Source organism: Vigna unguiculata, chromosome 10 (genome assembly GCF_004118075.2).
Source record: "Vigna unguiculata cultivar IT97K-499-35 chromosome 10, ASM411807v1, whole genome shotgun sequence".
Classification (NCBI taxonomy): domain Eukaryota; kingdom Viridiplantae; phylum Streptophyta; class Magnoliopsida; order Fabales; family Fabaceae; genus Vigna; species Vigna unguiculata.
The window spans coordinates 24,558,622-24,630,710 of NC_040288.1; the positions used below are offsets into that span (position 1 = coordinate 24,558,622).

Below are 72,089 nucleotides of genomic sequence, written 5' to 3' on the forward strand. Positions count from 1 at the left end.
ATCCTTACCTATTCACCAAAACCCGGTAAGAGTGTTGCTACCACTAAGACCCATAAGCAACAACTCTTGCCTGCTCACCAAAACCTAGCAAGAGTATCACCCTTACCTGCTCACCAAAACCCGGTAAGGACATTGCTTACCCTGAGACTCACAACAACCACCCTTGCTTGCTCATCAAAACCCGGCAAGAGCCCACCACTTACCTGTTCACCAAAACCCAGTAAGAGTGTTGTTTTCCCTAAGTCTCACCAACACAACTCTTGTCTGTTCAATAAAACCTGACAAGAGTCCCACCCTTACTTGTTCACCAAAACCCGGTAAGAGCATAACTTTCCCTAAGCCTCACAAGCAACATTCCTTGCCTACTCAACAAAATCTAGCAAGGACATTGTTACTAAACTTAGATCAAAGTCTTATAGTAACCCAAAACTCCATTTTACCCGACTCTCCAAAGTCCTAAGGGTAAAATAACAACTCCTTTTACTCGACTCTTCCTAGTCTTCTGAGTAAAAGTACAACCTAGTTTCAATGGTATGAGCGAATTCCGAGCATACATCACACAAACTAACATAACATCCTTTACTACTCCAAAAATAATCAATTCAGCTTTACCTTATTGTTGTCGTGGCACTTCAGATTTGATGAAGGATTGACCCCAACTAAGGATGGAGGCAAATGCTTAAGAAGACTAAGCATGTTTAGAAAGGAAGTTCACTAATCCTTCATCCCTTTCATTTGTGTTTGCTATTTTTGATTCCCTAAGTTGACTTAGTTGAATCAACTTTAGTTTACTTGTTGACCTTTGACTAGGTTTGACTTGTTGACTATAGTTGACTTGACTTAAGCCAACATGCTAATCTATGTTTATTTGCTTTGTAGGTTAATTAGGAGTAAGAAAGCAATGCTAGGTGGCGCATGGTGATTGGGGAGCATAAATGATGTGGAGGAGAGAGTAAAGCAAAGGCATAAAGCATAAAGTAAAAGGCATGAAGCAAGTGTACCTATGTACCTTTGGTCCCCTTTGTTTTTAGCACACTTTGGCAACTTTTTGGAGACATATGAGACACATTCTTTGTCTCCTTTTGTGCTAGAACGAAATTAGCCTTGCACACACAATAGTTAGCTCTTTTGTCTCTCATTTTTGTAACCTTATTTGACCTAGTTTCTAGAAGCTAAGGTTAGGTTTTTGTAGAGACATCCTTAGGTATCTTTTATTTCCTTAGAGGCCCCTAAACTCTTCTATATAAGGGGTGCTCCTAAACATGTAAAAGGGTTGAACATTTTGAAGTAAAAACACTCTTGTGTCTCAACCATTTGTGAGAGTTTCCTCCCTTGGGAGTGAATACTTTTAAGCCTTATCTTGCATAACAAGTGGCGGCACACATCCACTCATCTTCAAGGTTGCCATGGCTTCTAGCCTAGCCTTGTAGTGGCGTGCTTCTCACATTTTTACCATTTCTTTCCTTTCCGTTTTATGTTTTCTTCTTCCTTTAATTGTTCTTGGTTTTCTATGGTTTATGTGCTTTCCATTTCCTTTTTGTTTTGAATCAATCCATCATCTTCTTCTCTTGAGCTTTGTGAAAGGAACCTTCACATCTAGATAGCTTGCTATCTTAATGTCCAGTGGGGATTTCACTTAGCTTTCTTAATCAACTCACACCATATTCAATAATCTTAAAAAGGAACAAGATAATCCTTCATCAAGATTCCCCCCCGTTCAGGGCAAGATTTCGCATAATGACTTGGCTTACGACAATTGTAGCACTTCTTCTCTTCCGGCTTTGCTCCCGAAAGTTTCGGACAAACTCGCCGAAAATGGTCTCCCCCACACTCGAAACACTTCACTGTCCCTCGTCCTTCACATTGAGGTCTGATGTAGGGTTTCTCTTGTCGTTTCTCGTTGATACTACTGTTGTTAGGATGTGCCCTCATGACCCTACTTGGGTCCCTCTCCAATCGTTCCACCATCTTGGCCTGTTCCACTAATACTGGAAACTCTGAGATCCTCTGAGGTACGAGGAATCGTCGCAACTCATGGTTCAGACCACCCTCAAATTTTCTACAGCGCCATTCTTCGGTGTCATCCTGCGAGTAGAACCTCGCCAAGTACTCGAACCGGTCAGTATATACCTGTACCGTCATAGTCCCCTGCTGCAAGGTAAGGAAATCTGCTTCCCTCTCATATCTGGCATTGTCAGGAAAGTATTTCTCCAAGAATCGTGTCCTGAAGTTGGCCCAAGTCACCTGCTCTTCACGGGTGTGCATCAGCTGTTGCATCCCCACCCACCAGTACTCAGCGTCTGCCACAAGAAGGAATGTGACGAAGGTCAACTTGTGTGCATCAGTGCATCCAATTGCTCGGCATATCTTCTCACACTCCCTCAGCCATGCATCCGCTTCGTCCGGAGTGACCTTACCAGTGAACTTAGTTGGCCTGTGCCTCATGAAGTCTTCCATAGTCACAACACGAGTAGGTGTGACTCTGGCTCTGGATTGCGCTGCATTAGGTTGCATCGCATCCACCATTCGATGAATTGCATGTGCAATCTCTTCAGCCCCAGTATTATCCCTTATTTTCCTGTTTGCCAAAGCTTGTGCACGCCACATTTTAGCTGGATTAAACCACACAGCTTAAGTCATGCCTTATGCAAACAAAAGGTTTAACATAAAAGAATTAACACACTAAGTCATAAGCGGAACACGATAAGCTCACTCCCCATAGACCCCAAAAATCTTTTGAAAACCATTGCTCTGATACCAAATGTAACATCCCGACCGGATATTACGAATTTAAATAATAAAATAAGAAGTAAATAATAAAACTTCATTTATTATAACTGATATTCGCAAAAATGCGGGAAAATTAAAATAAACTTTTTTTAGTTTCATAATAAACCAAAATCCATAAGTATAAATAAGATTGTAATTATCCAAAAGTCCAGAATATTTATAATTACAATTTATTTCAAAGCATAAAAAAATTTATAAAAGTTCTCATAAAATCTTCTCCCAAAACTAGCCCAGCTCCGTCTCTAGGCCTCACCAGATCCACCTGCAATAACATCTGCTCCCGTGTACCTCGTACATGATCATCGCCAAACACAAGCAGATAGGGTGAGCTAACATATTACACATACATATAAATATTGCATAGTTATATATATCACACAATCACACCAATACTGCTGCAGTAAAATTGCCTAGCGGGGGACACGTACCGCCAAGCGTTGCCCGCTTCCAAACCGCGTGGAAGTTATGATGAATCGAACCTTGACTGACATTCAATAATTAAATTTTGGGAATTTCGTATTATTTTTGCGCTTAAAAATCGTATTTAGTTGCATGCTAAATTTATTATTAGATATTCTTGAGTTTAATAATGCAATTGTAATTTAATTTAGGTCCCCAAGGATGTAAATAATGAATATTTTAATTCATAAATTAAGTCCCAAAATAGGAATTTTGGAGAGAAATAGTTCAGGTATTAAATGCACCCCAATTCTCATGTTTACACCCCCTTTTGTATGTTTTCCACGTCATCATCTCCTTTCCAACACAAACCCTAACCCTAATCTCTCTTTCTCTCTCTTCCGTAGTCGCCACACTCCAGAACCGCCACCTTCGACGCCGACCGTCATCGCACTCGCGCCTCAATCCTCCCCACTTCCTTGACTAATATAATTCTACATTGAACCCAAGTCCTCTCACACATTTAAATACTCTCAACCACTTGAACTAGTACTTTTCCACATCATAGAAATCAGAATTAAATACCATAAATGTTTTTTCTATCACATTTATTAATTAATTAATTAATTATTAATTAATTTTCACGGGTCTTACAAGTTAATATATCATTATTTTTAAATTATTGTTATAACTTTTATATAGTTTTTTTTTATTAAAACTTTTCATTATAATAAACTTTACACAATAAATTATTTGATGTAAATTTTAATTATAAAAATCACAATTTTTTATATAACCCAAAACTAATATTTAATTAAACCATCACCCAAATTAGAAATCAAGGTCGGCCCAAATTATAAATTAAGGTTGTCACGAAGGAAAGTATACATGACATGATCATCATTTATGGGCATCTGCATTTTGTTTTCATTTTATCCTATGGAATGATTTTACTTTGTTAAAGTTATTTTAGTCAATTTATAGGAAACAATTCATATATTTAATTAATTTTTTATAAATAAATATAATGCTTCTATGCTTTTGTGAAATATAATTTTTTATAGTTTAGTGTGATGTTCTATATTTTGCTTTATTTTATTTTTTTTAATAAAACTTTTATATGATGATAAATAATTATTAGACTTTAAAGTATCAAAAATTTGTATTTGAATTTAATTTCAAAAATCATTTTTTAACTTTTGGATTGTATAATTTAAAAACAAACATAATATAATTTAAAAGTTATTTTTTTAAAATATTTCTGAATTCTATAATTCAGAAATTAAATTTAACTTTTGAAGTGTAATTTAGAAGTAAAATAACCTTTGTATAATTCGAAACTATTTTTTTCAGAAAAAAAAAAACTGAATTATAAGATCCAAAAATGTCAAAATAGTTTTTGGGAAAACAGGACGAAAGTTATGGAGGTGCAGGAAGAAACTGCCCATCTATAACGTTGAATTGAACCCATTTCCTTTATCCTCTTCTGAATTCAACAGAAATACTCCTTCACTTCAAACTATACTATCTTCACTCATACCTCCATTTTCATATTCATTTTCCTTCAATGGCTTCCATAAACTTCAACCCCTTCGGGGGAAACTGGTTCTCCAAACCTCCCAATCCTCTCTCTCTCCCCTCCTTTCCCAGCAACGCCTTCAACCTCGCCGACGCACCCTCCCTCCACCCCAACTTCGCCGCTATCTCCCTCCCCAACCCCTTCCGCCGCAAGCCCAAGGAAAATGCCTCCGACCCTTCCGAGCCCGGTCACTTCGAGATGTTGGCCCGCCAGGCCCTTTGGGAGGCCAAGACCTGCCCGGACCACCGCCACACCCCGGAGGTCGACAAAATCCTCGCTGAAAACGACGCCGCCTTCGGCTCCGACGACTCCGTCTTCGAGAAGCGCGAGAACGCCACGGAGGAGGAAATTCGGGAGAACGCGGAGCTTGTGGACATGATGCGCAGCAGCCCCTTGGTGCAGTTCCTGGCGCGCGCCGAAGAGATTCTCGACAAGATGAACGAGCTTGAGCTGAAGGCGAACGAAAAACCCTACCACGATGAGGATGCGGAATTGTGGAAGGAGATTCCGCATATCATTGGGCTCGACGGACGGCCCATGCCCCGCAAGGCCCAGAAGACCCGCCAGGAGGCCGACGACAAGTTTTGGGACTTCGCCAGACAGTTCTTTTTCGGGCTTTGGAATTTCAGACAGCGGCCCTACCCTCCCGGGAAGCCCATTGACGCGGCCCAATCCATTGGGTATAAGAACCTCGAGAGGCGCTACTATGACTGTGAGTTGCATTCATTTTTTTTTTCAATCCTACTTATTTGCTAGTGTTTTTATGTTTGGGTTGTGCTTTGAGGTGAGCTGTAACATATTCCACAAAACTTTTCATAACAATGGCATTGTCCAAAATTTATATTTAGTTAACACATAAGCTAATGTGTAAATTTTTGTGTTTGCTAAAGAAATTTGTTTATTTTTTCACGTACTCCCTGAGGTTGAAGTTATTGCACATATTACCTCATTTTTTAAACATACACAACAACACCTTGTGTTTTTTTTTATTTTTTTTTTACAAACAATTAAGGGGAGACAGATAGTGTAATGTACAAGAGATGTTAATCTAATGTTCTTAAAACAATTAAGGAGCTTTTGGTAAGTCCCAAGAAGGAGGGATATCTGGCAAAATCCGAGGAAAAGACATGGGAGACGGGTCTAGTTTAATCGGACCTTAAAATAATTAACCGGTGAACCATGGAATGTGTAAGAATTACAATTGATATGACTGTCAGGCTTTGATTATTTATGAAGAAAAAAACTAGTATACCTCAGTGCCTGAAAGTTAATCGCTGTGTGAAAAGTATGAGATGGTCATTGTTGGTCGAGGTTGTTTTCTTGATGGATCCAAACTCATGAACAACCGATAACCAAGACACAACTTGACTCAAGTTGATATCACATATTGAGTAGAGATATGACTAATGTAGTTCTTCCAAGTTTGGGATGTCTACCTTGTAAGTCAGTTTTTTGTGAAATTTAGTTAACCGATAAGCTTAAGTTTTAACGTGTATCATAATCTGTCTTTTGTTGTTTTTTGGCCACTTGTATCTTTAAATGTTCGAGCACTCATATTTGTGCATGCTTCATGTCTTGTTGAGGGGGTGTACGTGATATCTCACATTCATTAGAGATATAACTAATGTTTTTTATATAAGTTCTGTGGTGTTGAATTAGGTCTTGGGTTCAAATTCTAAAATCAATGACCTTATCTTATAAAGTGAAATTGATAACATGGATCATGCAATGTCATTAAACTTAGTTAAAGCTAAATTCTCAACAATATTGTATAGCATGAAGCGATATTTTGGGCATAATTGAAAGGATTACGTTAATATGTCAAAATTTAGAAACGAAGATAAGCTACATGTTGCAAAGAAGTTCAAATGTTATAAATGTTACCTAGCATATCAAAAGTCTATCAAACTAAGAGAATATTTTAATTTTGAATTTTTCTCTTCTAAAAGTAAGGGTCAAGTAAATTATCGTAGTCATTGAACAACATTAACAAAATAGAGAGAGAAGAGCATTTAGGGTTTTCCTTTTTTAATATAATTTAATATTTAAAATTTATGGGTGGGTTGGTGAGCCAACCTGGCTCACCACGTGTTCAACCTGGGTGAGCTGGGTTCTTAGTAGGCCGGGTCCATTTTTTTCTCATACCAAAATTTACAATTTTTTTTAACTCAACCCGGCCCGAACCTTTGGTGGGTTGTGTTGTCTTGCAGGTTGCAACCCATTTTGACAGCTCTAGTTTTGGATTTGACTCTAGGTGAAATATGTGCTGGAGTATTTGTGTTTGTTAGAATAGTGTTAAATATGATTCATTGTAAAGGTGTTGTGTGCTTTGTGCAACACCTATTTCCTGGGTATAACTTTTCAGATTCGCTTCTCTTCCCTTTCATACATTGTATATGATGTATCTAAAGTTGTTATAAATATGAGATCCTAAAAGAGGGAAATTCACGCTAAAAAATTCATTCTAATTCCTTTATATTATTCTCAAGAGTGTTGTAATATTTAATATACATTGTTGATGTGGGTTAATTGGTATGAATTGATAGCCTTGATGAAAATATATTGATTCTTGTTCATGATCCCTCGTAGGCGATTAGCAATTTTGGTGCTCTATGTTTGGTTGTGAAACAAGCTATCTACCTTTTTAATTTGTATTTGCTGAGGGAAAAAAAGAAATATTCATAAGTTAGAATGGATTGTATTGAACATTTTTGTGGTTATATTATTGCTAGTTTCCTATAACATGGGAGTTGGACGTGAGATATGTAATCAATGTAATCATTGTCTGTTGAAGCTTTTGTAATAAAATATCAAACTCTAGATGTAAAAAATTCTGTTAATTGATGTATCTGTCCACAGTTCTACTTTTTGTTGTATGATGTTATTTCTGTCGATGCAGTTATCATGAGGAGTGGTGGGTGGTACTATAAGGATCGGCTGGGTCGCACAAGAGGACCGTTAGAGTTGATTACGCTTAAAAGTGCATGGAGTGCTGGGATTATTGATAAGAACACTTTCATTTGGGGTGAGGATATGGATGAATGGGCACCCATTCACATGATTTACGGAATGGAGCGTGCAATTGCCACTTGGGAAGGTCTGTTGAGTTCAATATTTTCTCTTTCTCTAATATACTCTTTATTGTTTGGACTTGAGTAGAGCTATGACAAAAATTGTAAACTTAAAATATTTATGTCATTTGACCATTTTGTCATCATTTTACTGATGATTGATATATAAGCATTTGAGCATTTGTTTTTGTATGAGCCTAAGACTAATGGACCAGGTACCACTATCAATCAAATGTTGGACCTATATGGTATTTTTCTCTGGTCCACAGATCAATGGTGATTTTTTTTTCTTAGTTTCAGATCGTTAGAAAAATTTGAGATGGGAGGAATCGTTCTTTGTAATTTTCCAAATTTGTGGTCCCTCAGTAACATCAGTCAAAGGGAGAATATGAGGCTCTCTGGAACTGTTTTGAACATGGTTATTTACAACGTCCTAAAATTGGAATATTACATTATCCAGTTTTTGACAAAAATCTTGATAACTGTGTCTTCAGTACTTCTTGACAAAAACTATAGAACTCAAATAATATTAGATGCTATTTTAGGTTGTCTTCTTACTTCGTGTTTTTGCTTTTGGCTTGAGGATTGTTTTTTCTGCCCCCTACACGTTAGTATTTGATAACAACTAATTCTCGGTTGGGCAACTTTGTAGTTAGACTTGCTGCTTCAGCAACAGCATTGCTTCAGAAACTACAAAAGGGCATACCACCTTGGGTTCCTTTGAAGGGATTTGAAAAGAAGACTTATAAGGAACTTCAAGAAGAGGCTATACAAAGCAAGAGACGTGATTTAGCAGTATTGGAAGCTAATGATGGTCTTTGGCCTGGAGTTAAAATTCCAAGCTATGCCCTATTTCTTTGGGCTAGTGGCTCTGAACTGACCACTATATTGGAACAGGACCACATGCCCAACAAATACATTCCCAGACATGTAAGGTATGCACATGCTGAGACTGTTACCAGAATAGCACTGAATTGTGATTTTTACAACATTCAGCATTTTGTTTTGGTTTCTAACTCTTGCCCTTCCTCCCCCCTCCTCTTATTTTCTTTGGGTTGGGGTGGATTTCTGTATGAGGCAGAAAGAAGTTGGCTGAAATCATTCCCGGGTTAAGGCCATGGGAAGTTCTGAGCTTAGAACAAGCGATGGATCGACTAACGTTTAATGGGGAATGGTACCGTGAGCCTCTTGGTTCCTACACCACTGGTCCTCCCTACCTCCAGCACTGGAATGAAGATGCTATGGTATGCCTTTTCATCAAACATTTTGAATTCATTATTCTATAATTTGATATTTTTTAAAAATTAAGGAATTAAATTACATTTTACTAGCATAAGTGTGTTAATATTTATGTTTATTATATTTTATAAACATTACAACTTCAATTTAAAAAGAAATAGCTCCAAAACAATGCTAACTCTTATGGAACATGAATTTTAATTTTCTTTGATTGTTTGCAGGAGTTGTATAAGATATTTGAAGATCTTAATTCTGAACTGTGCTATCACATGGAGAATTCAATTGCTGGCTTTGATAAAATTATGGATAAGGTCAGGGACGATTTTATTGCGAGAACTAACAAACTGTTGGAGCAGAGAGACAAAGAGAAAAGAGAAGAACGCAAGAAAGCTGGGTTGCCCGAGTATTTGTGGCCTGAAAAACCATTTAAACCTTCATGATTTCTGCAGATCATATGGTAAGACTCCTTTGTGACTGAGTCTTTAAATTATAGTGAGTTATTTATTTTGAACCTCCCAATGTATCATAGCTATCCAAAAAAAATTATTTACCCACTTGTGTTGACTAAAATGATGAAACAGAATTTTCTTTTATTTTTTGGGCGGGGGAATGGGGTGTCAGATTAATTTTCCACCAGTTATTTGAATTTTGATTGATATAATTGAATATATATATATATAATTCATTTATTGTCAATAATAATCATAATAAAGAATTCCATTTAATGTCAATAATAATATGCGTGATAAAGGATTTAGTTAAATGTCAATAATATGCACAATCGATAAATGCGTGGACAAAATTTGCGTGCATCTAAATTTTGTCTATTTTTCTTAACTATAAATATCATGAGTAGAGTTTATTAAATAAGGAGTGAAAACTATAATTTTGTGATTTTTAATAGGTATTAGCATATCGTAAAGAGTGCTAAAAAGTTGTGTTGTTAGCAATTGTTAACACGCTTATTGGTTATTAACACGAGGGCATGCATTACTTGCGTTGCCTTTGGGAAGTTAAGCATATCTGGTTCCTTATTTATATGCATTTGGTTCTTTATTTGTTGCACATTTTGGTACACTAATAAAAAGTTGACATTGTGGTTTTTTTTTTTTTAAATTTTTCATACTCTTCGGAAAGTTGAAAGGTTGATTCTGGCTATTACAGCTCTAACAGGTTCTCAAATATTTTTCTGGGGGCAATATCTGGTTGATTCATTAAGACACTATTGCTAGAGGATCTTTTTCATTACAGGGTAAGATTGTTAGATGGTGAAAAGTGTCCTGAGAATGGTATCATGTACTACGAAGGCAATCTGGGACCTCAAGAATTTTGGTCTTTCTTGGAGTTGGTTAGAACATTTCTTTTGTTAAATATTGGCATGTACATTATGATGGATAATCTTTAATTTTGTTAAATAATCTTTAGATTACAGAGTTGTTTTTATTTAGCAAAGTGATAGAGTATTTTACAGAGTTGTTATTTTAGTCGATTGGAGTATCTAAGATTTAGTTTGTTAATATGGCATATTAGATTAGATTAAATTAAATTAGATTAAGATTTAGTTTGGTTTGTAAGTGGCTATATAATAGCCCATTCTCCACCAATGAAAAACACCATAGTGAGTTACTTTGCATATTCTTTTATTGTGTGTGAGTTTTTTTCCAACAAAGTGGTATCAGAGCTTTATGCTCTGAGTACCGAGTGCGAGAAAGAAAGGAGAGAGTGAAATAGTGTGAGAAAGGATGAAAGGAGTGTGCCTGAGTGAGAGATGGCTAAAGTCGTTAATGGTATGATGGTGTTGCAATTGACGAAGAAAACCAATTATGATAATTGGTGTCTCCAGATGAAGACCCTTTTGGGATCTCAAGACATTTAGGATATAGTAGAGACCGGGTATCAAGAATCCGTGGAGGAAGCAAATTAGACGGCGATCCAGATTATCGCGCTGAAGAAGACGTGAGAGACAAGTCGGCTTTGTATTTTTTGTACAACACTGTGGACGAGTTAGGCTTCAAGAAGATTGTAAACGTTGCATCTTCAAAGGAAGCATGGGAGATTCTGGAGGTTGCATACACAGGGAACAACCGCGTCAGACAAGTCCGACTACAAGCTCTCAGAGGAGAGTTTCAAGACCTGAAGATGGAGGACAAAGAGCAAGTATCCGAGTACATAACTTGAGTAGAGAAGGTGGCTAATCAACTCGGTAGGAATGTAGAGCCAATGCCAGCAAGCCGGGTTGTGGAGAAAATCTTGAGATCATTGACAGATGATTTTGAGAGCATCGTATGCGCCATCGAGGAGTCGAAGGACCTGTTAGTTCTCCTAGTGGAAGAACTTGTCGGGTCACTAGAGGCCCATGAACAAAAGAGAGGGAAGAAGCACGACCCACATGATCAAGCACTAGAGGCGCAACTTGATTTGAATGAAACTTGGAACACTCAGGGCCGAGATCCTAGAGATAAAGGATGAGGTGGTCAAGGATGAGGTCGCAGAGGACAAGGTGGCCAAGGACGAGGTAGACGAGATGATGTTGAAGACGACATGGATCAGACCAGGCTACAAAATTGGAGTGCATGTGGTTAAGAAAGGGGCCGAGGATATTGGTCAAAGTCAGAAGTGGAATGCTTAAGGTGTGGCAAGTATGGCCACTATGCAAGAGAATACAGATCGACAAGTCGAATTGAAAAAAAGGAGAAAAATCTTCTCACAGAGGAATCTGACGAGGAAGAGATAGGGATTTTAATGATGGTGCAAAATGTAGATGCCGAACTAAAGAGCGATAAATCGAAAGCAGAGTGGCGTTTGGGTTGTGTAAAGGAAAGGAGATCAGGTGACGAGCTTAGTCCAGGTTGTTTAAACAAGTCGGTCTGGTATCTAGATACTACAGCGAGCAATCACATGTGTGGCGATGAGAGTTTCTTCAACGAACTCACCAAGATGGAGGTCGGATTAGTATCATATGGAGATAATTCCAAGATGGTGATAAAAGGGCGTGGAACAATTCGGCACATGCAGAAGGATGGACGGGTTGGAGAAATCAGGGATGTCTACTATGTTCCCGAGCTGAAGAGTAATATTTTAAGCATATGTCAGATAGTGGAGAACGAAAACTCAATTTTGATAAAGAACCATGTACTGTACTTGAAGGATAAGCACGATCGGCTAGCAGCCCAGATAGAAAAGAAGAAAAATCAAATGTACAAATTGGAGTTGAGCATCTTGCAGGCCCGAATAAAAAAGAAGAAAAATCGGATGTACAAATTGGAGTTGAGCATCCTGCAGAAAAGGTGTTTAAAACATGTGGACAAGATCTGTTCGGAATGGTGTGGTGAAGAAAGAGACAGGTAAGCAAATTAAAGCAGTGCGATCTGAAAGAGAAGAGACAACCAATCTTGCCAAAGAAGTTGAAGAAGAAGTAATGTTGTTGATAATGGGATGTAGCTCGAGGGATGAGCACAAACAAGTGAGGAAGTCGGCAAAAAGGTTGAATGTCATAAATCAGTCCAGAGAGGTTGTCAAGACATGCAAATAGCTCGAAAAGGAACTTAGAGAGGTCCGTGGAGCATGAGGCCAATTCAATTAGCTTAGTGGGAAGTTCGAATTGCTTGATTAAGTCGGTTGAGCAAGTGGAGTGCCTAGATCATTTAGGGGAGCAAGTAAACATCTCAGAAAGCTTAGCAGGGAACCTAGGTAACTCAGATAGCTCAACGTGGAGTGTGGATAGCTCGGATCTTGAACAAGAAGTGTTGTTTGCAAGAAGAGCAGTTGCATGCCGAGAAGGATCTGAGAGTTGTACCGGAGGTGTAAGATGAGAAGTGACAACTTGAAATGGATGATGAGTTTGGTGTGAAGAAGGTGTGGGAATTGTCCACTCTCTTAAAGAGAGATCAGCCTATTCAAAGGAACTCAGTTAATGGCAAGTTGGCCACAAAGACAATAAAGAATCCAACAAAGGGTAAGTCAGCCAAGGTTAAGATGAAGTCGGTCAAAGAGAAGATCAAGTCGGTTATGGAGATAGAAGATTATTTATAATGAGAAGGAAAATTTTAAAGCTTATGGGGGAGTTTTGTTGATAATTTTTAATTTTGTTGGATAATTTTTAATTTTATTAGATAATCTTTAATTTTGTTAGATAATCTTTAGATTACGTTTTAGATTACGAAGTTGTTTTTATTTAGCAAAGTGATAGGGTATTTTAGTCACTTGGACTATTTAAGATTTAGTTTGTTAATATGACATATTAGATTAGATTAAATTAGATTAAGATTTAGTTTGATTTGTTAATATTTGGTTTGTAAGTGGCTGTATAATAGTCCATTCTATGTCAATGAAAAACACCATAGTGAGTTACTTTGCATATTCTTTTAGTGTGTGAGTTTTTTTCCAACACATTAGTGAATAATGAACAAAAATATTCTTTAGCTTGTTGTGTTTTCTATCTTTCGGAGGTGCGTGACCACTAATCACGATTCTTTCACAACCCTAATCTTTAACAGTTTGATTAATTTGCATAAAAAAAAACATGAAAATCTTGCAATGATCCAACTTAGCATTGCACATCTGTGGCTGTATACACGATTACCTTTCAACTCTGCTGAAACAAACTTACACCAACAGTGTGTCGGGATCTGTGTTGAAGATACGTGTTTTGTAGTAAAGCAACTTCAACATTTAAAAATATTCAGAAATAATTATTTTTCAGAAACAATTATTTTTTGCTTGAAATGTTGATGTACGTTAATTCAGGAAATGCAGGTTTTTTTGTAACCACATGAATGAAGCTTATGGCTCCGTGAAGTAAATTTCCTGGCATTACATTCCTCTGTTAGAATAAGAATGTTTTGGAATGGGTAAGAAGCTCTTGAAGAATTTTGTCCTTCTTGAGGTATTAGACAAGGAAATCATATTATTTCTCTCTTATCGATTTGTTTTGTGCATGGAATCTCTCACCTTATTAATCTCACCGTGTATCATTAAAATCATTAAAATTGGGTACCATTTAAGCATGCCAGGGAGAGACCAAAATGCCAACCAGATTAATGATGCCTGGAAAGTATTTAGGGTTTCAGATGTTTTCATCGAAGAGTTTCCAAGCAAAGTTTCATCTATATCATGGAGAAAGTTAATCAAGGATTGTCTAATTGGAAAGTTTCTTCTGTCTCTATGAACTTAATTTTAAAGTATTAATAACAGCAAAGAAAATGTTACAACAAATTAAAAATATTTAAAATCTATAATTTCAAAGTTTATATGCATAAAAACAGAACTTAAGTTCAAATAGATAGTATTCAATAATTAAAAAAAAATGTTTAACAACTTAAAAATCAATTACTTATGTATGCCGTCTCAAAATACACGACAATTTAAAATCAATAGATAGTTTTTTGTTTTGAAAAGTTGGAAAAACGGTTCTTTAGAGAAGACAAGAAGATAAAGAAAATTTCAAACTCTTATAACTAGTATGTTCTATTTTTTCTAGATTGTCTTTTAATATTGTAAGAAAATTACTCTAATACAACAAGAGAAAGTAAATGTTGAGAGGTTACTTAAATCAATTAAATGAACTTAGAACAATAAAGAGATTAACATAGTCTATGATGGATGAACAAATTTTCAAATAAATATATTATAACCAGTGAGGGTGTTCACGTTTTCTTAAAAGTTGTTAGAGCATATGATGAAATAAAGAAATAAGTATTACATAACAGCTAACATAATGACTAGTTATTACAAAAGTAGTGAAAGAAAATCTTGTGCAAGTTTTGATAAACAATGCTCATGTATGCAAATGTGCTGTAATGATAATTAAAGTTTCATTTTCTTAAGTTTTTTGGATACCGTATTGTGAACACACTTATATTGACCTTAAACAACGTATATGGAGCTAAAAATATTGAAGGAAATTATGAAATATTTGATAGTGATATTTTATTCTAAAAAATTAAAAAATTTAATAATAATAATATTATATATATATATATATATATATATATATTATAACCGATTTAAATATTTTACAATGATATTTTATTTTTACAAACTTAAATATTTTATAACAATATTATAATAAATTTATAGTAATATTATATTATAGTCAATATAAATATTTTACAGTGATATTTTATTCTAACAAACTTAAATATTTTATATTAATATTATATTATAACCAACTTAAATATTTAAATATTTATAGAAATATTATATTATAACCGATTTAAATATTTTATAATGATATTTTATTCTAAAAAATTTAAATAATTTATAATCATATTATATTATAACAAATTTAAATATTTTATAGTCATATTTTATTTTAATTAACTTAAATATTTTATAGTCATATTTTATTTTGAACAACTTAAATATTTCGGTGATATTTTATAACAACTATTTTTTATTTATTATAATTTTTTTACATATGAAAGCTATTTAATTAAAGTTAAAATATTTATAAGATTATATATATATATATATATATATATAATAACTATTTATTTTAAAATATAAATAAATTTATTTTTATAAATATTACAATTATTATGTATATTTTGAATTATATATGTACATGTGAATCATTAACCTTGATTTGATAATTATATGTAAATTTCATTCTTTAGGTTTAAATTGACTAACTTCAAAATATATTCCCTTAAAGCGACTAACTCCAAGCTCAAACTGAGAGGCGAGAACACCCTTTTAAAGACATACTGACTTGACTTGGCTTGGAGTAGGTCATTACCTGACTTAAAATTGACATATCAACTCAACTAGGAGCATGATATCACCTAACTTAAAATTGACATACCAACTTGGCTGGGTACATGTTATCACTAACCTGACTTAAAATCGACATACCATCTAGGTTGGGGAAGATTATCACCAAACTTAAAATCGACATACTAGCTTGGTTGGGAGCATGATATCACTTGACTTAAAATCAATATACCATTTCGACTGTGAGGAGGTTATCATTTGACTTAAAATCGACATACCAACTCAGCTGGGAGTAGTTTATCACCTAACTTAAAATTGACATACCAGCTCGATTGAGAGAGACTATCACCTGACTTAAAATCAATATACCATCCCGGTTGCAAGGAGGTTATCACCCGACTTAAAATCGACATAACAACTCGTTATGAGCAAGTTATCACCTGATTTAAAATCTACATACCAACTCGACTAGGAGTAGGTTATCACCTGAATTAAAATCAACATACTAGCTGGGATGGGAGAAAGTTATTACCTGACTTAAAATTCGCATAGCAGCTTGGCTAGGGGTAGGTTATCACCTAACATAAAATTGACATACCATCTTTGTTGGGAGCAAGTTATGACATGACTTAGAATCGACTCCAAGTTTGGCTTGAAAAACGAGAAAACCTTGTTTAAATCTATTAACTTCAAGCTCAGGTTGCGAGGCAGGAACGCCCGATTAAAGTGATATTTCAACTCGACTTTCATTGGCTAGCCAAAACAAAACCAACAAGCTATTAATTGGTAAGCCAAAATAAAACAAAAAAAGTTGTTACTTAGTCAGCCAAAATAAAACCAATAAGTTGTTAATTTGTCGGCCAAAACAAAACTATAAGTTGTTAATTTGTCTGCCAAAACAAAATCAATAAATTGTTAATTGGTCAGCCAAAACAAAACCAAGAAGTTATTAATTGGTCAGCCTAAACAAAACCAACAAGGTTACCCAAAACAAAACCAAGTTAATTGGTCATCCAAAGTAAAAGCAACAAGCTGTCTAGAAACATCAAAGTTAACAATGTTTTAAGTTAGATGTTAAAACATCATTATAATAATGCTTTAATATATATATATATATATATATATATATATATATATATATATATATATATATATATATATATATATATATATATATATATATATATATATATAACTCCATCTCAACCTTTTTTTTTTGCCATGTTGTAAGGATTCAAGGAATATTATTATAATGGAACTAGATGTATATTCTTTCATTGAATTGTAGTGAAAAATTATACTTATGAAAGTAATGGTGAAACCTTTTAAATTTCTGCATTCATTCAATATCTCATAATCACTCATTTATCTCTCATCTAACTCATCCAGCACAATCGTATTAAAAAAAATTATCATTTTTTACAACCCTATTCCAATCTTCTCCAGTCTCAATCCTAAAGGACACTTCCTTCTATGAACGATCTCCTTTTCTCCTTCATAGACCCTTCTATCAATGACAACCTTTAAAATTTTATGTTTTCTGTTTCTAAAATTACAAGACTCGTAGTTGATTGAAGGTAAGATCTTTGGATTGTAAACCCTAAATACCCTATTTTTTGTTTTTATTTTTTATTTATTTTGTGGTTATATTTACTTTTTATTTTTGAAGGTTAACTTTTTTGAAGCTTTCCTTTTTCGGTTGAGGGAATAATTTTTGTATTTTGTCTATCCTTTCAAGATTTTTAGATTCTTAAAACTTAATAGTCAATGCTATGAGTTTTCATTTAATTTTGTGTAGAGAACACTGTGTTTTTTAAATGCTTTTAGCAAGTTTTATTACTGTTGCATTCTTTGTTTTTATGATTTTGAGTATGTTTTTTATTGGGATTGTACATTGTAATAAGTTTCCTCTTCGGAAGAAGACTGTCCTCCAAGTTATATTTTCGGATTCATCTTTTTGTTTGATTATTTTTACTGCTTGAAGGTTTGTTCTTTGGTGATTTTTCCATATTAAGCTAGGAAGCCCTACATTTGGTGATTGGATTTTGGCTGAGATATAAAGTTTATCATCAACCATATAACTTTTTGGGATTCAGGTTTTTGGATATTAAGCCAGAAGCTCTACATTTCATATTTACTGTGTTTAATATTTAAAATATGATTACCTTTTTAATCATGCAGACATATCGAGGCCCATTACGTGATAATCCTTCCTATTCCTGTCGATGGATGTAAGCATCTTTCATTAGACACTGACTTGATCAGTGGATAAAGTTTTAGAATCATGTGACAACTTTCTATTCCATATTATCTGTTTGAAAACTTTGTTTATACTTCACATATATAACACTTCTGAAATAAAAATTTTATTTATTATTTTATCAAAAAAATCTTATTTATTATTGTTACTCTTAACATTAATTAGCTCACAACTATCATATACATTAAAAAGAATGGCCAAGAGGTTTGATGCCATCAAGAACATGCCTCTCCTTGACAAAGTCCAGAGTGCAAGCTGACAATATTTTAGTTTATGATGATGTAATGTTGTGTATTGCTTAACTATTTTTAACTATTTTATGTGTTCTGTATGTACAATTGAGTTCCTTTATATAATGTAAAATTACTGAATTTTGGTTTTTAGTATAATGTTGCGTTCTTTTCCCCATTTTGGTTCATTGTTTTGGCCATAGTGGTTACATGAAATCATGTTGACATCTATATAGTGTACACATTTTTGTCCATATGCATAACTAGTGATTCAAATAACTTTCTATAAACTGCCAACATCTACTATAAACATGTTGCTTGAGATACCTGTGCCATCAATAATCAAGGATTCACTTCTAAAGGTAATCTTCTTTGAATGTTTGAATTTCTATGCTTCTAGCCTAAAGCAAACTACTTTCAATTATAGATAGTTGGAAGCAACAAGATAACAATGTCAAACCCCATTTTTATGAACAAATATAACAATCACAATGATTTTTTGTGCTCCAATAAGAAAGTGCTCTTGATTTCTACCAATTTTACTTAAAAGGTTTCATAATGTTTGAAAAGTATAAGCATTCATGCATGTTTTTTCTTTGAAAAATACAAAGTGCTTCATACAATTCCATCGGATTATAAGTTTGATTTTAGAAACTTTATTCATGAGAAGGGGGGCAAGAAAAGGAGATCCTCTCCCTTCGTGAACATGTTGCTTTTGCCTGCATGAAGGTAAAAAATTTACATGTGTTAGTTATGTCTATCTACATCTTAGGATTTTGGAGAAATTAACTAAATTTAACGGTATCAGGAACTATAGTTGTTGAATGAGAAATGCAAACTAGAGAGACAATTCCCTAAACTAAGAATGGTTAATAAATGTTTTTTGTAAGTTATAGTTATATTTTAGCATCTTGCTTATATGACATCAATCTTAAACTTTGAATGTTACATTTTTATTACGCAGTTGATGAGAAACAAAGTGAAGTTATCTCATCCACGTCTAATGATTTGGCTTGAAGAAAAGGTTATTTTGAAAAAAATTTAAAACTTGCTTATGATTTGAAAGTAAGTATAGTTTCATGATTATATCATAATTTTATTACCCTCTTTTCATTATTTTATTGTTTTGTTGCTACTTTTAAAGCTATTTTTTAAAATTTTAATTGGTAGAGATGGATTGCTACCATTAACTAGATAATTGAAGTTAGTGGTGTCTTGATTCTCTATGGTGGCTACTAACATTGATTAATGACTTTCTTTTTTTATTTGAATTCATTTTATAATGGACCCAAAATAATCTTTGCTTAACTTAATGGTGTGTTTGGATGAGGCAATTCAAGAGGGTAATTCATTTATTTAGAGAATTTGAAATTCTTTGTAATGAAATGCTTTGTTTGGATAGAGAAATTAAAAGGCATTTAAAATGCATGCATTTTTTTGAAGTATTTCAATTAGCTAAATTAGAAGGAATTCAAATACCCCAAAAAAAGGTGGAATTTGAAATTCTTCTCACTCAACCTCACAATCTGGACTCAACCCCAAACAGACCCGACAAACCCGACAACCATGATAGGCTGGGTTGGCTAGACACTCCAGACGTATCAGACAGACATGACAACACAAACAGGTTGAGCAGACCCGACGACCCATACGGGTTTGGCGAGCCAGAACCTAGAGGTGTTGGGTTGGCCTGATGACCCAGACATGTCAGGCAGGCCCAACGATCCAACTGACCCATTGACCCGACAAGCCTAATCGACCCGATGACCTAGTCAGGCTTGATTGACCCGACAACCTAGACGGGCCCGACCAGTCCGACGACCCGGGTGATACCGATTGGCCCGGCGACCTTGCCAGGTCAGGTCAGTCCAACGACACAGACTTGTTGGGTGTGCCCAATGACACAAACATGCCCGACAACCCAGATGGGTCAGTAGGCCTGACAACCCAGATGGGTTGGGCGGGCTCGATGATTTAGTCGGTCCAAGTCAGGACAACGACCTAGACGGGTTGGGTCAGGCTGGGTTGACAAACTTGACGGACATGACTTGCCTGTATGGGTCGTCAGGCTGATTAAGCTTGTCTGGATCGTCAAGCTGACCTAAACTAGCTCGTTTGGGTTTTATGACCCAGTTGAGTCGTCGAGTCGGCCCGACCCATCTTGGTCATCGAACCTGTTTCCAAATTTACCATGAACTCAAAACATAATTAAGTCTAAAATAAATATTTTTAATATGAAACTTTATCTCACAAGAAATTCAATTATTTTATCCAAACAAGAAATTGAAATGTAAGGTATTTTAATTTCTTTATCCAAACAAGCTATTTAGAAAATGAAGGGAATTTAATTGCAAGCAATTCAAATACAATGCATTTCAATTTCTCATAATTGTTGAAATGCTTCATCCAAACACAAGGTAAAAGTTCATAGTTTACACCTAAAATAAATGTCATGTTAATAATTTGTGTTGCAGCGACAATTTCTTATTAACTCGAGAAAAATGTGGATTTGTAACGAAAATTATTATTATTGCAATGATTTGTATGAAAAGGTGGAAAACGATTTGACAAGTCCTTTGGTTTTAGAATTTAACTCGTGTAAAAAAAATGAACCTTTGACCAAATAAGTTGCCTTTTGATCCATAAGAATCATCTTCATGTGTCCTTTTGATCCATAAAATTTTTTGTTTCCCACAATCCAGAGATCGATAATTCTAACTGCTAGTTTCAATGTTTCTCTATTTCCATAAATATCTCTAATCATATCAAGTTTCCTAGCCATCTACAAAAGCAATATATAGACATGAGATCTATTATATAACTAATAAAAGAAGAAACGTTTAACAAAAAAAATCAAGAAAGGTTGAAGCTTCAAAGTTAAAACATTGAAACCTTGCAACTTCAAAATAACAATCTACAAAGAAAAATAAAGCAACCACAAATATAAGGTTGAAGCTTTCAACAAAAAAAAAAACATTGAAGCTTCAATATTGAACCAAAAATAAATCAAGAAGGTAAGATAAATACTATGATAAAAGGAAAGAACTAACTTTTTAAATCAACAAAATATAAGAAACATTGCAACTTCAAAAAAACAATATACAAAGAATATCAAAGCAATAACAAACGTAAGGTTGAAGCTTTCAAGCAAACAAAATCAAGAAAGGTTAAAGCTCTAAAGTAGGTTGAAGAAAAAACAAAATTCAACCAAAGAATATCAAAACATCTACGAAAGTAACCTTTCAACCAAACTATTAAAAAAAAGAATGAACTAACTTTCAAGTAAGAAGGAAGAAGATGGATATGAATGTAGGAGGTGGAAAGCTTTGAAGATTGACGGAAAGAAGATGAATATGGAAGAAGGAGGTGGAAAGAAGGATGAAGTGAATATATGGAGTATAAAAAGGAGTTGACACGTGTCAATTGGAGAAGTGATGCGCAAAATTATGTAGAATGACCAAAAATCACAAAAATGGACACTTGTCAAGAAAATAAGTTGGGGTAAGTAAGTAATTTCATTAGACTTAAGTTTTCTTAGTTATATAGTAGATGCATATAAATGCAGCTTGATCATGATTTAAGATTAGGATATAATATTTTTCGTGGTTAGAGTTTAATTGCGGAAGGAGAGGGATTTTGAATTTGTTTTTGGTTATGCTCCTTCTGACATTAACATAGATTTGGCTATTAGTAACAAAGGTGGTGTGTGTGGTATTTGCTATAGTTGAGTGATATAAAATTCTTTGGTTTTAGACTTCACCATCCTCTTTCTTCCTCTTTTGTTGTAACTCAGTAGTAGTTACTGTTTTTTTCTACTCAGAGTAATGATTTAGTTTGCACCTACTCTTAACTTCCCTTCTATTTTATTTATTTTTAACCCATGTTTCTTTAAATTTTAACTTCATATTGTACTTTGCCAAATGTATGCTTCAATTTTGGTTTTTGTTATATTTTGTTCACCATGCGTTGGTTCAATTGTTTAATGATTCCAAGTATTTGCCTGATTGTGAAATAGGTTTCAATAGGAAATCTGATGTAGACTTTGATGGTTCTTCCATTTCCAATGATGCTTTTAGTCATAAGACGATTTTTGAAGTGAGTGGATATGAAAGGATCTTATGATGCATCATCACACAATGGAGAAACTGGTAACAGATCATTGAATACTCTCCTTATAAACCCTTCACCATGATGGTACCCTAAGAGTGTTTTATGTGAGAGTGTGTGGAATTCAGGTTGATGAATCCATCCCCAAAGTTTCTCTCTCCATCATATTCCTGTGAATGGTGTTAGGAGTAACATCAATTGTGATGCATAGTCTTTAGTTATGAGAAGGGATAGTGTGGATAAGAAATCTGAGGAAGCTACCTTTGTTAATACAAATAGTATACATTTTACTGGGAGCATGATTTGTAGGTTAAAAAGATGTAATTTTTTTGGCATGATGTTTTGAATTATGTATTTTTCTTGGATTAAGATGTCATATAAACACAAGCTCTGGATAATATAGAAAATTTGGCATAAATGAGGTTTTATGAATAAACTAACTTTGTTGGATAATACAAAGTCTATATTAAGATATTTATGCTTTGGTGTCTCTATGTTTGTTGCCATTGCAACCTAAAGTCATAAACAAACTATTTTCTATTATTTGTGGGAAAAACCATTTACTTCATTATTTTTCTATTTCTTATCCTCCGGAGTTCCTTGCATTAAAAAAAGAGTCTTCCCTAAGGACAACTCTTGGTGACTTCTCTAAGGACTTTGTGCATCTGTAATTATGTATGTGTGCTTTAAGATTTTGTTACTTAAAGGTTGTTCATTTGGAAAAAGAACACATGAAATGTGACATCATAGTTACATATAGTTCATTCTCAAAACTCCGAGGAGACAACAAGTTTAATTTTTAAATGAACATGTATTGGATTCTGATCTAGAATGATTGAAAATTAAGGAAAGAAATCATGATCAAGGAACTTGAGACAACAGGTTTAATTTTTAAATGAACATGTATTGGATTCTGGTCTAGAATGATTGAAAATTAAGGAAAGAAATCATGATCTAGGAACTTGATCTATGGAAACTATAATGTGGACTGTGATACATGCTAATGGGGTATATGAATGAACAAATATTGACAGGTGCCCAATGGTACAAAAAATGCCTTCTCCATCAGATATCTCTTGGTTCTTTCATGATCACAATTCAAACATACATATATTGTAAGAATAAAATACCTAATATACTGGCTAATAATTAATATGGTTTGTATGAATTATGACTTTTATGTGAAATACTTCATCACATTATAGTTGAATAATGGATACTTTACCTCAAAATGTTCAAAACTAGATTTGTTTATGCTCATCAATTGCACTAAACAAACATATATAAACATATATATTGTATGAATAAAATACTTAATATATTGACCAAAGGCTGTTGTTTATATATATATATATATATATATATATATATATAATTACTGACTCTAAATTTTATAACATCGAATAATATTTATTTTATCAAATTTTATAATCTACATTATTATAAAAATTAAATTCTTAAATATAACTATTATACTGAATATTAAATACTAAATTTCAACATATAAATTTTAATTATAAAAAACATTCATTTTATTTAACCATTTATTTCAATATTACAAAAAAATAAATATATAAATTCATGAATATGTACCGATTTAATTATTATTATAAAATTTACTATTCATAAATTTATATATAATGAAATATTCTAATATATATTACGAAAACAATAACTAATTGTTTACTATAGTAGACAGATTGGTCGATATGTACCATAATGGTGGAGTTAGCCACCATAGCATAAGCACTTAAATGGGTCGCCATCTTAGGAAAGTCGTCAATCCTAAAGGCCATTAACTTGTAAATAGTGGCTAAGCCTAAAGGAATACCACAGAGACCAAAGTTGAACATATAGCGGTAAAAATAACAAATCAACTAAGCCTACATAATGACCAAGTTCATTAACTATACGACCTCCTCAAACGCCTATTGAAACCGGTAATGTCGCATACTCTAACTTAGAATAAATCAGTTAAACCATGATGAAAAAGTGTTGGACCTAAAACATGGGCCCAACCAAGCCCCCATAAGCCCAATAAAGGACTAGAACACTAAAGAGATAATCAAGGCCCAGTCCATGGTCTAAACCAAAGGAAAATAAGATTAGTTTTCTATAAATAAGAGTGGACCCCAACAATTAAAGGTACACATTTCATTAGTCCATAATCTTGAGATTTGATTTTGAGAGTTTTTGTTGAGAGTTTTTGCTGACTTAATCGTTGGAGTCCTTTCTGTAAGTAATCCCCAATGCTCCATGAAGTGTCGAGTAACGAAGACATGATGAATATGACCGAAAAGTAACCATTCAAAAAGTTCAAAGATTGCGGTAAGATAAAGTTTAAGTCCCATAACGATCTACTATTGTTCATGCATGAACAATTTTTTTCATATTATTAAATTCTTCTTTTAAATATTATATCCATAAGTATACATAATTATAACATTTAAATATAATTATATAATTAATTTTTTAAAATATAATTATAATTATCTTAATTATTTTAATAAAAATTTAAAAAATAAAATGAAAAACAACGAGGGTCTCAAACTAGTTTTAATTATAATAAAACTAAAAATAATGTAAGTAATATTTTCGTATCTCATCTTTGATTCAACACGTTGACATATTAGACGGAATAATATATCATCTCACATTGGTAAATTGATGGTACACCATTAGAGTGACGTACTAGATCTATTCAAATTTGTTATCGTACCAAAAATTAATGACGAATGATATTTGATAAGAAAAATAAGTTAATGGTAAACTCATGCAGACCTGTCTCCAAGGTCATTTCTTTTTCTTTCACTTTTGTGTAACTAAATTGCTTCGATATAAGTAGTTTTCTATAGGGCTGATAAATATTAGTTTTTCAATCTTAATTAAGATGTTTTCAAAGTCTCGGCGTCGATGCAAAGAATTAGCTTAACGTAAAGATTTTTAATTTCATGTATCAATCTCATTCAGTAGTTCAAGGAATCCGATTGTTTTCTTGGATTTCAACGAAAATCTCATCCATAATAAGTTAATAATTTTTTTTTAATTTTGGATTCTTTTTAACATGAAAATGGAATGTGACAACAATGGATGAAGTGAACGATAAGAATGATTGTACTTATAATTGTGGATGTGTTGAAGATCTCACATTGATTAGAGATAAAGCAAGTTCATAGTATATAAGCGGATACAAACCTCACATTATAAGTTTTTTTGTGGGGTTGAGTTAGGCTTAAAGTTCACTTCTTAACAATGGTATCTAAGCCAGGAGTTAGAGCATATGCTAGCGAAATTTGTTGTTTGTTGGGTCTATTATTCCACCCGTTGTTAGGCTGTTATCGGATCACCCATTAATGTTTAGCTTCACGTTTGAGATGTATATACCTTGCATGAGGGGTGTGTGTTAGAGATCCCATATTGACTAGAGATAAAATGTATTTATAGTATATAAGTGAGTGCAAAACTTACCTTACAAGCCAATTTTATAGAGTTGAATTAGGCTTAAATCACACTTCTTAGTAAGATGTGATGATTGATAGAATTGCAATAAAATAGTAAGACCACTAAAGTAGATTGCAAAAAATAAATTACTAAGGAAAGTAAAGAAACTTGTAACATAAATCAATGAAAGTGGTGACCTAAATTGCAACAACCAAGAATGGATTAACCATTTTTCCTATTCGTGGCATTTTAGAATGTATGAATTGTTCCACAATTTGTCACCATTGTAAAATACAAAAATAACCCTATTTATATTTTCTAACACTGCCCTAAACATTTACAAGATTTGAATTCAAATTTGAATAAATTGCAAGTAACAACCCTAGAACTACCCTTAGCGATTTCAAAGCTCATATGGCCTGAGCGGTTAACATCCACTTAGTCTCTAGAACAATTGTTGCTTTGTTCTCCTCAATTTGTTTCTTGCTTTTGTCGATAATTATTCTCGATTTACGTTTCCTTCGATCAACCTTTTGACAGAGGATGAATAAATGGCTTCTAAAGAGCTACATGTCTATCATATGACATCCATCTCATAAAGAAGTATTTGGTAAAATTGTCCTTCACATACTCCATCTCTATGGAATATAATTCTCTCTAGTTTACAATCAGTAAGGTTTAGAAGGCTCAAAATAGATTCTTGATAATGCCAGAAGGTGCTTTTGACCTTCGCTAACACCATCCTTGTGAAGATTTTGTACACCATGACCCTTTGTTTCTCGTCCTTCATAAAACTTGGCATTTGATCAATTGAGCGACATAAGGTTCATCCTTCAGTCGATTGTATCTAATTTGCCTTATTAACCTTAGACCTTACTTGTGATTCTCAATATCTTGAATAATTTCTTCCTACTTCTCAACATTTTCATAATTATTTCAATTTGTATCATCATAAATGTTTATATTTTAAAACAATTTAAAATAAAATATTTTATATTTTAGGTTGTATATTTTAAAATATAACTTATAAAATATATTTTAAATTATATAATTTAAAATATAAGTTTTTAATTTTAAATTATATAATTTTAAATATAAAAAATTATATTTTAATTTGTATATCTTCGTGTATATAGAGAAATGGAACATTGCTGGGATTTTAGTTTTGGTCTCTTTCAATCTTAACACTCTAAGGCGCAGACAAAGAAAGTGTGAATTTATGTTCACTTTTAGTGTTTCGACCAACCACCGCATTCTTGAGGTATTGTCCGCTTTGGAGCGTCGAGCTCTATCATGGTTTTGTCCTTAAAAGGCGCCTCATAGAGTGGAGGGAGGAATGAGTATTTAAACTACGCTTAATCTTGGCTCCTAAGCGATGTGGGACTATTGGGTGTATTAGAACAAGCCCTTTAGTCGAGGGCAAGGGGAGTTGTTGTCCCCACAGATGGTGCCAAGGGGCTATCTTTGCATTCATTCTTTACACACACCTTAACTTAAAGTATTACTAACTAGAGCATTAGAGTGCTTGCAAGTACCCATCCTCCAGGAGCATCGCTAAGTAGCAGTTCAACGGGAGCCATGCGAAGAAGAGACGAATGATTGAAGACTTTTGAGGCAACTCGGGTCCATACAAGCACATTTAGCATGCCCAAATCATCCTTTAAGCCAAAGTTTTTGTTTTCTCTATCCCTAGAATTCTGGTATGTTGTCTGTTGATGTTGTTGGTTAATTGTTTGAGTAGTGAGATGTTGTTTGCTAGCTTAATTCATCTTTTTGTTTTTTTTTGTTGATGAAAATTTAGTCAATTATAGGTGAACATGCTTCTCCCTAGTTATAATGGGTTGGGGTAAGTTTTTGATTTGGCCACTTATAACATGGCTTGCTTTCCACGACTTTAGTGTCGTTAATGTTCTCCATTGATCTCTATTTTATCTTTTGTTTATGTATGTGTTTATTTATTTATTTTGTTGGGATGCACCTTAACAAGTTTTGATGCTTACTTTTGGGGTTCTATTTACCCAATTGTTAAGACTTAATTAATTATTCAACTTTTGTGTGTACTAGTTAGTGAGTGAGGTTTAGTGAATGGTTTACATTGTAACTGAGATCTTTGAGTCTTGCATTGCCAATTTCTATGTTTTCAGCTTTAAACATAAAGCCGGCATGTGATCAAACTGATTGGTCTGTGTGGTTAACTAGTTTTTTGCTTGTTAAATGTTTTTGTGGCAGTTTTCAAATTAGCATTTTGTAAGGCCTAATTTGGTGGGTCAGTGTAGTATATTTAAAGTAATGGTTTTTAGTGATTCTCTATTTGATAATTGTTATGATATTTAGGAATGTATAATATCTTAAAATGTGACCTCATATCCTAATTTCTAGATTTTCTCATGTATTCAAGCTAGAGGGTTGAAGAAACCACTTGGACTAGCTCAATGCTCAAAAGCATTTGATGCTTGACAAGATTGGTGGTGCCATTGTATGTATATTCTTGTGTTAGTGATATTATCTTAATTTTCTTGAGATTTTCATTTGTACTCATTTATGCATTTGGCCTGATATGTGTAGGCACCCAAGCCATCTTCTGGTCCTCACAAATCAAGGGAGTGTTTATGCCACAACCAAAGATTTTCTTCTTTAGCAACTAAACATGTTGTATTCCTAGTTTATGCATGATCAAGATCAATTAAATAGATATTATTGTGTCTCGTACCTTTTAGAGCAATTTCCTTTTAATCCTTGTGGTGGATGGTGCAGTAGTCACTTTCAAATATAACCTTAAGTCCTTTATCACAAAGTTGGCTAATACTTAGAAGATTATGTTTTAGTCCTTCAATGAGTAGCACATCCTTAATTTCCAAAGTATTTTCCCCACCAACATCACCAGTTCCAACTATCTTACCCTTGTTGATATCCCCATATGTAACAAAGCCTGTTTTTTTCTTTTGAAATGTATAAATTTCTTCTTATCTCTACTCATGTGTCTTGAACAACCACTGTCAAGGTACCACATAAACTTTCTAGTTTTTAAAGATTCCTACAAAATAAAAAGAACAAGCTTTTAGGTCCCCAACAACTTGTTTTGGTCCTTGAGGTTAGAGATACAACAATAGACACCCATCTATATTTTCCATTTGGAATACCATAATGTTTAATGTTACATTTATTCGATATATGACCCTTTATCATGCAATAGAAACATCTAGGAGTACTTGAGTTTCTTAAATAAGTTTATCCTTACTCTACCCATACACTCCAGGTTCTTTAATTTTTATTCTTGTTATTAGAAGCATACTTCTTTTTATTAAAAGCCCTCTCATTAAAAGTTGGTTGTCCAAAATTTTTACCACTTGTTGCATCTTCAAGTTGTTTGTCAAGAATATTAAGATCAAACATGTAACTTTTGAAGATGCAAACTCAACATTTGTAGATTCTTTATTTTCTAAAATTAAAATGTTATTTTTCGAAACTTCTTCAAGAGAGATTTTTCAAATTTACTTTATAAATCTTTAAATAAGATTTTAATTATTTATGAGCAACATCTAATTTCCTGGATTAGTGAAGTAGTTGTTGAAAAACATCATACAATTCATCATAATCGTCACTATTGTTAAAGACACTTACTTGGCTTCAAGATGATTCAGTGTTGGCCATTAAATAGATATGTGCTTGTTCATCTGAATCGCTTGAGTTTGAGGAGTTGAAGGGCTTTCCATCCCAAGCAATGTAAGCCTTTTTCTTGAAAAAAATTCTTCTTTTCTTTTCTTCACTTCTCTTGCCATTTGAACAATCTACATTGACATGTCCTGTTTCTCCACATCCATAGCACTTGAAGTTTGAGGTAGATCCTTGATTCTCCTTTTTGTTACTCTTGAACTGACCTTTTCTTTGGCCTTCATGAATTTTGTGAATTTCTTTATCATCAAGCTCAAATTTTCATCATCATCAAAATCTTCATCTTCTTTAGGCTTTTCTTTCTTCCTTGATCCTCTTCTTTATTTAATCTTCCAAGTTCAAGCTCGTGATCTCTCAACTCACCAAAGAGAGCCATCATGGACATGGTTACAAGGTTTTGTGATTCCGTAATGGTTGTCACCTTTGGCTGCCAAATTTTGTTCAAAGATTTAAGAATTTTGATATTTAATCCATTCGAATCAAAAGTTTTACCTAAGCTAGTTAGATGGTTAACAATTTATGTGAATCATTTTTGCATGTCATAGATATTTTCCCCTGCTACATTCAGAACATCTTGTATTCTTGAATCAATGAGTTCTTCCGAGCATATTTTACGTCATCAGTTCCTTCATGGGTTACTTTTAAGATTTCCCACATTTCTCTCGCACTAGTGTAGCCAGATATGTTATAAAATTCATCAAGGGTTAAAAGAGATGAAATTATATTTCTTGCCCTTACATCATATTGGGCTATTAGGCTTTCATCTATAGTCCACTAAGCAAATGGTTTAGCTTCCTGAACACTATTAACAGTTATAACAGAAGTAAATAAACCACTTATCGCAACATCCTGAATACCCCTATCAATAGATTTCAAAAAGATTGCATCCTAACTTTTCAAAAGGGGTAATTTTCATTGACAAAAGATGGAAGTCTATTGATAGAAGCACCCTCAATAAAAATTTGATTTTGTCCAACCATTTTAGATTTTTTTTTTGAAAAACTATCAAAGCAAGAGGGGGTGAATTGGTTTAATTAATAAAAAATAATACTTCAAATTTTATCCCAAAATTTACTGTTACAATTAAAGATTCTTTCCTTTAATGTAACCGTAGATTAATAAGGAGAGTATGGAAAAAGAAGATTGACACGAAGTATTTGTACTAATTCAGATCAAAAGACCCTACGTCTAGTTGTTAATCTCTTAAACAGGAAGATTACTTAATCACTAAAATAAATCATAATACAATCACAAATAAGATATTTAAAGGGTTTAGAATACACCTCTCTTGAAGACATAAGAGATGAAGAACACTTCCTTTGAGTCACACAAAGGATGATCAACTTTCCTAGCAATAACAATAACACTTAATCCCTCAAGAACTCACTTGGTGAAAGTTATCGCTCAATCCACACTAGGTTTTTTAAAGCTTCTTTTCAAAATACTCACATAGTTTCTTTGCAAGCACAACACTAAACTTCTGATACTCAAAAAGGTTATTTTAGAAATAGGTTTAGTGCTCTATAAATAAAATTTTGAAAACTAGGTTAAGAATTTGAAAAGACAAATTACAACTACCACTCATAATCGATTATCACTTATAATAATCGATTATTCCAGAACAGTTTCTGAAAACATTATTTTGTGCTCAAAGCTATTTCTGAAAAGTGAAAAATACTTATGATAATCGATTATCACAAGTGATAATCGATTATCATAGTGTGTTTTGAAAAATAACAAAAACTTTCTAAGCTAACTTCTATATACTAAATATAAACAAGATCTTATTGCAAGAGGCTTTAAATAATAATAAAATAATCTTCCAATATTTGCTTAAGGTTCCTTGAGGTTGTCATCGTCAAAATCTTGCAACACAAATCTTCTTGTTTTGTCAATAAAAATAGACTAAAGTATGCTCTAACATATAGAGAAGTTATTGCCATCTTCATGCAGCGCCATGTTCTTGTCGACATCAAGGTTAAGATAGATAAGACATATCGTGCTGGTTTCATGGGTAGGTAATGTACATTTAAACGTGGTTACCACATGTCTAACTTGCTATATACTTGAATGTTTCAAATATTACCACCTTCTTGAACATTCTTGTTAAAATTTCGAAGCTGAATATCGGACAATTTTGTTGAAAAGCTTTGATTTTGCATTTTTCTTCTCTAACCAGATGTTGTTTATATTCCCCAAAAAAATGAAAGTTTTTGTCTTCTGTATGACACAAAGGGTAGCTTCCGTCTCCAACTTTGTAAGGGATGAGGAGTCAAAGGTCTATCTATTCTTTCTACTAATTTACCCCATGTATTTCTTGTGTGTGTCTTAATGCTACTGTATTTCTTATCATTATTTACCAATGCAAATTATCACTGACTCATTGTTGAATGAGGAGTCAAAGGTTTGTCTACTGTATTTCTTACCACTCTCTAACAATGCATATCGTCACTATTGACTCACTCATTGTTGAAGGTATATGGTTGGATGGAAAGATTTTGTATTTCTTAAATCAATAAGTTGAAAACTTGTTTAGGTTATCTCTTTGATTGTTAGACTCCCCAAAAAGATAAATGTGGGGTGTTAGCATAACATAAATATTTATGCAGTCTCCTGAGGTGTTAGTTCATGCATTTGGGTACTATGACCTTGTTCTATCGATCTTGTACTGTAATCTTGTGATTTTACACCTTTTCCTTTTTTCCTTGTCATAGTTTAAGTTGTGTTCAATTTGGACAATAGGGCATCCCATATTTGAACACCTACGATAGTCACACCATCCGCTATCCTGACCCACTGATCAAGGCTAATGACATTGATGGAAGGAATAAAGGGTGAGTCGACGTGATCAAGAGTAGGGAAAAGCACAAGGGAAGCTTTGAGACCATCCATGTTGAGGATGCAACTGGTCATGAGTTTGCAACACGCATGGGTAATAATTTCAACATTGGTAGAGGGACCAAGACTTGGGTTTCTCTTCCCAAAGGTCGTGGTATCAAGTTGTCTATTATTGAGGAGTGTAAGGAACATAGGCTCAATTTTTCTCACTCTTGTTGCTAACATTGAGAGATACAAAAGGGTTGGTTCCTAACACACATGATGACCTATAAGAGGGCTCAAATCTTCCCAACTAACAATGGAGCCTTCACCCCCCGTCCTTCATTTATCTTCTCCCTCATACGATATTGACCAAACCACTCCTTCCCTATCCATTTTACCTGCAACTCCCTTTTTTTCCTTACAATAACTCATTTCCAAATACTCATTCCTTTTCTCCGCCCTACATCACTACCTCTTTCCCTATCCACCAACAATTCCATTAACCTTCTGCCCAGCTCCACTACTGTTTCAATACGTCCCCACCGATATCCACACTTCTAAAAACAGGAAATTAAAAGCCAAGTTCAGAAAATGTTAGCTTTGGGATTTAATGTGCCAAACAATAGTCCCTTCTCCTTTCTGGTCCTCCTTTTTTTAAAAGAAGGATGGTACATGGTGTTTTTGTGTTGATTACCAAGCACTCAACGCCATTACAATCAAGGACAAATTTTCTATCCCAACAGTGAACGAACTTCTCAATGAATTGGGCAATGCATCCTGGTTTTGTAAATTGGATCAACTCTCTCGATTCCACCAAATTCTGATGGAACCCACAAATGCTTGTAAGACTGCCTTCAAAACTCATAATGGTCACTTTGAATTCTGGGTCACGCCTTTTGGGTTATGTAAAGCGCCTTCGACGTTCCAAGCAGTGATGATTGATCTATTCCAGCCACATTTGTGAAAGTTCATCATTGTTTTCTTTGATGACATTCTTGTCTATAACTCCTCTTTGGACTCTTATGTCATGCACCTTGAGATTGTTTTTGAATTGCTACATTCCAACCACTTTAAGTGAAGGGCAGTAAATGTCTTATAGGCACACATTTTATTTAGTACTTTGGCCTTTTTGTCTTTGTTCAAAAGTGCAACCCGATCTTGAGAAGTTAATGGATATACGCAACTGGCCTTCACCATCATCAGTGAAGTCTCTAAAGGGTTTCTTAGGACTTACAAGCATTTATCGTAGATTTATCCCTAGGTATGCCTCAATTGCTTACCTTTTCATTGCCTTTCTCAAGAATGACTTTTTTTTATTCCACATTTGTTATTCATATTGATGCTTCAGGCATCAATATGTGTGTTGTACTATCTCATAATCACCATCCAGTTGCTTATTTTAGCAAACAATATTTTCCAAAGCTCAAAAACTCTTCCACTTACATCAGAGAGTTATGTGTCATCACCTCAATTGTTTAAAAGTTGTGTCAGTATCTCCTTGGTCGACCCTTAATTATTCAAACTGATCAACGTTCCATCAAGGAACTCATGCACCAAACAATTTTGAGACCCGAGCAACAAAAATATCTCTTCAAGCTACTGGGTTATGACTTCAAAATCCAATATTGCCTAGGCAAGTCTAACTCTATAGTTGATGCTCTTTCACGTGTTGAGTCCTTGGAGGAATCTCTTTTGGTGTTATCAATTCCGAACTTGGATTTTCTGGATGTTCTCAAGTTATCACTTAAGACCAACTCTAAATTCTAAGACTTGAAAAATAAGATCAATGCTACACCAGTGAATTTCCTTGATTTTGTTGTTCACCGCGACTTCAATACCTACAAGGACAAAATTTGGCTTCCATCATCTTGCCCATTCATTCCCCTCCTCCTTCATGAATTCCACTCCACCCAGTTGGCTGGTCATACAAGCATGGCTAAAACCCTCAACAGACTTTTGGCAATTTTTATTGGAATACTATTTGCAAGGATGTCTAGGATTATGTGGCCACTTGTACCATTTGTCAGCAAACTAAAATTCATGCATAGCGTAGTCTGAGTCTTTTGCAATCCATTCCTCTACCATCACATTATTGGTAGGATCTTTCACTGCACTTCATTATAGGACTCCGTAAGTCGACCACTTACCACCCTCAAACGAATGGGGCAAACTAAGGTAGTTAATAAGGTGATACAATAGTATTTACGATGTTTTGTTCATTAAAAACCTTCACTTTGGGGCAAATTACTATTGTGGGTCTAATGAAGTTCCAATATAGTAGTGAATTCCTCCACTAGTTAAATCCCTTTTAAGGTTATGTATGGGTTCCCACCGCCCACTATTCCTTCCTTTACACCTACAGATACCTCTAATGTTGTTCAATACGAGCATTCAACTCGTGAAGAGATTCTTCGCAAACTACATTCTAACCTTGCAAAGGCACAAAAGTCTATGAAACATTGGGCAAATGCTTATCTCCGCGAGCTGTAGTTTATCATTGGTGATTGGGTCTACATACGCTTGCGACCACGCAGACAAACTTCTGTTACTGGTCAAACCTCTGGTAAGCTATAGAAGCGATTCTTTGGTCCCTTTCAGATCACTAATAAAATAAGGGCAATAGCTTATGAATTAGCCTTACCTCTAGAGGCAAAGATCCATAACATTTTTCATGTCTACTTACTTCAACCACATAAGGGCCCTCTTCCTTCCTCACCACTCACATTGCCTCACGACATCTTCGACAACCAACATGTCTTAGTCCAATTAGCTATCATCGATTGGAAATGGGATAACTCTACTCCCACCTCTTGCCTTTAGGTTTTGGTTTAGTGGAAGGACATACCCCTCGAAGAGGCTAGCTAGGAACTGTGGGATCTTTCTAGAGACCAGTTTCACCATGAGGATAAAGTGTTATTTGAACAGGGAGGTGATGTAAGGAACATAGGCCCAATTTCCCTCACTATAGTTGCTAACATTGAAAGTACAAAAGGGTTGGTTCCTAACACACATGATGACCCACAAGAGGACCTAAATCTTCCCAACACTGCACTTGAGGAAAGGCCTAGAAGGGAGACATGTCAACCCCAACGTCTGAATGATTATGTTGTGACAATTCTAAACAACCACAAGAAAGGGAATTATGTTATGCATAAATGATTACAGAGAAATCTTATTGTTATATGTATTTTGTCTTTTTCTTACATGCCAAGTGAATAGCAAGGCAGGGTATTCCATATATTATGGGTTATTAATGAAAAAGGGGGCATAAGATTATTCAGTGAAAATACTTCACTTACATCAACCACATGAATAAGATGCCATCAAATTGAAGAAAATATTCGGTAACTATTCTTTTTTATTGGCAATACAATGACTAAGATTAGGTGGTAAAAGCATAATCCAAAACATTTACCCCTACTCTACTCTCATTTTTTTCTTCATATGCCATGAATATCTAAAGAGTGGTTTCACATACAAAAATATTGCAAAAAAAAATTAAATTTGTTTCAAGTTGTAATTATGTTCTTTCTTCACAATTGATAACTTCTTGTTGAGGGCATTAAGAAAGGGAAAAATTATTCAAAACACCAACTTTGTGTTTGGATGAGAGATTTCAACATTTCCAAGAAATTGAGATACCTAGTAACTGAATTACTTGCAATTGATTTGTCTTCATTTCTTAAATAATTAGTTTGGATGAAGTAATTGAAATATTTTAAATTTCAATTTTCTTGTTTCAATAAAATAATTTAATTTCTATTTTATGATAAACTCAATTTTACCTTTGAGTTTAACTTAACTCGACCTCCAATTCAATACGACTCGTCTTGACTTTTGGTTCAAGTTGACCTTCAGCCTACCTCGAACATTGTCCCGACGCGGTCCGACTCGACATTCTTCCCGACTTAGGTCAACCTGACTTGACCTTTGATCGGCCCAACCTAGCTCATCCTTTGGCCCAACCTGGCCTAGTTTGGCCCGACTCGACCTTCTACCCGGCTCGACCTTCGACTCGACCTTTAGCCTGACTCGACCTTTGAGTCGGCTCGACTTTTAACCCGACCTTCGGCCCGACCCAAGTCAACTCGACTCGACCATCGGCCTGGGTCAACCTTTGGCCCAATCCAGCCTGATTTAACATTCTACCCTAATCGACTTTCAGCCCGATCTTGTCCAGCTCAACCTTCGACCCGAACCGACTTGTCTCGACCTTCAACCCGAACCGACTTGTCTCAACCTTTTGTCTGACCTAACTTGACATTTTAAACCTGTGGAATTTTTTTTCTCCTAACTAATGTGCATTTCCATAATTTGGAGAATTTTAATTTCCTTCTTTTTGAATGAATTTAAAATTCTACTATTTTAGTTATTATATCTTCTTAAAATTCCTCAATTTCAGATTCCTTTTAATTTCTACATCTAAACATATCATTTTCCTTGAAATAATTTCAAATTTTCCAAATAAATGAATCACTATCTTAAATTGTCTCGTCCAAACACACTGCAAGAGTCATTGTGGAGCCAAGAGTTAGCATAAATGTGTTTCAAACAATCTATCAAAGTTTAGAAGGGGTGAAATCTTATAAAAATTATGTGTATGAAGGTCATAAGACAGGTACGTAACTCACCTTAGACATTTTTACAATGTTCAAGGGAACCAATACATTTTGTTCCGCTATACAGGGATAAATTTTTTTTCTTGATAACTATCTTTAAAGGAAGTTGTACACAACTCACTATAAACAAGTTTTATAGTTGTATTGTTGACTTGAAACAATCCTTCTTCTTAATATAAAATTGACCAATTATCAATTCAAAGTCAGTCATTTAGTTTAAACTTATTACTCATTTATTTCATTACCATACATATTTACAATTATTACAATTAGGGGTCGACAAAAAATTTGTTTTGCCTGATCCGATCTATTTTTGATCTGATTTGATCCACTAAATATTCATTTTTTAAAATTTGGATTTTAGTTTGGATTCATATTTATTAATTTTTAGGTTAAAATACATCGTTGGTCCTCGTTTTTGTACTAAAATCTCAATTTGGTCCTCGTATTTTTATTAGTCTCAATTAGGTCCAGATTTTGTAAATTAGTAACAATTAGGTCCTTTTCATTAGTATAGAACTAACACCGTTAAGTAGGTGCCATATGTTAACTCCTCGCTTTTTTGACTTTTTTCTGAATTTTTTTTTGAATTTTAATTTTTTTTTAAATTTTTTAAATTTTTTTAAAATAATATTTATGCCACATGTCACGTCTATAGTGTGCCATGTGTCAATATAATATGGTGACACGTGTCAAATTATTGTATGAATCTCAATTTGGTCCACATATTTATTAATTTGATTTAATTTCAGTCCCAAATTTTTTTAAAAAATTTCAATTTCAGACGCTCCAAATTTTACTTTTATATAATGTTATTAAATATTTTTATTAAATATTTATGGATTTTAAAATTTAGATAGTCGAAACTTATTCTTTGGACCAGACTAACATCCATACGAATCTGGACCACGTTATTCAACAACCAAATTTTGAAAATAATTTCTTATCCCAAATTTCAATCCACTAAACCCTAACTCCCAAAGTTCAATGGATTACGAACCCTAAACTCGTCCCTCTACTTTATTCAAGCCACAACACGAATTCATAGACAAATTTGTTTCTCCTTCCTAGTGTTCCTTCTTGTTTCTCCTTCCTGGTGCTCATATTTCTCCTTCCGCTTTTGTTTCCTTTTTGTTCCTTTATCTATTTTTTATTATCTTTTGATTAATTCATATTATGTTTTAGAAAATGCAAGTGATACCACGATAGTGAATGTGGTGGTGGGGTTTGCTCTAGATTGAGATCGAGGTCAAGATTTCAAGGGTATATGCTTATGATTAGGTATTTCCAATTTTGTACGGGTTTCGAGTTACGGACAATGTATGGTTTTTATTAATGTTATCGTTGTTTGAAAATGACTCTAGCTTAGAAAAATTTTCAATATGTTGAGTCATGTGTGACACATTGAATTCTACTACTTCAATGGCTGGTTTTGACGGTTCTGTATTGCATTGATCGAGACTCATCGAAAGAGAGAGAATCGGAAGGGAATTAGGCAAATTTATTATTCTTTTTGAAGTGTTTTTATTAAAATTAGATTCACACATTGGATTTCAGGTATCAAAGCAACATTTTATACTTATTTGTATATGAGCCACACTAGAGGAGATGGATTTTGATATGATGATTGGCAAGGATCTTGTACACTACATGGATAATTTTTCAGTTTAGCTAAAATATGAATTCCTCTAAATACTAGCAATAATGTGGTAAATATACTATTTTTCATGATATAATGCATAATGACCATAACTTAGGCTACTATAAATGCTTCTTACAGAAAATTATTTATTATTGAATAAAAAATGAAAGAATGTAATAATTTTCTAGACATTTCTACATAAATTTACATAATTAGAAAGAAAATATAGAAATTAAAGCTTAGAGACATTAAGAAGTTCTCCTGATTAGAAAAGAATGAGAAGAAAACAGTGAGCAGTAGTTAGGAAAATGCAACATGACTCTTTCAATGTTATTTTTTTTTTTAAATAACCATAGGAAAGGCGCTTAAGAGAAGCCACAAACACAATTCAACAACAAATTTAAACACAAAGTGAAACTTTGAAAATACTGTTGTTTCTCTCCAACCAAATACACCTAAAAAGTACCAAGTTGTTTAAATTATAAATTCTGATAATCATCTCATTTTGTTTCCTTTGTTCTGTATGCAGATTTCACCGTGACTGTAAAAAGATTGAAGCAATTGTTGGATCAAAAATAGTTATCCAGGTAATTTCAAATGCAAACTTTGTTGTGAGGATAATAATCGTTATCTCTTTCGTCAAATTAAACCAATGTTAAGTAAATCACCTATGCATTTTTTTGTCGTACTAGTCTCTTATTTACTTCAAACTTTATTCCTTCATAATTTTGGAACAAGCTTATGATTGTATGCAGGAGTTGTTAATTATGAGTGGTACGACTTAGTTTAATTAGGAAGAATGAAAGTGATGATTGGAGAGACAAATAGAAGGAGTTTTTACGTATAAATAGGAAGTTTAGGTGGCATGATTTTTGTTGCTTGCTTTTTTCTTTTATTATCTATCTTTTATTCTTTCGATAAAAAATGTGTATTAGAATGGGGACAATGAGTGACTGAAGGACTTAGGAGTAGTGGCCGAAGGAATTGCTTTTTGGTTATATACTTGGGATTCCTCACTCCTCATGCTTTAAAGGTTATTTTGTTTACAAATAAAGGTTTTACATTGTAGCTTTTCTTTTATTTAGAAGAACTTAATTCTTACACTTTTTTTACAAAATGAAATGTATGAATAAATTCTTACATATTTTTAGAATCATTAGATTTAGTTTATACATTATGATAAATTCTTATATATCTGCTTGTGTTGATACATTTTTTGTATGCTATGTTATGTGGTTGGTCAATTTCCTTTTCTAGTTGATAAATTCTTATATATGTGCTTATTAAAGTTAAGTCTTATCTGAGTTTGTTGAATTCTCATATCTACTAGGTTGTGTTCTTTCTTGGTTAGTCATTGTTGCACTATTTTTCTACAAATGTCATTGGTGCATGAAGAAGATAATTTTTCCATCTCAAAACCAATTAAGAATGCACTTTCTATCCCACCAGTTGTTAGTGACTCTACAAATGCGAGCCCCTTTTCATGAGGGATGGAAAAATCGATATGAAGCTTGGAATCATTTCATTCAACTAGAACCTAAATCGGATAAGAGGGCTCAATGCAAGTATTGTGATGCCCTTATTCGATATGAGAAAGGAATAACTTCAATGCGTAATCATGTATTGAGATGTTCGAATAACCCCAATAACGAAGTAAACAAGAGGCGAAAAGCTAGTGCATCTTCAACAATTGATGGAAACATTAACTCTCCTTCTTATGGTAGATTTGACTAAGAACTTTCTCAAGAAAAACTAGTAAAAATGTTTGTGGAAGTTGAACTCCCCTTTCGGTTTGTAGAGCATGCTGCTTTTAGGAGGTATACAAATGCTTTGCAACTAAGATTTAAGATCCCATCACGCCATACCTTATCCCGTAATATTGTGACATTATGGAATGCAAAGAAGGTATGTTTGAAGAACTTTCTTTCTCAACATTGTCAAAGAGTTTGTCTCACTATTGATACATGGACTTCACCTCAAAATCAAAGTTATATGTGTTTGAAAGGCCACTTCATCGACAATGATTGGAATTTGCATAAAGAGATTTTGAATTTTCATCAATTAATAAGTCATACAAGAGAAGCCATGGCTAAATTTGTTGAGTCATGCTTGCATGAATGGGGATTGAATCATGTTTTGACATTGACAGTAGATAATGCTACGTCAAATGACACGAAAGTTCAACAGTTGAAGAAAAGACTATTATTGTCTTGGAATAACTTGGTTTTAAAAGGTGACTATATTCATATGCATTGTTGTGCACATATTTTGAAGTTAATTGTGAGTAGTGGGTTAAAAGAGATTGATAATTTTGTTTTAAGAATTCGTGTTGCAGTGAAATATATTAGATCATCTCCTTCTAGATTTATGAAATTCAAAGAGTGTGTTGAAAGGAAAAATGTTGAATATAAGGGTCATATTTTCTTGGATGTTGAAATAAGGTGGAATTCAACCTATTTGATATTAGATGTTGCTTTCAAGCATAAAAGGGCATTTGATCAACTTGAGTTTCATGATACAAAATATGCTAATGAGTTAGGAAAGGGGATTGGATTGCCTTCTTATGAAGATTGGGAGTATGTTGAGTCTATTCTACCTTTCTTGAGCATTTTTTTATGAAGTTACCTTGCGCATTTCTGGTAACTCTTATGTTACTAGTAATATGTACATGTTGGAGGTGGTAAGAATTTGGAATGGGACCAACCATTTTCTCAAGTTGAATGGTACAAGCAGTGCTACTTATAAGATGGCTGAAAAAATGGAAAAGAATATGGGAAATATTAGGGTGAAGCTGACAAGTTTAATATGTTGTTGTTGATTGTTGTTGTTGTCTTGGATCTTAGATACAAAATGAGTTATATGAGTTGGGTAATTGATCAACTTTTTTATCCTAAAAAGGCAAATGATGGAATGGTATTAAAGTCAAGATTGGATATCTCTTTAAATTTGTTGTTTGATGAATATAAAAGTCAAAACGGAGCTAAAAATGACACACAACAAGCATATGCAGAAATACCCAGTTATAAGCATGATCCATATGGTTGGAACAAATTTTTGCATACAACATGATTAGCATCTTCAAACAAATCTGAGCTTCAAAAGTACCTAGAGGAAGAGCTTGATACAAGTGAAAATTTAAACATCCTTGATTGGTGAAAGATTAATTCATGTAGATTTCCAATCCTTTCAAAATAGTATAAGAGTTATTAGCTATGCTTGTCTCTACGGTAGCATCTGAGTCTACTTTTAGCACAGGAGCAAGAGTGCTTGATCCATATCACAGTTCTTTGTCATATCAAAAGGTGGAGGTACTTATATGTACACAGGATTGGTTAAAAGACACACATTTACCATCATTGTTGGACTATGATCTTGAAGAGCTTCAATGTGTTGACCAAGGTATGTTGATGTTTCAATTATGTAATAACATGATTTCTTTAAATTAAGTAATGATAATCTTTTCATTTCTTATAGAGTTGGTTACTCAAGATGTTGACCACAACATGATTTCTTTGAATTAAAGCTCAATCATTATGCATTTTGCAAACATTAAGTACATGAATGAATTTTCATTGTTGTTTTCATATATAACTGATTTTAGTGACTCTAATGTTTCAATGATCAAATTCTTACTTGCATGTACATTAGTCGTGAATGGACTTTTGTTATGGAGATGGATGATACTATGACCAATAACTCTTCATGTTTCCTTGCAATGACTTTTTATTTTAAGTTTTTATGTTTATTGGAAATTATAGTTACTATATTTTTCATGAATGGACTTTTGGTATGGAGATGGATATTGATACTATGACCAATAACTCTCCAAGTTTCCTTGCAATGACTTTTTATTTTAAGTTTTGATGTTTATTGGAAATTGTAGTTACTATATTTGTCATGAATAGACTTTTGGTATAGAGATGGATAGCGATACCTATACCAATAACTATTTATGTTTCCTTGTAATGACTTTTTATTTTAAGTTTTGATGTTTATTGGAAGTTATAGTTACTATATTTGTTATGAATGAACTTTTGGTATCGAGATGGATATTGATACTATGACCAATAACTCTCCATGTTTCCTTGCAATGACTTTTTATTTTAAGTTTTTATATTTATTGGAAATTGTACTTACTATATTTGTCATGAATGGACTTTTGGTATGGAGATGGATAGTGATACATATACCAATAACTCTCCATGTTTCCTTACAATGACCTTTTATTTTAAGTTTTGATGTTTATTGGAAATGTAGTTGTTGATCTTGGATGTGGACAATTTTAAGTTGTCATATTAAGTAGAATAGTTTTTCTATGTATATGAGCTTGCAAATATTTGACTAAACACAACTGCAAGTTTTGCATCAAAAAATTTGTAATCAATGAGTTTAAGCAATGGAATTTTTAGTTTTTTTTAATATTAAGAATTTATATAAATATTATCATTAATCTTTAATATTAATATTATTATATTTTATATTGTTTAATTTTTTATATATTTATGTATTAAATTAAATAGTTATTTTATTTTTAAAAAAGTAGATTTAAAATTAAATTAAATTTATAAAAAAGTTAATATTAGAAGTAAAAATATGGATTTAGAAATGGATTGGATTAAAAATGGATCCAAATATATGGATCTAGATTTAGAACTTGATCCAAATATTTAGATTTAAATTTTAAAAAAATCTATCTGGTTTCACAAGAAAAGTATATCTGGATTCACTATCTAATCCAATTTTTGGGATCTGGATTAGATCTTCAAAAATCTGATCCATGACCACCCTTATGTTCATGCAATGTTTTCCTTACGACAATTGTGACTTTTTGCATAATTTAGTATTAAAATTTGCAAACTATGTTAACAAATATAAATTTATATATATTGTGCTTCATGGAGAATTTCAAGTAAAATCTTATTAGAAATTATCCATGCAAAAAAAATCTACAAAAGTTGGCAAAGGATGGAAAGAGTTTTGATGTTAAAATAGATTGCGAGAAAGGGACAACATTTTCTTCAAAGACGACAACCAAGCAAGAAACATGAATATAAGTGTATATAGTATGTAATATATAATATGTAATTTCATGCAATAATTGTAGTTATTGTTTGTTTCGTTTTTTTATTTGTTTTATAGTGAAAGTCCCATTATAGGCCATTGTTCTTTTAAGTAGAAGAAAAATTAATTTAATGCTTTAATTGAGCACCGAAATTTATTTCAGTTTTTTGTATTATACAAGTTAAAATCCTCTAACGATATATGTGAGACCTGATCAGATGAATCAGTACTTTACTAATCAGATGATACAAGTCCAAATGATCATAATAATCAGACAAAGTTGATCATATTCATCAAATGAAACAATATTGAAGTTCTCACAAACGATGTATAAAATGAATTGATTAAAGAACTAAAAAGAATAAGCTAACCTCAAGACTCATCAATTAATTAACCACATGATACAAAGTGAATTAATAAAACGTTACAAGATCAGACTATATAAACTTGAGTCTATTAGACTATTTGAACTTATCATATGATGCATAAAACTGTTCTACCAGACGTTTATAAGAAATCATCTGACACACTTTCTAGACTAAGTGCCAATTGTTTTATTGTTCTAATTCTTTATGTTTTACTTAGTTTCAAATTTAAATGAAATAAATCGAACCTCAAGGATCAAATTCTTTCTAGATAATTCTATAGACTTTGTTCAACCACCCTCTTCTAAAACCTAATTACACTATCACACAAATTATACAAGTTTATCAATACACGGATATGAATTGATTATAAGCTTGATTAGTTTAAATTGCTCTAATACACTATTGTAATTAATGTTGATAATACAAGTCTAAAGCATGATTAGACAATACAAGTTGATCAAACAAAACAATGTTGAAATTCCCACTTATGTTGATCAAACGATGTTGTAGAATCAACTCATTAAATGACTCAAAAGAATATGCTGACCAGAAAGTGAATTAATCAGACAATACAAAATAAACTGATCAAACGATACAATATCAAACAATTTAAGCTTGAGTCTATCAGACTATTTGAACGACTAAGATGATAAACACTTAAACCATACTATTAGTATATTTGTATTTTTACATAATCTACTTTATATATTTTTACATAATTTATCGTTTGTAATTTTAATTTTACATCGTTTACTATTTAATTTTTATACATTTTCTAACTCTTATATTTTTAAGGTCTGATCTTTACAGTTTTATTCATGATCTATTCTTTTTAGTTTAAGATTATTTAGTCTTCAGATTTTCCTATATCATTTAACATTTATACTTTTCCAAAATTTAGTCAACATTTTCTGCATCAATTAACCTTTATATTCTTAAAAAGATTTACTCTTTACATATATTTCCATTATCTAAACAATATTTAATTCAAAATTAAATTTTTATTTTTTATTTTGATTGACTTATCATAATATGTTCTTTAAAGCAATTATATACAATATATTTTATAAAAAACAAATAAAAAACCTAAATAGAATCTCAGTATAAAAACAATCAAAATATTATTGTTTAATTTTATATAAAAAAATCACATTAAATTATAATTATATTTTTATAAACTTAAATTAATATAATAAATATATTATAATTTTTAAAAATTAAGTAGATTGCACATTCATAGTATATATATATATATATATATATATATATATATATATATATATATATATATATATATATATATATATTATAAGCTAAAAGTGGAATAATGTTCCAGGCATCAAACAATTCCACCAGAAAGCATGAACGTCAGTTTTATTTCTAGCAAAACAAGTGCACACGCTACAAACATTTGAGATTGACACTACCCCCAACTATATAATACACAAAGATCCCATATCGCTACTACCTACAAGAAACACACACTTATTCCCTACCCTACAAACATAGAACACCACATAAGCTTCACATACGACCAAATGCAGAAAACAAGCCTTCCAAGATTATACACCATCTCAATCATGAAGAAGCCTCTGATCAAAGTGCCAAACCCCTGCAAGAAGCAGCAGCAACAACATTTATTCTATTAAAAAGAAAGGAGAATATAAACAGAGTAATGAATGCATAATAGGTACATGCTTGTTTGTTAGTGAACCAAACAAAAGTACAAGAAACATGCTAGTAGCTGAAGATAATATATGCATACCATGACCCTTTCCAACTAATCTCAGTTGAGTCACATATTCTGCAATCTTCTTAATTGATTCAACCTGTGCAATGGGAAACCAAGATGTTACAAACCCAGAAATGGTTTTTTTATATTACATATAATGATCAAAGGGTCTTGCAGTTTAGTGATATTCAACCATAATACGAATTCAACTGCATACTATTTTGTAAAGTTTTTACCTGCTCATTCAGAAACTCACTCTCAATGAAGTCTGCCAATTGAGCATCATTGTTACGATCTGCCACCTATATTGTTTAAGAAAAACACAGGAGGTCATTAAACAAGGTACTAGATAAGCAATAACAAATAAACACAACGAAGATTGATTGGTCATTTAGCAGTATGAACTATAGGTAATCTATGATTTCGTTACAAACACATTCATTCCAAAGCTAAGAGGCAAAGAGGCATTACACTATGAACATATAGGAGTTTCTCATTTGTCAACTTCTCCAAAGACAAAGCTAGCTCCATTGCTGAATCAACCAAGAAACCAAAGATGGAAAAGCAAGTTACCATACTGGTTTGAACATAACACCATTATAAATAAAAATGTGCAACACTAGTGTGTGAAGATGCAAACAGAAAACATGATCAAGAAATTTAAAACAAAAGTTTGACTGACAACAGAAAACTCACCATACAAGGCATCCCCTTTTTCTGGATGCTCAAATTCTGAGGGAGGACTTGTAATGGGATGCAGCACCACTCGTCCACCACGAATGTTCTAAGAAAATAAGTCATTAAGTCTAAGCTATAAAGTCTAGCTCTGTATTTTGTGTTTACACTACTGATATTATTCAAATGATATAAAGATTGATGATGATATTATTCTGATATATTATTCTAATATATGTAATGAAGAATCAAACCCCAAAAAAGCTTAACAAACCCATTTTATTCCAACTGAAGCGAATATTACTTCTGTGCAAGTTTTTCTTTCAGACACATGATCTTGAATTAAAACCCCATATGCTTACTAACTTATCTCTTAAGGGCATGTTTGTATACAAGTTGAACTAAATTGACCAAAACACAAGCTTATAGTTTCATAAGAACAAACATGTCATAATTGTGTTAAACCTTGTTGATTCAAAAGGCAACAAAGCTTAAATTTGTTCATTAACAAGACTCAGATCCTGAAACTATAATGAAGTCGTACAATAAATTTTCATGAATGATAAAACTGATTATAGATATAACTAGTTTAAAAGTATATAATTAGTTGACTGTATACATATAATAATCCTTAGCCCTTGCAAAATCAAACTTTAGTGGTATTTGTCCAAGGCTTGCAAGAGCTGTTCAAAAGTAACACACCAACCTGATACTTTATAAGCTTTTCAGCATGCTCTCTTTCTTCTTCACTTGATTCCTTGAAGAACCTGCTCTCCACAAAACAGCACCCTATTAAAAACCTTTCTGAGAAATAGAGTAAATAACATCATAGAAATATGACACTGGTTTAGAGTTGATTACTTGGCAAGTCCCTTGAGAGCTATGTTATCTCTGTCGAAGTAGGCAAACAAGGAATGATACACATAGGAAACATTGTATTCCACACTGTATCCAGAGTTGAGAGACAAAATAACTATTAGCATAAAGACTTTTTATTATAAAATAAATAAACAATTAACCATAAATAAATAGATGAAAGGAGAGTATGATATCAAGCCTAAAAGTTAAAAGTAAATGATGAAAAATTGTGTTTCCAATTTATATATACTTTGTTAAATCTGATATTTGTATCTATATATGAAATTAATGAATTTGGTATTTCAATTATTTATAATATATGATTTTATTCTTTTCTGAAATCTAAACTTAATATGCATTACAGAAACCTTATTCATCAACTTAAAAATATAAAATCAAAACAAATTTAACACAAACTGCAATTAGCAAAGACACGTTTTTCCTTTCCCCTTAAAAAGATGCAGGAGTTTAGGTGCTCATGAAAAAGCACTTTCCAGTAAAAATATAGGAAACAGTTAAACATAAACAAATATGTATTTAAAACTAAAAAAAATATGTAAGTGCTTTGCTACAAATAAAACTAAAACTGTACTCATAATTTTACGTAGATTATTAACCCGAACTCTAATTCATGTTTGAAATCGGCAAAAAAAATCACGAATAAAACTCCATCAAAGTCTGTTAAAATTAAAAGTTAAAAAAACCCACTAGAAATACATCAAATACAACCCTTCTATAGTGTAAAAATGGATCTCTAACTCTCACAAATTCCAACCAAGAAACCACAGTATAAAACAAGGTTATAAAATATTATAGAATGAATAGAAACATACTTGATCTGTTCGTTGATTGCAGCTTCAGCCTCATCTGAATAGTTTTGGCGAGACAAGGAGACATTTGGTGCAATTGGGACAGCAAGATAATCCTTCTTCAGCTCCTGAAAGGGTTCAAATATCACCCCAGTGAGTGGTGCTGGTGCGTTTGAAGCAGCAGCACACACTCTCATGTTCCTGCTCCCACCACCGTTAACAGAAACACTCAAAGAAGAAGAAGAACAAAGGGATAGCTTCTTCTTAGCATCATCACCACCCACAACATTTGAGAGAGAAAAGGTCAAAACTTTAGAACAAGAAAGGGCCATTTGGGAGGAAAATGAAGAGAAATGAAAAGATAATTGCAGTTGCGGCAAGGTCTGTGTGAAGCAACGAGGAAGGGGCAACGGTGATATAAGTAGTAGAGAAAAGGGGTATTCTGGGAATTCAAAATTTTTTTCAACCGTTCGATTGATAGACACGTGGAGGGCTGAGATTTGTTACAAGTACGGGCGTGTGGCGAGCTCGTGGTCTATCCAGTGTGAAAGGGGAATCTGTGGAAAAATCCTTTCCACGTCACAATCGAGCATCCTCGAAATCTATGCCTACGCGCTCGACTACGTCAAGATGCGGTACTCGCGCTTTGAGCGTTTCAATTAATTGAGGTGTTTCAAAATTTTGTCTCTTTGTTCCTTCTCTCTATCTTTCACATTTTACTTTTCTTTCACGCAAAATAAAAAAACAAATGAAATAAAATCGGGTTTTACTATTCTATTTTTTTTCTCTATAATAAATGCGACATTTAAGATTTTTAACTATTTTTGTTCTCACTCAATTATTTGTTTTCCTTCACATAAATTAATATTTTTATAATTAAGGACTGCAGTTTTTTCTGATGTGTGTACAAGACGCGATCCTTTTAAAATTCAATTCATTTTTATTTTAACTGTTTTAAAATTGTAATCCTTTATCTTTATAAATGTTGGAAAAGTAACATTGTCTTTGATTCTTTGACATGTATTGACATCATATGCGATTTCTAAGTAAATTTTAACATGATATATGTCCATATGTAATGTTGAACAAGAAATTTATGGAGACTCAAGAAAAAAATTTAAAAGAATTTAAAGACGTGTTTGGACGAGACAATTTAATATGGTAATTTATTTATTTATTTGAAAAATTTGAATTTTTTATAAGTAAAATAACTTGTTTGAATGAAAAAATTAGAAGGGAATTGAAATTGAGTAATTTTAAGAAGGTAATTCAAATCACTAAAATAGTAAAATTTGAAATTCACTTAAAAAAGAAGGAAATTGAAATTTCACAATTTGTTAAATTTCTCATTGTTCAAGATTAGAGGTGTCAATTTGGTTCAGATGACCAAGACGAGTCAGGCCAGCCCGACGACATACACGGGTCGGTCCTACCTGACGATCAAAACAGGTCTGACGACAAAGACGGGTCAAGCGAGCCGAAGATCAAGGCGGGTTGGGCAAGATTGACTACCAAAATGGGATAAACGACCCAAACGGGCAAGTGGGTCAAATGACCCAAACAGGCTGATGATCAAGAAGGGTTGGGCGAACTTGAAGACCCACACGGGCCGGATGGGCACGACAACTCAAACGGGTCGAGCAAGCTCAACAACCAAGACAGGTTGGCGGGCTCCACAACCAAGACAGGTCGGGTGGGCTAGATCGACGACCTTAACGGGCCCGACCGGCCTAACGACCCAAACGGGCATGACCGGTCCAACGACCCAAATGGACCTGACCGACCCGACGATCCAAACGTGCCTATCTGCCTGACTATCCTAATAGGTTTGACCAGCCCAATGATCCAAACGGGGCTGATTGGCTTGACAACCTTAACAGGTCGGGCTGGATTGACTTGATGAACTAGACGAGCTCGACGATGTAGACGGGGGCCGAGTCGAAAACTTTAATTTGACCGAAATTAAATATTTTAAGTTGACAATTATATTTGTTAAATTTAATTTCAAAATTTATATATTAAAATAAGTATTATTAAAATGAAATTGTATCTCATAAGAAAAATTCAATTATTTTATCCAAACAAGAAATTGAAATGTAAGGTATTTCAATTACTCTATACAAACAGATTATTTAAAAAATAAAGAAAATTCAATTGTAGGAATTTTAAATGCAATACATTTCAATTTCTTAAAATTATTAAAATGCTTCATTCAAACACAAGATAAAAGATTCTATAACCTTTTTTTTATTCAACCTTGCTGTAACACATTTCTCACGTTGTAACGATAAGATTTTTAGAATAATTATTTTTAATTAAATTGAATGCCTATATTCTATCATTAATTATCGTAAAATTAAAATTATAATTTTTGTAAATCATTTTTTTACACTTAAGAGTGGTTAGAATGGTTCCTATAAAGATCTTAGTAATACTAGTAATAATATATTAGAAATAAACTCTATTTTTTTCAAAAGCAACTACAAAATTAACAACACTATTAAATAAGGGACCAATTTTGATGATAAAAATATGTTTAGAGATCAATTTCTTAATTAGATATCAACTTAAAGACTAATCTCTTTAGTAGCCAAAATATCAGTAACTAAAAACATATGTTAAGATGTAATTAATGATCCTTAATTATACTATTTTTACGTTGAAAATTGGAATAAATAACTTCATTAATTAAAATAATATAAATTCATTATTCAAAATTTATAAGTAATATCTTTTTTGTAATCTTTTTATGTGTTTAACACTATTTTTTGTTAATTTAATTCTTTTATATTTAATTATATCTTAATTTTTAACAATATTAAAATATAGTTCTTTTATTATTTAATTCTTTTTTAACTTTTGATTTATGTGTATTAAATAAAACATTAATTACAATTGTACAACATTTATACATATTTTTATCCTGTAAATAAAGTAAAATTATATTAATGATGATCTGGTCAAAATTTATTTTAATATCACAATTACAAACTTTTATAAAATTTAACAACAAATATTAATTATTCTTAACTAGTGCACTAGTCAACTGAATCCTTTCTTTAAACTATCTTAATAACCAATTATTTTTAGTTTATAATTTAGTATATAAATTGATCGCTGATTAATTACTTTTTGTCACTCATCATTCAATAATTCTCTTGTAATATATTAAACTTAATAAAAGAATAATTCTCTTATAATGTATAAACTTAATAAAAGAAAAAACATTTAGTGTGTTTCAGTAACGGATCTTCGACCAATATTTTGGGGATGCCAATATTTTGGGATGTCAAAATTTTGGTTGAATTACTCTTTTGATCCATTTTTTGTTAAAAATGTCAACTTGGTCTTCTAGTTTTTTTTTAGTTTCAACTAGCATGAGACCCGTCCGTACGCACGGGTCGTCTTTTTGGTTTTTAAATTTTTTTTTTTAGAAAACAAATTTTAATATTATTATTAATAAATCAATAATTTAAATTAAGAGTTTGTAAAATTTTAATTGTCAATTTAAATATATTTAACAATAAGATTCATTTAACAATAATATAATAATATATTTACGTATAATTAATTATTGCTATATATTATGTGTTATATGTTATGTGTTTTTAAGTTATTTGGAATCATCAATTTGTGATGAGATAAATTGTTATTTTGTTTGGATTAAGAAATGACACTTGATTAGAAGTTTAATAAGAAAACATTGTTTGTGATGCACGGGTCGTGTTTTTTTTCGTTTTATATTTTTTAATATTTAAAACAGATTTTATTGTTATATAAATTAGTGATTTGAATAATTATTATTGTTATTGGTTTAATTATATAATGATTAATTTTATTGTTTAAATATATTATTAATTTATTTAACTATAACAATTTGTAATAATAATTGGTCGTTGTTAAAATAAAATGTAGATATATTATGTAATATGGTATAGTATAAATGAAATATAATATAAAATTGATGTTAAAATTTTTAAAAAGAAATATTGCATGTTATATTAAAATAAGATGCGTACTGTATATGATATATTAGAATAAAATGTATATGCACAAATCGTTATTAAAGTAAAATAAAAGCATATGGTGTTATATGGTCATGTACAAAATATATACAATGTGAAATTGATGTTAAAATTTTTAAATAGAAATACATGTAGATATAAACACATGATTATTACATCAGAATAAAATGCGTATCCACATATCATTATTAAAGTAAAATGTAGGCATATTGTGTTATATGGTCCCATACAGAATATATAACAGATAAAATTTATGTTAAAATTTTTAAATAAAAACACATATAAGCACATGTATATTATATTAAAATATAATGTATATTCATGAGTCCTTGTTAAAGTAAAATGTAGGCGTATTATATAATAGTGTCCTGTATAAATAATACAACATGAAATTGTGTTAACATTTTTAAATAGAAACACATGTAGATATAAACACATGTATATTATATTAAAATGAAATGCGTATCGACGGGTCGTTGCTAAAGTAAAATGTAATATGGTCCTGTAGAAAATAAATATAACATGAAATTGATGTTAACATATTTAAATAGAAACACATGTTGATACAAACACATGTATATTACATTAAAATAAAATGCATATGCATGAGTTGTTGTTAATGTAAAATTTAGGCATACTGTGTAATATGGTCCTGTATAAAATAAATACATGGTGAAATTGATGATAAAATTCTAAAATAGAAACACATGTACATATAAACACTTGAATGTTATATTAAAATGAAATACGTATGCACGGATCGCTACTAAAGTAAAATGTTGTCGTAGTATGTGATATGGTCCCATACAAAAAAAATTATATAACATGAATTTGATATTAAAATACATGTAGATACAAACACATGTATATTACATTAGAATGAAATGCATATGGTCCTGTATAAAATAAATACAATGTGAAATAGATAATAAAGTTTTTAAATAGAATTATATTAAAATGAAATGTATATGCACCGGTAGCTCCTAAAGTAAAATGTAGACATACGGTATAATATGATCTAGTACAAAAATAAAATATAATAAATTTTTCCAATCTCCAATAAATACAAATTCAACCTCCATTGAGTATTAAAAATAATAGTATTAATAAATAAAGAAATAAATTAAAATAAAATAGAACAATTCATTATATTTATAATAAAAAAAATAAAAAAAAATAATATTAGTAATTGAACAAAAATATTAAAATGAAATAAAATTGTTGAATAAAATTATAATATAATAATGTAATGATAAATATATTGCAAACTAACGAAGATAATGTAAATATAATTAAGTATATTGACAAAATATAATTTTACAAATAATTTTTGGACATCTTTAAAGAAATTTAAAATATTTAAATAAGTCAACAAATAAATGTTTTAATCCTTTAAATATTCTCAATCCCATTTCAAAATAAATAAATTATTACTTTGGAAAGGTTAAATTGATACAAATTTAAAATAGAAATAACTAAATATAACTTTATCATTTTGGCAATATGAACAACAACAAAAATCATAAAAGTAGAAGCGGAATGGACCAATATTTTTGCAATCAACCCAATTTGAAATAAAAGTGTAAAATAGCTTATTACCATATAACACTCTGGATATGTTAATACTGTATATCCTGATTTTACTTGTTACCATATAATACTTCCTTTAACCACAAATTTTGGCCAAATCTTAAAAAGATAGCTTATTCATACAGTAGAATTAGAATGCTTATTATACAAATAATGTTGTAAAATATTATTAAAATTGACATTGTAAATAAAATGTAATAAATATATTCAATACATATTGATTCAAAATTTGTTGAATAATAATTAAAGTAATAATTAAAAAAATATTTATCGATTCAAATAATAATAACAAAATAGTAATTATAATATTGTTATTTTAAATGCGTAAATTATTTTTTGTAATATTATCATTGATATATCGTAAATGTATTCAATATATATATATATATATATATATATATATATATATATATATATATATATATATATATATATATATATATATATATATGAAATTCAATAAAACTAAGAAATCTATTATTAAGTTATGAGAATTAATAATTTAACTTGTGTATTTATTGATTTCGTTATGTTATATAGAGTGATAAATATATTATTTAAGTAATCATTTTGGTTATTGACAATAATAAATTTATATTAGCTAAATTATTCAATATAGTAAAAATAATGTGATTAAGTAACTAATATTTAAATATGACATTGTAATATTATTACTAAAAATTCTCATATTACATAGAATATTTCTTACAAACTTTTTAAAAAATTTGCAAGAAAATTTTTTTTTCTACCATTTTTTCTAAGAATTTTAATTGGTAGGTAATTCATCCATAGGTAATAATTTCTGACAAAATTATAAAATTTGCAAGTATTTCCTACAAAATTTGTTGCAAAAAGTGTTTTATACAACATATTTTACAAAAAAATTGGTAGAAATTTCTTGTAAATTTTTTTCACAATAAAATTTGTAAGTATTTCTTACGAAAAGATTTTCAAAACAAAATTGGTAGGCAATATGAGTTTTTTTGGTAGTGTATGTTTTTGTGTTAGTTATTTGTTATATTTAAATATATATGTGTTAATTGAAAATAATCAGTTTATATTAGAAAAAATATATTTTCTATAATTAACATGAAATGATATATTTTTGTTAGTTATTTTTTATATTTAAATTTAGATCTGTGTTAATTGATGATATATTTTTGTTAGTTATTTTTTATATTTAAATATAGATATGTGTTAATTGAAAATAATCAATTTATATTAAGAAAAATATATTTCATATAATTAACATGAAATGATATATTATTGTTAGTTATTTTGTATTGTATAATTGATGATTAATTTTTAGTGTTTAACAACACTTAACTATTAATTATTCTAATTAATTATTAATATAATTCATATTTCACATAGATTAAATAAGCTTTATGAAGTAAACTTATTTCACAGTGATCAAATCATTACATTTTCAGAATCAATAAGAAGGGTTTGATTTTGGCGGCAAACAATACTTATTAGGTGTCTTTTCAATACCTATGTAGTTTGATTTCGTGGAGACCTTTTTAGATTTGGTGAATCAATTTTCTATATTATACTCACTATGTCTATTAACTTGGTTCAGTATGTCTATTATTTTGGTTCACTGATAGTCTAATATTTTGTGTTAATTTGTTTACTGTAGGTAGGTTATTTCATTGAAGTAGTTTTTTTTTGTCCCATTATAAAGTATTGTGAAATTAATTGAAATTAACTGTAAATAGTTCTTCTCATGATAAAGTATGGACAAATCAATTATAAATCCTTCTATTCAAATTTGACGTTATTTATTATGAAGTGTGACTATGATTAACTATAATAAACTTATTTTACTTTCAATGCTTAAATTATATTTCTGTGATATTATGATCGATTTAATAGTTATAAAAATAATAATTTACCTTATATAGGATTCACTATTGTAGAAAATTCCATTAATAAAAGAAATGTATTATACAGTTATTAAAATGATTATTAGGTATAATTATAAAATGTATAATATTACTTATTATAGAAATATCTATTAATTAAAGATATAAAAAGAACATTTTTAATTATTATTTAAATTAAATAGTCATTTACCTTCTATAATATTACTTATTATAGAAAGGTCGATTAATAAGAGAGATGTATTATACATTTAATAGCACAATTATTATAAATAATAATAAAATGAATAGTTATATACTATATTAAAATGAATTGTATATTTTTTTGTTATCGTTATAGTTAATCATATGTATCTTGTGCAATATGATCCCGTAAGCAATATATGATAAGTTTTTTTTTTTTTTTTGTTTTTTGAAATCCTATTGCGATTTCATTATAAACAATAATAATAGACCTTTTGTTTTACTTTTTTGTATTAAATTTATTGCATTTATTTGTAGTTATATAAGATACTGTTTTTAGTTTTTTTCAACTGAATTTATTTCTTTTAATTTGTAATAAAAAAATTGATATAACAATAATAACAATAACTTATATAATATGAAAGTTTTAAAGATATAAAAGATTTGGAACATAAATATTTACAGTAACAAAAATCGAAATTCACAAACCCAATATTTTACAACGAAATATAACAAACACCTAAGTGCAGAGCAAAAACATAAGTATATAACGAACTCCCCTCCACAGTAACATTACAAATACAAAAACAAATCCAAACTACAAATTTTTTATACATACTAAATTCATTAATTGTGGAAGAGAAGGGAAGTAAAAGTTTATAAGAAATATCTAATAGAATAAAAAATAAAAAGCTTCTAACTATTAATCAACGAAATAAATTTCATTCATCTCAATGAATAACTAATAGAATACAATATAAAATAAGTTTCATTTATCTCAATGAATATAAATGACGTCACTGATCACCAATATTCATAATACATGTTGATATTCCATTTACATGACTGCTGCAATATCGGTCAAGTGAAATAAAATAACACCTTATGAAAATGTTAGAAGCTAATTAAGAAATCCTGACAAAGAAATCACTTCCAATTTTACCAGATATTGTATTGATTGTTCTCCACCAATCCCGTCCTACAAATAAATTTCATAATCCATCATAATCACAATTCCAGATATAGATTAAAGATATCACGACCATTATAGCACAAAGGATTTCTAAACCAAGAGAAGAAAGTTTGAGAGTACGAAAATTTGAACAAAGTGGTATGCAACAACTTTCAACTGTAACACTTGGTTTTATTTGGAAAGTAAGGTTACAATATTATCAAGAGCAGCAACAAAACAATTACAACCACAATGATGAATGTGTATCATCTCAATCATTAATATTAATAGTCATTTATACCTGCAATCATCATATGAAGTTATAACAGCAACTCCCTATATGGGAAAAAATTAAGTTTGGGTCCATTCTAAAATGAATTCAAATAAAAAACGAAAGTCATTAATTGACGTCAATAACCATGTCTACCAATAAAAAATAGCTATAAAAGTAGCAACAAAACAATAAAAAAAATGAAAAGAGAATAATAAAATACTGATATCATCATGAAACTATACTTACTTTCAAATCATTAGTGAGTTTTAAATTTTCTTCAAGATAACCTTTTTGTCAAGCCAAATCATTAGACGCACAAAGAGATAACTTCATTTTGCTCCTCATCAATTGCCTAATAAAAATGTAACATTCAAAGTTTAAGATTGATATCATATAAGTAAAATGGTAAAATACAACTATAATTTACGAACATATTTACTAACCATTATTAGTTCAGAGAATTGTCTCTCTAGTTTGCATTTCTATTCAATAGTTGTAGTTCCTGCTGCCATTAAATTTAGTCAATTTCCATAAAACCTGAAGATGTAGATAAACATAAGTGACACATTTATATTTTGTACCTTTGTGCAGGAAAAAATAATTTGTTCATGGAGGGATCTCCTCTTCTTCCTGCTTGCCTGTGAAGAAAGTTCTTTCAATCAAACATATAATTTGATGGAATTGTATGAAGTACTCAATATCTTTCAAAGAAAAACATACATGAGTGTTTATACTTTTCAAACATTATGAAACTTCCAAAGTAAAATTGATCAAAATCAGGAGCAATTTCTTATAGGATGAATATTATTTTATCACATTGTTAACTTTGTCAAGTAAGCATGAACACCTACATATTCATAGTAGTAAAAAGATGAATCACATCTCATCTTTAAGTTTCTTATGAATTTGATAAATAACTGTAGTAAAAAATAGTCTTGATTATTATCATTCTCAGAATCACCTGTAATCATAAATGCTCCTTATGTAGTAGTGAGATTAGTATCCATGAGCTCAATGCCAAAGTAATTGAATGTCTCCATCACCTTGCTGAACCTTCCCCTCTATTTGTGCCACAAAGACTTATTTCAGAAAGTAAGAGTGTTAACATTAGTAATAAAGAATTTTTGGGATCTTTTTAGAGTATATCCATCATTGCATTCATACATATTAAGAATATATATGAATTTAGAGTGATTTCAATTTAAAACCATGAAAGAAAAATATGGAGGAGGCAAACTTACAGTAAACCTTCAGCAACTCCAAACACACAGATCAAGGATTATGCTCCCTAAGGTTTCATAAGGACAAAGAAAGGAAAAACATTAGATACACATTCACATGGAAAGGCTTTTTTGGATTACAAAAACATATTCAAGATACAAAACAAATAGAAACATCAAGATAGAAAACAAAACCTTAACAACAAAAGCCAAAGCAAACCTTAATAGTAAAAGCTAAAGCAAACCTTAACAGTAAAAGCTAAAGCAAACCTTAACAGTAAAAGCTAAAGCAAACTTTAACAACAATCATCTCATGAAAGAAAACAAAACCTTAATAACAAAAGCAACAAAGCAAACCAACCATCAATATAATAAACAAATACACAAAAATAAAAACAAACCGCAAACCCATTTGATAGATCCACGAAAATACGGTAATGGGAGATGGAAACAAAATAATCGTAAGAAATGGAAACAAAACAATCAGTTGATTAAGGAGAACAAAACCTTATCAAATAAAAGCCAAAGGAAAAATAAATAAATCATGGGCTTCAAAAATATGAGCAGGAGAGAAAGGAGGGATCGTTCGCGAGTTCATTCCACAAAAGCACCACAAAATATAGAATTTCAGTCGTGGCTAGAAGCCTCCTCGACAATTTTTTCATTTTGAAAAGAAAACTAAATCACGTCCTCTACAGTGTTGGCGCCATTACAAATGCTACGTTTAGCAAAAGTCCAATTGATTTGCAAAGGGCCTTAGATCCTTATCCATAAGCCTTATTTTCCTTTCCTCAACGTTATAGCACTTCAATCTGAAAAAAAAATCAAACCTTTCATAAAGAACAGTCAACACAAAGTAAAAAAAAATAACATAACACAAAGTAAAGAAAAAATAACTGAGTATGAAGAAAAATAAAGAAGAAGGATCCACAAAGAAGAAGAAAAGGAAGAAAAAAGGAAGAAGAACAGAAAAAACTAACCTTCTTGATGAACCAAACGTTTTGTTATGCATGAAAAACAATAAACAGGAAGTTAAAAAAAATATAACTTCATATGAAGAAGAAGATATAAAAAGGATCGACGAAGAAAGAAGACGGAAGAAGAAGAAGAAGAAAAACAAAAGAAAAAATATCCACAACTTCTGTAAACCTTCAAGAACAACAATCACAAAAAAATTAAACATTTCATGAAAAAAAAAAGGAGCATATAAGAATTAAAAAAAATAAAACCATAAAAAATAACAGAGAAATCTGAACATGGCTTTCAATAAAAGACTAACCCATTGCTACAACATATTTAACAGAAAAAAGTTACAAAAACATAACCTTTAAACAGATCTCAACAACAACAAAGAGATCTCAACAACAAACCACAAATAGACGAAAAAAAAATACAAAAGAAGACCACTAACAAAAACATCATCATCCTCACTCATTCTTTTTGTTCAAAAATACCTTTTAAAAATGAAAACTTGAACATTTTCTTCAACCCACAATAATAGATCTACCAAGTATAAAAAAAAAATAGAACAACACTATCAACAACAACAAAACATGTTCAAGATTTTGTTAAAAAGTACCTTCTAAAAAAATCAACCTTTTCTTCAAGACGAAAAACATTGCAAAAATTAAATCTTTCACGAAGAACAATCAACACAAAGTAAAAAAAAAGAATAGCAGAGTAAGTAGCAAAAAGAAGAAAAAAAATAAAATTAAGAAATAGAAGAAAAAATTACCTACACCAACCAAAACTCCTGTCAACCTTCAACAACAACAAATAGGAAAAAAAAACTTAAGTTGGTATGAGAAAGAAGAAGGATTGAAGAAGAAGAAGAAGGAAAACAAGAGAAGAAAAAAGAAAATGACCTCGACGAAGTTGATTGCTTTGGAGAAGAAAGATCCTGCTGTCAGCCAATATCAATCAGCAATTAAAGCGTTTCAGCGGTAAAACACCTATACACCAAAAAGATAAATATAACTTCAATTTTAGACATGTGTCAATTAAATAGAACTAAAAATAACTGGAGAACTAACTTCACATTTTTGAACGAAAATAAAAATCAAAAGAGTAATTTCAAAATATTTATATAAAGCGGTAAAAACATTGTATTTACTTTTTTTAAGATAATAAAAAGTAATAAAATTATAATTATTGTTATCATTATAATTATAAAATAAATACAAATAATTTTTATAATTTTACTATAATTAATTTTCATTTATAATGATTAAATTTTAAATAAAAATAATCAAATAAAAAAAATATTAAATTAAATAAGTGATCACTTAAAAGATAATGTTAATAAAATAATTAGTTTTAGATATATAAAAATTTAAAATATCAAATATATTAAAAATTATATATTAATTAAATTATGTAGATATACAAATTTTGGGGGACCATGCACTATGTCCTTCAAAGGTCCGTTTCTCGTGTGTTTATATATATATATATATATATATATATATATATATATATATATATATATATATATATATATTAATAATGGTGGTTACATAAAAGATAATAATTACACTATAATTATTTTTAGTGTTTTGATCATTTATTTTTATTTTTTTATTTTAAAATATAATTAAGAACAAACTAAAAATACTGAATGTGTATCTTAATAATATTATTGTAGAACTCTTCTAATTTTAACAGTTAATTTAGAATAAAGTAAGAATATAAAATATGTAAAAAAAATCTATATTTTATATTAATATTATGATTATTATTTAAAATAAATAACTTTTATTTTCTAAATATTGTACTAAACTTTGTAGGTCATCATTATCCACCTAACTTAACAATCAATTTCATACAAACTTATCCAAAATGTTGAATACGAATTTTTCTTCGTTACGATATTACGTCGTCAACTACGAATTAGTTTTTTGATGATACCACTTAATTTCACAAATTAAAAAAAAAAAAAAAAGGAATGGATCATTATTACAATGTTCTAAAAGAATTCCTATTTATGTAAATTTCACACGTTTTTGTAAAAAGAAAAACAATGACAATTCAAAATTATTTGTGGAAGCATTTATTTCCATCACCAACTTATTATGTGATGATATTCGAAACCTGTCAATATCTGGAGATATTAGTAGAAGTATTTAGTAGATAAATATTGTAAGGGATTATTTTTATGTAATCAAATAAATGCATAAAATGAACTAATGAACTGATGATTAAATATATATATATATATATATATATATATATATATATATATAATAATATATTTGAAGTATATGTTGACGACATGGTTGTCAAATCTCAAGCTATTATTAGCACGCTCAGGACCTATCAGCAGTCTTCTCTGCGTTAAGACAGTACAACTTCCGCCTCAACCCCAACAAATGCGTTTTTGGTGTCGACCGCGGAAAAATCCTTGCATTCATGCTGACCCAGCGCGGCATAGAGGCTAACCTTGAAAAGTGCAACGCGATCATTGAAATGCGAAGCCCCGCCAGCATCAAAGAAGTACAACGCCTCATAGGCCGCCTCACTGCCATCTCCCGCTTCCTTCCCAAACTAGCCGAACAAACCCAACCCATCATTCAGTTGCTCAAAAACTCTGTCAAGTTCACGTGGAATGATAATTGTGAACAAGTATTTCAAAAGCTAAAAACCACCATCACCTCACCACCCATCCTCCATAAACCAGATACTCATCAACCCTTATTAGTCTACATCACCGCCACAAATCACACCGTAAGTGCCGCGCTAGTTCAAGATGTCAGCGGCACCCAACATCCTGTTTACTTCGTCAGCAAAACTTTGCAAGATCGCGAAACCAGATACTAGATGGTGGAAAAATTAGCCCTATCCCTGGTACACGCAGCCCGACGCCTACGCCCGTATTTCCAAAACCATATCATCATCGTCAAACCGACTACCTGATCCAGAAGATATTGCAGAAACCAGACCTTATGGGGCGGATGCCGTCTTGGGCCATTGAGTTATCCCAATTCAACATCTGCTACGAACCTCACGACCTCATCAAAGCTTAATGCCTTCTAGACTTTGTCAATGATCTCCAACGAACTCCTGAAGAGGACCAATGGACACTTTATGTTGATGGTTCGTCAAACCCAAAGGGGGCAGGTGTCGGCATCGTACTAGAAGGCCCCAACGATATCCTCATCGAAAAATCCTTCCATTTTGCCTTCAAGACGTCTAACAACCAAGCTGAGTACGAAGCCATCCTCGCCGGCTTATCCTTGGCCCGCGAGGTTGGTGTCAAGTCACTGACGTGCAAAACCGATTCTAAGCTTACCGTCGGCCATTTAAATGATGAGTTCCAGATTAAAGACCCTACCCTCTTACAATACTATCATCTGGTTTGGAAAGTCGTCAAGTCCGCCTTTGAACAAGTCTGCATCCAACACATTTCCATATCCGAAAACATCAAAGCCGACATATTGTCCAAACTAGCCAGCACCAAGTTAAAACGCCGCCACCGATCAATATTGTAGCAAACGCTATCCACCCCCTCCATCACAAATACTTGCCATACCCTAACCCAACACCAAGCTGACAATTGGACAACTCCTTACATCCAATACAAACCGGTAACCCCCCACCTGACGCTGACATGACTTGGATAACTAAAGCCGCCAGGTACATAATGATAGGCGATGACCTGTACAAACGCGGATACGGCCAACCACTTCTCAAATGCGTCACTACAGAACAAGCTCAGTACATCATTAAAGAGTTACATGAAGGTATATGCGGCTATCATTCAGGCGCATGCACCATGACTACCAGAATCCTTCGCGTCGGTTACTTCTAGCCGACCATGGAGGAAGACTGCCACGACTTCGTCAAAAAATGCATACCATGCCAGAAACATGGCAACCTTATCCATCAGAAACAGGAGTAGCTTCACTTTATACTATCCCTGTGGCCTTTCACAAAGTGGGGAATGGAAGGACATTGTATGCCGGTATGGCGTCCCACATACGATCATCACCGACAATGGCCGACAGTTTATAGACAAAGAACTTGCTAAATTCTATACCAGCCTAGGCATCAAACATGTAACCAGCTCTGTTGAACACCCACAGACCAACGGACAGGCCGAGGCAGCAAACAAAGTTATACTAGTAGAACTGCGCAAACGGTTGGACAACGCCAAGGGCCGATGGCCAGAAGAATTAGTGGAAGTGTTATGGGCCTACAAGCGTACCCTCAATCAGCAACAAATGAATCTTCATTCAGCCTAGTATCGGCGCAGATGCCATGATACCCGTTAAAATTGGTGAACCATCTCTGCGCCGAGAACTATACGACCCAGTCCAAAATCATCAAAACATAATCACCCACCTCGACCTCCTGCCCGAGTTAAGAGAAAAAACCCAAATACGCAACTTAGCTGCCAAATAGCGAGCGGCCAGAAAATATAATGTGAACCTATGCCCAAGATCGTTCGCAAAGGGGGACTTAGTTTGGAGAATGGCCATCAATGTAAGAAAGAAGGATGACAAATTCTCCGCCAATTGGGACGGCCCATACCGAATACGTGAAGATGCTGGAGGAGGAGCGTATAGGCTTGAGCAATTATCGGGGGAAGAAATACCCAATACATGGAATGTGTCCCATCTCAAGTTTTACTTTAGTTAAAGACATGTATTATAGCACATACTTGTAACCCTGGGTGTACTCTTTTTCCTCACCTGGTCTTTTTTCCCTAAGGAGGGTTTTGGCCAGAGAGGTTTTATTGAGGCACCCCAAATTTCATGAATAAAACAAAGGGTTCTTCACCTCACGACTACTCCTTACCTCACTTCTAACACGCTTTAAGTTCCCCACCCTTATCACAAGTAAGCGGCCTGGGTCGAACACCCTTAACTTGATGTTAATTCGCTTAAGTTCCCCACCCTTATCACAAGTAAGCAGTCTGGGTCGAACACCCCTAACTTGATGTCAAGTCGTTTAAGTTCCCCACCTTTATCACAAGTAAGCGCCCTGGGTCGAACACCCTTAACTTGATGTTAATTCGTTTTAGTTCCCCACCCTTACCATAAGTAAGCGGCCTGGGTCGAACACCCTTAATGTAAAATCGCATTCGCAAACCAAAACACTTCTTTATCGAATTAAACACTCTAAAGCAAACACTACATACATCAAACTCCCACTCATGATTATATCATACCACAAACGCGCCGCTATAACACAAGTTATCGATATCAAACAAACAACATAGCATACACAAAGTATTCGTCACATTAGCACAAAAGTAATTAGTGTATGATTTATTACAAACTTAGAATCAATATCAAATTGGAAGTATTAAAATAACAGTTCTAAGTCACCTCTTGGTCAACATCCTTTGCAACTGCGCCATCAACGTTCGCATCCGCCTCCTCCGCCCCCGCATCCCCCTCGAGACTAGATTTCGCCTCATCCACAAGCACACCATCAACCACATCCTTGTTTACATCAAACCTCGCATCATTAACATCAACATCCTTATAGAAGAAGGCCGCTTGCCGCAAACCCTTCTGAAAGCCGTTTATATGCTCTTGGATAATACAGCTCTTTAAATCCTCCATCTCCACCTCCAACCCATCATGTTTTTCTTTCATCTCATCATAGTCAGCCTCCAGGTTTGCAATCTGACCCTTCAACTAGGCAGCGCACTCTCCAGGTAGCCAGCCTCTTCCTTTCTTCTTCCTATTCCTCTTTCTCCTTCTTCTAGGCTTCTTTTTCCTTCGCATGCTTGTCCACCTTTTCCTGTAATTCTTCGACCTTCGTCTGACTCCCCTCCTTCAGCTCTCTCTGATATAAAGATCCAACATGCCGACTCAGTATCAGCGTTTTGCTGCTAAATTCGACCATAGCCTTCACCAAAGCGTTCGACTCCATATTATCAATTGAATCGATTAGCGATTTTGGCATATTGATATCAATATCCTTTCACAAAATTGTCTCTGGAAGCTCAATCAATCCTGCCTTCGGTCCCTTCCCTCCGCTTGATGATCCTGGCCCCATCAAGGCGGCCCGCACCTTCTTCACGTCCTTTCCTTTGCCAGGCCTAGCCGGCAACTCTGCCTTCCTCTTAGTCCCACCATGCACATGCACGTCTACTAACGATTCTTGCAGGTTGGGAACCTCACTGCTCCCAACAACTCTAGCCTTCGCCGCCTTCTCCTTCCGCAATGCTTGGAAAAGTGTCAAGTTCTTTTTTCCCATCTGTGCCATATGTCCTGCAACCCACAACATACAACCATCATAATGCTCAAACATAAAATAACACTCAAAATTACAGAAAGATACCTTCAATATCTATAATCGGGTGAACCGAATTATAAACCCTAACTAAGCCCTTAGTGGGCATCTTATCGCTAAAGAGCATCACTATATCCACCACCTTCTTGTCGGCCACCGACAAATCCTCCCTCGGCAGCTCCTTCTTGGCCATGGCAGACACATTCCACAATAGTTACCCTCTCTGGAACCACTATGTCCCTTCGAGCACCTTTCTCAAAGATTGGCGTACAATTCATCCAAGACTTCAGTAATCGCGACCACCAAAATAGCGACTGTTGTGTTCGCACGTCTGCCGCTACCCACTCGTACCCAGTCTTCGCCGGCCAGCTGCTTTCTGTAACATCCCTGGCTACCCCTCCTCGGGCCCCAGAGGCTGTCAGGTTACTACAGCCCAATGCACCCCAACCCCTCACCCTTCTCCGTTCATTCATACTGGGTGGGTTGTTGCCAGTGGGAATCGAACCCCCAACCTGACCTTTAACACCTCTGGCACACCAGCAGATGCTACCAGTTGTGCTGCAGCATTGGGCTGTAGTAACCTGACAGTCTCTGGGGCCCGAGGAGGGGTAGCCAGGGATGTTACACTTTCCGCCAACTCCTCAGGTGGATCTTCCCTAACTTCAACTACCCTCTCCATGGGGATCCTCCCTACGTTTTTGATTCCTCCCTATCACTATTATCCGTCCAACTACTCCCGCTCCCCCCAGACCTCTCACTACTCGAACTCGACAAGGAAACCCTATCACTACTACTAGACATACTTGATTCTTTTTAGGATGACGGAGGAGATAAGGAAGATATCGGACAGCTCTAACGCACACGAAGTAACTGATATCAGATTTTTTGCAAATGAAGCAATATGGGCACACTGTCAACAACATCTTCATTTATAGACATGAATTCCAAACGTCACAACTCCTTCCCGTCAAAAGTCACAACCCATTCCAATAATCACGAGGCACACCAAAAGTCATGGAACATAAAAAATGACGGCGCGAAACCCCTTTGGATTAGACTTCTGACACCCCTTCACTTGCCACAAATCCTTTCACTTGCCACAAACCTCTTTACACTTTCAGCCTTAGCACTGTTCATCACACTTAAAGACTGGGGGACTGGTGTACCACACCTAGTCGGCCTCGCTAACACATCAGCACTTATCATCCTTCACCGTTATATATATATATATATATGTATATATATATATATATATGTATATATATATATATATGTATATATATATACATATATATACATATATGTGTATATATATATGTATATATGTATGTATGTATATATGTATATATATACATATATACATATATATATACATATATACATACATACATATATACATATATATATATATACACATATATGTATATATATGTATATATGTATATATATATGTATATATATGTATATATATCGGCAAAGGCTGGGGGACTGGTGTACCACACCTAGCCAGTCTAATCAAATAATAGTAATAAACAATCATCGTATATACGCTGAGCAAATAAAGTAACCGGCCTAAACTGACAGAAGAATAATAGCGGCCTAAAGCCGCTAAAAGAGTAATCGGTCTAGACCGGCTACTCTGGAAAACTTAACAAAATCAAAGCATTTTTGTAAGACTCACAAGGCCCACGAACAATCGAACTAAAGGACCTGGGCTAGGGCCCAAGCCCACCTACAACCCAAGCAAAGGCCCAGTCCATGATGTGGCCAAACGTAATTAATAATCTATAAATATGTATAGACCCCACGAATTAAAGGTACGCATTCATTACTTTCCTAATCACCAGATTTGACTTTCTTAGAGATTTTGCTGACTTGAGCTTCAGAGTCCCTTCTGCAGGTAACCCCTCTCAGGTCCAAACCGATCACACCGAGATACCCATGAGCGACATGTATCAACTGGGAGAAAGCCTACTGAGGAGATGGCGGACTAGAGTAACGTAAGGTTTGTGTCTAACATATCTTATTTGTTCTTTACAGAAATAGATCATAATTGATCTTTGTATAATAATTATATATGAAATGCTAAGTTATCATTAGCCTATCATCATTCTATTTTTTATTGTTGTGTCTTTTTTGCGGTAATCATTTTTGTGGCGTGAACAGATGGAATGCAAGTGGTGGTAATGCTAGTCAGTATGTTGAGGGTTGTGTTTTCCAAATTTTTTGGAGTTAAAAACAAAGTTATATAGTGTGATGTGTTGTCTCATTTTGAAGAATTTTAGTGCTTTTGATGCATTTTGAAAAACTTGAATGTTTGTGACAAGACTATATTACATTTTATTGCATGATTGTGTATAATTCTTATTATCCAGGTTTGCCTAATATTGATTTTGTAGTAACTCAAGAAAGCAGTAGTAAACTATTTTCTACATATTTGAAGTCGAAAAATAATTTAATTTAGTATATAATAATAAGTTTTTATATTATTTTAAAGACTCATTTATTTTACATAATTACTATTAAAGTAATTCAAAATTCTTTGAGAAAGAAATTAAAAATTTATGAATAACATGTATTTATAAATGTACGCATTGTTGTGTGTATTTGACTTATTTATATATTTAAATTATCACCTTTATAATTATTTTTACTTTTTTTCCTGTTTTCGAAATAAAATAAAATTGTGTGGATGTAAATTCTAGATAGATAAGTGTTCCAAATATTTTTTTTTCTGCATTAATTTAAGCAATATTTTTGGACCACAAGTTCGAAAATTCAGTGATGTTTCGAGCGATAGAGTATGTTTACTTTGGTTTTCACATCGAACCAGACATGGTTTAGGATTTCTTTTCTTAATCTATTGCATAGTGATCTAGCCACGATACTAATGTTTGCATTATAATCTGAAAATTTTGGGGAATGTGAATGTAATTTACTGAAATAAATGTTAAGTCACTGTTCGTGTTTTGTATAACTCAAAAAATGCTTGTTCTAGAGGCCACTCTAGAACTGTGTTGCATTTTCATGAAATTTGAAAAGTCCAGATGAAGAAATTCTTGGTACCTATTTTTTTTATCATACATAGCATCAAATCAGTTCATTGTCATTTCAATGCATTGGGTACTGCTTGGACGAGACTTCTGGCCTTCGAAACTACGCATGGATACATGTGCTGAGGACCACGTGTAGTGAAAAACAACTCAGCAGTGTTTTTTACACCAATGACCAATAGTCAAATTTTGAAACTGATAACAATTTCTCTGAGATTGTTTGCTAGCAGACAAATCTGAAGATAGAGCTTGTGGATGGCACGCAACTAGGAAAGTTCTTGCGTGTGTATTTGTCATGGTTGATGCTACGCGTCTAGACATAGACTATAGTTGCACTTGCATAAATTGTTTAATGAAACACATATTTGATAATAGATCAGAGTTGATTAATTATCTGTGACTATAAAGTGTATAGGAATATGTTGAGAAGGGTTCATTTTGGTAAGTTTTTCTCTGAAGGTTCATAAAAAGTCAAAAATTACTTCTGGATATTGGAGGTTTAAATATGTTCTATATATTTTGTTGGAATTAAAGGCATGAACTGAAAACTATATTCTACTATATTTAGCTATATGTGCAGGAACAGAAAACATGGGGGAACAAAATAAGTGATGATAAATATTACAGATATTTAACATATATATTTTCTTACAGAGAATAGCAGTAAAAATATATAAATTAATAGATAGTTTTGTTAGAAATCTCACATCAAATAAAAATAAAACAAACTTACAAATATATAAATAGATATAAATTTTATCTTACAAGTTTTGTAGAACTGAATTAAACTTAAAGTCCATTTTTAATAATTTTGAGAGTTTTCTTAACACTTCTTAATTAATTAAAAAAATCTTGATAATCAAATAGTTGTAGATTCGTAGAGTTGTGGTAAGCAGTGCTTATATTCCATGTGTTAATTTTCAATTTTACTTTTTGAATGGTCATTGGAGATCTACTGACTAAAAACCAAACATACCCTAGATCATCAGGGACAAAAGGGACATTTCATTTTCACCAAATTACATCATCCAAGTAAAAGGGCAATATTTGAAGTGCATATTTGAACACTACTTGCAAATTACAAAACCATTCACGTAAAAGGAGATAGAAAGGGCCCACAAGAACAGACAGGGATTTAACTGATTGTAAAAGCTATTAACAAAACATGATGTAAGGGTTTTAGAACTTATCTACGCATACACCATCTCTTGTAAACTCATATGCTTCCCTACTCCTTGTTTTCTTCATGCCAGCTGTCACATAAAGCTTCGATCCATCTGACATAATGGTTGTCACTTTCACCCAGATCAACACTTTTGTCTTCATTCCTTCTATCTCTGCTAGCTTTCCTTTCTCCATATAACAATTCACAGTGGTGAAGAAACGCAAGACTGATGAATCCTTGTAGCCTACTTCACATACCTGAGGAATGTAAACAATGAGCTTCCCAGTCTCTTCATTGAATTCATAGTTTGTTGCATCACGAGGAAAGATTCCTATTGGTAGATCATACTCCTTTAGCAACTCTGGTAATGGCTTTTGCATCTTCCCTGTGTCATGATTTTTGTGAGAGCTCAAGCGTAATGTCAATTAAAATGAAAACGGGATATCAGGGATGACATTCTAATTTTATTAGCTTTCCTCAAGTATTATGACAAAAGGAAATATAAGTTGAAAAGGGTTGATAAGTGTTTAGCATGTTTCCAAAATCCATGAAAGTGGGATGGTAAACCCGAATACCCAATAAACAATTAGTAATGTAGCATGCAAATTTTCAACTTATGAAATAATGATTGGATAGAAAGACCGTATGCAACCTGAATTAATTACTGATTTCAAATACAAATTTCATTTTCATTGGTTGTAAATTCCAAATTAAAACTCTAAGTAAAACTACAATAATGATATTATGGTACTTTTATGTGGCCTTCAAGGAAGTAAGATATATGTAGGTACTTCATAATACTAACAGTGATGTGTCAAATAGTACCATGAGATTTCAAGATCATGTGCTTGAGTAATGAAACATTCGAGACGTGGAGAAATAAGGCAGAAGTATCGGTGGTTTTACATCATTAATGTGTTGAGATATTTCTGTTATCCAGATTATAGAAGTAAAGATAATAGACTATATAACAAAAACTGTAGAAGGAAATGTTAATGCAACATGCTGCAAAAGTAGTTATCAAGAGGAAACGAAATTCCAGGAAGGAAATTATTAATGTAAATCAAGTGTAAGGCATTCAACGCAGCTGGAGGGAAAAATTGAATAGTATGCATATAGAAAGAAGAGGTAAAAAAATTGGAGGTTATGAGTGAGGGTGTATGCAGGGTCTCTTGGTTCCACTGTTATTACCCATTACCAGTTTCAGTTCTCTGTCTTCCATTCCAGAGACACCATACAGGTATAGATAAAACATTGATGTCAGTATCCACATTATAACAGAATAGATTCACCATAACAGAGTATCTTTTGACCTACTTTCTATCAACTCTTTTACAGGAACACTTGTAGGATGAATGTTCGAGTAACTGATAGATATGAAACACAAACCTTTAATTTTGTTGACCAACCATTTGGTTCCCCCTTCAATACTGTTTGACAACGACTGATCATCAGAAGAAAATGTGTTAGCATAGAAATTAATCAAGCAATGATCATGCTTCATAAACATTTAGCATATTCAAGCAGTAGCAGAAACATTTTCATTCACAGTTGAATATACGAGAGGGTAAATGATGTTTTAAAAGATGAGGTTTGTAACAGAGATGATGATGGGTTTTCTACATATCTTTCAATTTATCAGCATGCAGGTAAATCGAGCTTAAACACTTAATGCTTGCACCTTTCCCCACTTACTCATCTCAAACAAGCACGAATAATTAGTTACTTAGTCAACAACGGTATTAATCAGCCAACACATTAGCCTTTACTGAGTTAAAACCTTTCAAGCACATGACTGTTAAAACTCATTTTAACCATATGTTGTCATAATTATACACATTCTAACCATAAAACACATTGGACTTTAGCCTATAATGTGACATCACTTAGCACGATCAATCAAAGTAAGAGAATTGCTTTACATGTCTCATCTCTCTGCATCTTAAATTGATCCTTCAAACATGCTCTCACAAAATTTTATTGCCTTGGACAGCCAAATAACAGCTTCTCCACCTTCCATTGTACATTCTCAACACAAATTTCAAAACTAAGCATTCTAACTCTATACTCCTATGCTGAAATGATCCAATCATCATTTAACAAACCAATACACCCACACCTGCAATTTCCTACTGCAGTTATTACAATTCACACCCAGCAAAAATTGATCAAATGTAACCTAACAGTAGGATTCCAATTTCCATAGGATGCATTGCACCGATCCAAAATCCTAATAATTTCACATTTTTTTCCAAATAACGGTATGATCACAAAAAAAAAAAAAATCAACAACAACAATTCTTGTTATACTTGAATTCAGGAAATTCCCATTTGACCATCATGAAAAAGAAGAGAAATTTTGAAAGAAAAAGGAAAACGGGTGGAGAGAGAGGGTACATTGATGTCGTCA

General features: G+C 32.4%; 3 protein-coding genes, 2 long non-coding RNA genes and 1 pseudogene across 10 annotated transcripts in view; 3 read left to right on the forward strand and 3 right to left on the reverse strand.

Moving 5' to 3' along the window:
- Positions 1-4,688: 4,688 nt before the first annotated feature.
- LOC114166971 (protein TIC 56, chloroplastic) lies at positions 4,689-14,002 on the forward strand. 4 transcript variants are annotated; one of them, XM_028051851.1, is made up of 6 exons: positions 4,689-5,480; positions 7,668-7,865; positions 8,492-8,774; positions 8,921-9,083; positions 9,300-9,535; positions 10,243-10,507. In XM_028051851.1, exons 1-5 carry the CDS (start codon positions 4,757-4,759, stop codon positions 9,516-9,518), a joined length of 1,587 nt encoding a protein of 528 aa, XP_027907652.1. In that variant the 5' UTR covers positions 4,689-4,756; the 3' UTR covers positions 9,519-9,535; positions 10,243-10,507. The 4 variants fall into 4 exon arrangements, with proteins under 4 accessions (XP_027907652.1, XP_027907653.1, XP_027907655.1 ...); XM_028051852.1 differs by lacking the exon at positions 10,243-10,507 and adding an exon at positions 13,825-14,002 and having other exon boundaries at positions 4,757-5,480; XM_028051854.1 differs by lacking the exon at positions 10,243-10,507 and adding an exon at positions 13,834-14,002 and having other exon boundaries at positions 4,757-5,480.
- Positions 12,907-32,562, forward strand: LOC114165432 (annotated as a pseudogene).
- A 5,308-nt stretch (positions 32,563-37,870) lies between these two features.
- On the forward strand, positions 37,871-42,982 carry LOC114166539. 3 transcript variants are annotated; one of them, XR_003599954.1, is made up of 6 exons: positions 37,871-38,037; positions 38,127-38,222; positions 39,113-39,170; positions 39,914-40,488; positions 41,839-41,982; positions 42,232-42,982. It is a non-coding gene; the product is annotated as an uncharacterized LOC114166539 (long non-coding RNA). The 3 variants fall into 3 exon arrangements; XR_003599952.1 differs by having other exon boundaries at positions 41,839-42,982; XR_003599953.1 differs by having other exon boundaries at positions 38,127-38,204; positions 41,839-42,982.
- Positions 42,983-45,359: 2,377 nt separating this feature from the next.
- On the reverse strand, positions 45,360-48,490 carry LOC114165968 (ferritin-3, chloroplastic). The gene is made up of 8 exons (XM_028050617.1): positions 48,111-48,490; positions 47,281-47,364; positions 47,126-47,186; positions 46,441-46,528; positions 46,216-46,277; positions 45,981-46,046; positions 45,778-45,841; positions 45,360-45,624 (listed from the first exon to the last, which is right to left on the reverse strand). Exons 1-8 carry the CDS (start codon positions 48,416-48,418, stop codon positions 45,587-45,589), a joined length of 771 nt encoding a protein of 256 aa, XP_027906418.1. The 5' UTR covers positions 48,419-48,490; the 3' UTR covers positions 45,360-45,586.
- An 8,110-nt stretch (positions 48,491-56,600) lies between these two features.
- On the reverse strand, positions 56,601-58,405 carry LOC114165885. Its single transcript, XR_003599812.1, has 6 exons — positions 58,238-58,405; positions 57,958-58,075; positions 57,578-57,634; positions 57,440-57,498; positions 57,243-57,348; positions 56,601-56,749 (listed from the first exon to the last, which is right to left on the reverse strand). It is a non-coding gene; the product is annotated as an uncharacterized LOC114165885 (long non-coding RNA).
- An 11,082-nt stretch (positions 58,406-69,487) lies between these two features.
- The window catches only part of LOC114165682 (uncharacterized protein At5g01610-like), a 2,855-nt gene continuing 253 nt past the window's right edge, over positions 69,488-72,089 (reverse strand). The window contains exons 1-3 of the mRNA XM_028050248.1: positions 72,077-72,089; positions 71,069-71,123; positions 69,488-70,064 (exon numbers count right to left, since the gene is read on the reverse strand). The exon at positions 72,077-72,089 is cut by the window's right edge and continues 253 nt beyond it. Of these exons, the coding sequence (XP_027906049.1) occupies positions 69,694-70,064; positions 71,069-71,123; positions 72,077-72,089 (439 nt within the window). The 3' untranslated portion in view covers positions 69,488-69,693. The remainder of the gene's footprint in view (positions 70,065-71,068; positions 71,124-72,076) is intronic.

Excerpts from the sequence above, each read along its gene's own strand:
- LOC114166971 (XM_028051851.1), top strand. The coding sequence starts at position 4,757 with ATGGCTTCCATAAACTTCAACCCCTTCGGGGGAAACTGGTTCTCCAAA. Across the intron at positions 7,866-8,491 it reads TGCAATTGCCACTTGGGAAG|TTAGACTTGCTGCTTCAGCA; the intron begins GTCTGTTGAGTT and ends GCAACTTTGTAG. Across the intron at positions 9,084-9,299 it reads ACTGGAATGAAGATGCTATG|GAGTTGTATAAGATATTTGA; the intron begins GTATGCCTTTTC and ends GATTGTTTGCAG.
- LOC114165968 (XM_028050617.1), bottom strand. The coding sequence starts at position 48,418 with ATGGCCCTTTCTTGTTCTAAAGTTTTGACCTTTTCTCTCTCAAATGTT. Across the intron at positions 47,365-48,110 it reads GCAATCAACGAACAGATCAA|TGTGGAATACAATGTTTCCT; the intron begins GTATGTTTCTAT and ends CTCTGGATACAG. Across the intron at positions 46,047-46,215 it reads AACTCCTATATGTTCATAGT|GTGGCAGATCGTAACAATGA; the intron begins GTAATGCCTCTT and ends TAAACAATATAG.